We start from the raw sequence: 72089 nt of genomic DNA, 5'->3' as shown, positions 1-72089 counted from the left end.
AGGCCAAGATGAAGATGCAAAGTTCTAAAAATGTTTCTGCAAGAATACACCACTTGGCCACCTCTTAATTATTTTAAGGTAAGAAAGAGCTAGAGGCAAACCCCTGCTCCCCACCTTCCTTGGGGGTTATGGAGGAAAGTGAATCCTTTTTTTCTCCCATATAAAGACTCTGAACCTTTGTTGTAACCTACTCTGGAAGGACTCCTGTGCCCATAAATTTAATCCAATTTGGCCAAAAGTACAAATTGTGATGGTCATTTTTAGATACCCTTTTATAGTGAATGGGGAACACAGAATTTCAAGCAGGAAGAGACACTGAGGCAGCATGCCTCTCCATGCATGCCAGCTGTCTTGAATTAAACCCAAGGTTGTTTTATGAGAATATCGCAGCAAATATATCAGATCCCAATACTTAGTTGTACTTTGTTTCCTACACCATATTCCACAATTGCCACTACTGGACATGCATATTAAATTTGAGCAGCTACAGCTGGCAACGTGGAGCTAGCTGCTTGTGTCCGGCTTTTATTGCCATAGGCAAATGATCTATGCAGTATGATCCTGTGCATGTTTACTCAGAAGTAAGTCCTACCATGTTTAATGGGGTTTACACCCAGGTGTGGTAAAGATTACAGCCTAAGGCTAGAATCCTAGGCACACTAATTTGGGAAAAGCACTGAGCTGAGTGGAATTTTCTTTTGGTATACATGCCTAGATATGTACTGCATAATGTATAATGCCAAGCTCCTGCATTTGAAAATAGCAAGCATGCTTTTTATGACTCAGATTCTTCAGACTCAGATTCAGGTGTGAATTTCCACTAAAAGGCTATAGATCCTAGGCAACCTTTTATTACCTTTAAGTGACTGAAACCAATTGGAAGGTAAACATGATTAGCAGTCTCAACCGTCAACAAAGTAATTGCCAGAAAAGTGAACTTTTTAACTGAATCCCATATTTAATTGAAATGGGAGGGAGGGGGTACCAATTCCATTATAATGAAATCCATGGAACTGTAACACAGTTATCTGGAGAAATATATTTTTAAACCTTTTAAAGCACACAATAACCACAGAGCTCAAATCTTGACATTACTGTCAAATAAGTAAATACCTATCTGACTAATTATGCCATAAATTCCTATCCCAGCATCAAAGGTCACCGAAACAGAGCATTTGGATATTAGTAGCTGATTGCAGTGCAATGTTTTAGAATGTTTTCTGTGGAAAATATATCAGAACCATGGCCCAATTAGAGGCGAGAGACCAAGCCATATTGAATTTATTTCAACAGAAAATAATTAAGAGATGTAACATTGTAAAGGGTATGCCATGGCACCAATTTCTATGGACACGGATGTATGCAAACTCTCATTAGTGTGAATGGTAAGGGTTTCTTAGTAAGTCAAATGCATACATGCACTTATAACAGTAAAAGGCAACCTCTTACATATTTTTGCTCATTTTCATACTTTGTCAGCAGCATGGCAGATAAACTGGGGGCAGAAAGGAACCTCTACCTGCTGACTCACATGAAAGCCAGCTAGCAGAAATGGCCATTTAATCGGTAATGAATGAAAAAACAGGAGCAAATTTAGTTCAGTTTTTCTTTTAACAAAACAGTCAACGTAATGAATAGGCCTCATTGTCATCACACCATTCACCGTTCATTTTGGGGTGGGGATACTTTAACTGGGAGCCCTCTCAAAGGCTGGAAGTCCCCTCTGGTGACTGTCATTTTATATAGTGTATTCCAGAGCATTTGGGAGAAAGGGACAGACTATTAACTGTATTGTCTCCTGATGTTTACACAGAAACTCACTTTAAGGTTGAGTTAATGGTAGAACAAAACGCTATCACTGATGAGGCCTGCAGAGAGTAGTAATGCATAATGTCCTTGGGTCTCATATGCCACACCCCTCCACATCCTTCACCAGCCCTGCTTTTCACCCTCCTGTAATGTTTTTGCCTGGCTGGAATGTATCTTTTCAACAACGCCTCTTGCTTTCCTGCATGGAGGATAGGGAAGTGTGTAAAGAAACTATGCTACTGTACACAGGTAAATAACATTACACCACTGGCATGCAGGTCCCAGAAAGTTGCCCAGAATGTACTGTGACTAATAGATTTCTGTTCAATAAACTGAAAGGGGACACATCCAAAGCACTGCCTTATGAGAGGTGGTTCCACGTTGAGTCTTTGACCAGCCATTTTGAGCTTATTCTGCATTTATATGGTACAGGGACAGCACATTTGAATGCATGCACACAATATACATTGAGTGGAAATGAGTTGCTATCCAAAGCTTTGCGGACCTGGGACATGACTATGCTCTAAGGCAGGGGTAGGCAACCTAAGGCCCATGGGCCACAAGTGGCCCACGGGGGTCGTTTAACCGGTCCACGAGCCGCCCCCAAACCGAGCCGCCCATTCAGCGAGTCCCCACCCGCTCAGCGAGTCCCCGCCCGCTGTGCTAAACGGGTGTGGCATGGCACGGGAACTCGCTTCCACGGTGCTGGAAATCGTGTCTGCAGAGACACAGATGCTGGAAATCATGGCCGCCCATGCTCACGCCGGAGGGATCTCTGCTGGAGTGAACCGGCCCGGGCAAGGTAAATCTTGCCGACCCCTGCTCTAAGGCAGTAATCTGGAAAAAGCCAATATCTTCCTTGCCTGGGAGCTTTTTCACCAAATCACAACCAAATTTGTACATTTCATAAAACCTTAGTGCAGAGACACCAAGTGCCACTTTTATTATGGCAGAAGATGCCTAAGCACTTAGCCAAAGTATAAATCTGAATATGACTAAACAGACAATTTCAGGGAAGGGGGTAGATTATTCTTATTTTTTGCTGTAACTTCTGTGAGTGTTTTCAAATTGTGAGGCTATTTCTTAAAATTCAGGGAAAGTGACAGAAATTATTATTCTTGCCAGCATGTGACATTCTGATAATATTTCACTAGTGCTGAATGGTTTTTGTTGCCTCCTGTCTCATACTTGCAGCTATTTTGTCATGGAACAATTAGCTTTGAGTTGAACGCAGTGGTTGCCAACGTATGAAATTTAGTTTTCCTGCTGGGTAGAAAACTGGGAGAAATTTCCTGCTGCTCTGCCAAGCCTGAGGTGATCATCAGTAATCCTGCAGGCTCCCTCTGCTCTTCTGGTGATAAATACTTCAACCGATTTGGCTAGCTCTTGATTCCCCCCACCCCCATTTTATGTGCTGATTTAAAGCAGGGGATCTTTGATTTCTCTGTTCACACAATTATTATTGTTGTATATTCTACAGCTTTTGATGAGGCTGATGAGTCTTTTTTTAGCAGTGTCTGTGGTTGCAAATGCTTTACAGCATTGTTCAACACCGTAGGACCATTACCTGTATATGCATGTTTAAAAACTGGCCACCCATGGGTAGCATTTAGGAATAACACATATCCTACAGTGTACCCTAAGAGGCAAAGAGGTGCACTTCTTTTAAGCTAAGTAAAGGAAAGCTTTCACAACAAAAAATGTCAAAATGCATTTCCCCCAAATCGGAATACACATATTCATATTTACATCTCTAGATGAAACACAAACACACACAACTACAGAGAGCATATTGGGACAAAGTTGGAAAAAAGAAATCACAGCCAATGAGTAGGCTTCTGTGAAACTTATTAAAGTTGAATGAGTCCTGCGAAGATTCTCTCAGTGTGACTCAGAGGGTTCCATAAAATTTACGGGCAAAAACAATATTCTGTGAAGCTAAGGAACAAAGAGGGAATGTCTTCTTTAGAAATTTACAAGGGCCAAGAAGTGAAAATGGTCACTTGATGGACAATAAACTTTACACAATTGCCGCCATTCAGAACTGGTAAAGTACAAGAATCATGTAGAAAAATCTATCTAGAAATGGTGGAAATGTTGCTGGTAGGGGTGATTCATCAGGTGACAAAGGGACACATTAAACATGTATTGGACAGAGTTGAACTCCCCTTCAAAGATCAGGGTCCCAGCTTGGACACATTTTTAGATGTAAATACCTTTACATCAATGTGAAGTAGCCTGAGGGGTATAATTTTTTTTATTCTTCTTTTTAACTTCAACAAAGGTAAAAAGCCTCTCTAAAGCAATTGGTCACTTGAGCTGCTCTGGAATATGGCAGCCATCTGCTGTGGGCATCACATGGAATTTTTTTAACATGTGAAGTGTGTGGAAATACGTTCTCAGCCCCAGTGAACACCCACACCCACACACCACAGTGACATCAGTCTCCTCAAAATGCCCTGGTTTCCATTTGGGAAAACCAAAATACAGATTTAGATGTTGTGAGTGTTCTCCTCTAGACTCTGATTTAGGATTTGCCATCCTGTTTTAAGCAAAACATGTGTCTATGCAACCCATACAGCTTAATCAGATATTTACTTTAAGAAGCGTCAATACTTTAAAGCTCTTGAGTGCAGACTTGGGCAGGGAGAAGCAGCAGCAAAAGACTTCCAGGGTTTTAGAAACCATTTTGACAAAGAGCTGCAGGGGTGGAATTCAGAGTGGGCACAGTACAATTAATTATGATCTTGGGTGCTATCCACATTAACCACACAGCTTACACATACTGTTATGAGTTTGGGGTGTTAAACTCTACACCAGGCCCCTTTGTTCCCTAGATCCAGCAAGCATTTAAAGCTAATCAAGCCAAGTTAGCTTCCTAGTGAGGTGATGGGTGATTAAGGGGCTAGGTGCAAGATGGCAAATGGTGGGGTTCCCTCACTCAACAGATAAAGCCAGAGTTTAGAGACTTGGACAATGATGTGAGCTGCAGGAAAAGCAGCAGGCTGGAGTAAGAGCCTGAGTCATGCTTGATTTCTGTTTGAATTCAAGGTTGTGTATATAAAGCATATATCATATAGACACCACAGTCTCCACTGTGCCTCATTCCTAACCCAGGTAAGTGTCTGGAACCCCTGGAATTTCACACCACTATGAGATTGGGGTAGTGTGCAACAGTACAGTAGGTCTGCAACTCACACTTATTTTTCTTTTGCATTCACAGCTTTAGGCAGATCACAAATAGATAGATAGATAGATGATGACGATAGATGATAGATAGATAGATAGATAGATGATAGATGATAGATGATAGATGATAGATAGATAGATAGATAGATAGATGATAGATAGATAGATAGATAGATAGATAGACAGACAGATGATAGATACGATAGATATAGATTATGATAGATAGATAGATGATAGATAGATAGATAGATAGATAGATAGATGGTAGATAGATGATAGATGATAGATAGATAGATAGATAGATAGATAGATAGATAGATGATGATAGATAGATAGATAGATAGATAGATAGATAGATAGATAGATAGATGATAGATAGATAGATATAGATATAGATAGGAGACAGTAGATACTTGCTTACCATGAGATACCATGAGATATCATGGGGTGTCCGAAGGATATTCCTGTATAGAAACAGCTTTTAAACCCCTGTGCCTTGCTTACAGGGCTCTGGGACAAGGTCACTGGTAGGCTCCAGTGGTATCTTGTGGAGCCATCCAAGATCTCACAAGACCTTGGATGACAGGGCTGCTTGCATAATTTTGCCTTTGTGTGTGGACCCCTGGAATGTAACCCCAGAGTAAATTGCAGGCCTACTCTACACATTTCTAAGTGATAAGTTAAAAAAACAGTTCTGTTCATCACACACACACACGACTACCCAAAAAAATGTTCTGTGAAATCTTGAAAACATATCCCAAAGTTCTCCATTTTGTTTCATACAAATATCCATCTTCTGTGTAATAGAAGTGACTCAGAGGCAGAGAGGTAGGCATATAACAACACATAAATGAGCAAATTAGGATATAAAGCCTATCTTGGTTATCTCCTATACCAGTGTCTTATCTATGCTTCATTATATAATATGGTCATTTAACCAAATGCTAGAAATCAGAATGTGAGGAAATATGTCTAAGTGTTATACAATAAGAAGATAATTTGTATGTAGTAAACGGAAAGTGAGTTTCTCAGGCTGATGTACTTGTATTTAGCAAGTGAACAGATTGGACCAATAAATGTCTGACCTTTTAATAATTTTCCCAATTATCTTTACACAATAATTTCTAGATTAGGGTACTGTGCAAAGGGAGGGCTTGAGGGTTTTTTAATAGATGGAGATTATGTCATGCTGTTTTAAAGAAATACAGATGAGAAATATGGAAGAAAAATTTAGATTGCAATCTAATTACTGCAATGTGAAATCATATGTCTGAATTCATGACTGGTGTTTGGTGCATAAGAAGAAGAGAAAATGTGAAGATAAATATGCCAGAAATGAATATAAGAAAATGATCAACCATAAAATGGGAAGAAAAGAAATGTAGAGGTTTAGCGATACAGCACTGGACTGTGATCACTCTCTTTTATTCCCAAACACTTTATAATTTTTCTGACATCTATTACTTTTCTTACACATTTACATTTATAAATACTTTTGGTTGATGATAATAATTTTTACAGCACAATATTGATTCATTTGCCCAGCAGCCCAGAGGTTTAAAAGCAAGTTCAGAAAGCCAGAGTTCAGATAACAATTTATGCTAACAATGGAAATAAACTGTAGGCATTATTCCCTCTTATATAGTGGAGGTGCAGTTACCCTCACCACCTCCCCTTCTGCAAAGATAACGTCAGAGTTGCACCCTAAGGGATGGGGTTGTGGGGGGAGGGGGAGCTGTGACTGATTGATTTTATGTTGCCTCATTTTTCATCTGCTCCTTGAATTATTGTAGCATCTGGAAATGTTGTGGTTTGGTTGCCCATTGGGGCTGTGAGTCTGGGCAGGTAAGGAAAGTGAGGAGAAATATATCTATATATTTTCTCAATCATGCAGCTGGCCTGGGGATAATCTGGGGCTGCTCTTTAAGGGCTATTATGCAAAATTTGGGTGAGTGCTAGAAAGTAGGGTCTGGGTGCATGTGTTGGGTTCAAACCTAAGGTTCACCTAGTGTCATGGACTGGCTGGATGCAGAGGAATGGAATCAGCTGGGGAACCACCAAGGAAGATGTCTCAGAGCCCAGGGAGTTGTGGCGGGACAACAATGAGTGGTCTGAGGGAGCAGAGGGAAAAGATGGCGAAGAGGAGTTTTTAGAAGCTGAAGAGTTAGCAGGGGCTGATGAGCTGGGTAGAGTCTGTGGTAGAGAGAAGTCAAGAATCAGAGGCAGAAGCAGAAGCAGGTGAGTGAGAGTATTGTGAGGCTAAGAGACAGAGATGAGTCAGGCTGGTGAAGAGTTATGGGAGTCTTCCCCTCCTGCTGTGATAAGCTCCCCTTCCCCTTGTCTTCCAGAACCAGGAGAGAGCTGAAATGGGCAGAACAGAGACAGGCTGCATGCATGTGCAGTCTCCAGTTGCTAGGGGAAAGCCCTGGGGAGGAGGGGACTTAGGTAGCTGTGGGGAGACAAGGACTTTTAATCTCAGCAATTGATTCTTGGGGTAATACCTACGAGTACCAGGGATGAGCTGCTGTGCTCATTAGGCCTGATACTCAGCCAAGTTTGTGAAGATTGTGTTTTGCTAATAAAGAGTTAACTCCAACTTTCAACAGTGTGATTTACTGTCGGCTTGCTCTGTGACACCTAGCAAAGAGGGAATCATTTCCTCCCCATCCTTACCTTGGAATCCACAGCCTTTGGCTGCATCACATCCTCAGGTTTCTGGAATGATGCTTCTTTCCCAGTGTTTTCAAAGATGAATCATGGGAGAACAGAAGCACGTCTGTATGAAGGGTGGCAACATGACTAATGATATCCACTGTTATGTCACACCATGCCCCCTGGTGTGAATGAAATTTAGTGTGACACAACAGTATATCGATCAAAAAGCCACTGTTCCATAATGCAACAAAGAATGTAGCTTCAAAGGAATGTTAGAAACTGGGAGAGCATATAACATGGAAAACTAACACAATAATCCCCACATCTGAATGTACCCCAAATCATCAACTGCTCACAGTTCATGAGTTCATCTAATTGGGTTGCAGTTCCTCCAAGTTTTTATATTTCCCCACTCCATATTTTGCCTCATGAATCATATTTGTGAGTGTGGGAGCAAAAAATTGTTTGCCAAAATATAGATAAACAGCGTTCAGGAATTTCACTTGCTTCTATGTTTCTCTTACATTTCAGGGCTTTCCGGTTCAAGACATGGAACAATGGATTATTGTTACTGTTTATCGGCAAATAAATAACTTAAGTAATATTAACACAAGGACTTCCATGTTTTAATATTACCTCATTATTCTCAGCAATGTAATTAGATTTGGAGATGCATTTTCATGCTTAAAATATATTTTAAGTGCTCTGCTGGATGTGGCAAAATCATTTGTTAGAGGGTGTGCTTTTTCCGAAGGACAAAATGCTTTTTCGTGAATAAGATTCCATCAATAAAAATATCCTGCTTGAGTCTCTAATTTAAACTGGAAGGACAGGAATGCATGTAAACCTTTTTGGACAAGGTAGCTAGCATTGGATAACAAGATGAGAGGTGTTCTGCAAACTTGCCAGGAACTAAGCTGCATGAGTGATGTCAGGTCAAAATGAAGTCCTTTATGCTCACTCCAAAATCAATTGGCAACCAATGCAGACTATGGAACACAGGTGTAATGTATAAAGTGCCAGTTAATAAGCAAACCACTCCCAACTGTCTTCATCCATCAAGGCCCATCTGGCAGTTTCACTCTAAAGAAGCAAGCCAGCAAATAAACAAGCAACCATGGACTCTTTGATCATTTCTGGTCCCATGGCCTTCAAAATATAGAGACACCTTAACCCAAAGGTTTTCAACCTTTTTCAGTCAATGGCTCCCTTGACCAGCTACATTCTTTCTGCGGCTCTCCTGTGGGGAAATGTGCGCTGAGCCTCAGAAGTCCAGTTATGTCACCCCTTGCCTGCAGAGCCAGCAGTCCCTCACCCCTCCCTTGTGGAATGTTCCCTCAGCCTCCTTTCCTCTCTATTCTCCTTGGGAGTCCACCGAACAGCAGCTGCCACCACCACTAGTCTCTGAGATTCCCCCCACCTCAAAGAGAGATGCCTCCTCGAGCTGCCCCCCAGGGGCCTAGAAAGAGGATGCCCCCAGCCTTAGCAGCCTGTTGGAGACTGGCCAAAGGGGCAGCAGTGGCAGCAGCAGGCGCTGCTGGGACTGCATGGCAGTAAGGCTCCCTTTGGCACCAGGCACTCAGCTCCCAGGCGGGCATTGCACACAGCAAGCACAAGAAAGGCCACCTGCCTGCCTGCCCAGCCTCGCACTTGTCCACCTGTTCCCAATAGCAAGGGCTGGTGGACTGGCTGGGTGGGTTCCCTCACCCATTTGCTTGCTTATTCTGAGGCTGCCTCGGCTGCTGGCCAGCCCCAGAGGCACCATTCACCTGTGGAGCTTGTAGCCAAGGCTGCTGCAAAAAAACAAAACAAAACAAAAACAAAGACAGCTGTGCAAGCTCTTGGGAGGCAGAGACGTGAGGAGGGAGGGAAGTAAAGAGGGACAGAGGCCAGTGTTGCCTGTGGCACACCTGACCATGGCACACTGGTTGAAAACCCCTGCCTTAACCCTTTCAGGCATTTCTCTCCATTTTATTGACATAATGTGGAAAGAAGCAGGAGGGTCACCTATTTTCATATGGATCTATGCCAGTCTCTGCAGGTGGATCAGCCAGGTGAGGGTAAGTGTTATACAGTGGGGTACATAAAGGGAGGAGATTCACTTTCCCAGTGGCTACTGCTTAGGGCTGTACAACCATCTGTCCAAAGCCTAGATTCTGAACCAAATTGGCCCGAGTCAGGTTCATATCAGTCATCATTAAACATGTGTTGGGGAAGGGGGAGAATAAGGAGAAGGGGACACAGACTAATGTTTAAATCTCTGGTTATCATTATAATTATTATATATTGATTTATACTTCACATTTCCCAGATGGGGCAGCTCCCAATTTGCTCCAGGGCTCAGATCCAGTTCAGGTTGAATGTGAAGCATCCTGGGTCAGATTGGAGCCTATCCAAAGTGCTGGGTTGGGTCCCAGATTGGCTCTGGGAGACTTGTGCACAGTCATACCCTTGCTATCTATACCCTGCTCTTTGAGACATCTACATCACACATGTGTGCACATGTACACACCCAAATGCCTATTTATTTGTAATCAAAGTGATAGAGTTCCAGTAAACAACAGTAATGTCCCCAATTCAATCCCTGGCATCTCTAAGTGGCACTAGGAACATCTGAAACCCTGAAAACCACTCTTAGCCATTATGGGCAATATGGACCTAGATTGACCGATGTAAGGCAGTTTCTCATGTTATTCAGGCCTCAAGGAGTGACACAATGTAGTTGACATAAGGGACAGTTATGGGAAGGGGAAAGGAGGGGGAAATAGGTGCGAGATACATGCTGGGGCAATGTGCTTGAGAGGCATTACTTGTATGTTATTCACATGAATGCTCACAAAAACATTTAAAGCCAGTGGAGCTACAATGTGCTTTAATTCTTTCCCTTATCAAATTCACACACAGAGAAACTGGATACGCAAAATATAAATGCCTAGCTGCATTTTTTTTTTTTATGGAATTCATCTGCAGCTTGTACCATGTTTTTAATAGTCTGGCAAACCAGCACTAGGAACATCTATATTAGGACCTTCAATAGTATGAATGATGCTGACAATACCAAAATGTGGCCTCAGCAAATATGTGTATCTGTCAAATGAAGCTAATGGCTAACCTACTTACATGCCAACAGTTTTTCTTTCTTCTCTCTCTCTCTCTCTCTCTCTCTCTCTCTCTCTCTCGCATTATTTCTTTTCTGTGTGAGCTAAATGGGGGGCAAAAGAGCTCCACTGTATTTTGTTTTGTTGAAGTACAGTTTCTTTGGACAGGTTTGCTCCAAGAACATGAATTAGCTGGATTGGAATGTAGATGTAGAATTATTCAGCTGCAGTTACTGGAAATTCAAATTAATACTCAATGGATCTTGAGATCCCCTATCTTGGATGTATAGCATCTTTTTATAAAGCTCTTATTCTCTCTCTCTGAATTAACAAATATATTGAGAAAAGCTCAAAAATCCTGGAAGGCATATTGAATGTAAGTCACAACAACATTGCAATTCCTGTTACTTTACCATCTGGGCATACAGTCTGGTTGGAAGCTACGTTTCAATATCTGGACAGATATCTTGGGAAATGGTTGGCTCTTGTTCTGTCTCCAATGAGCTAATGTGACCACTCTGAGAACCGCTTATACTCTAAGCAAGGTTTCTAAATCCTAGACTGGAAGCTGGGCAGGAACACGACTTGCTTTCAGAAAGGGCTATTAACTGGAGCTTGTGGGGAGGTGCTTTAGCCAAGAATCTTAAGTTAATTAAAGCTGACATCAGAAGAGACATTATTGTTAGCCTGGCTGGATGTCTATAGTTTGAAGAACATTTGTGTACAGTTTGATTTGAATTGCTACTGCCCTCTAGCTGCCACAGGGCAAAATTAAAATAAAGATTAGCATATCATGTGACCCCATGTGACACCCAGACTGAACACAGGTGGCAGGTAGTGAATTCTGCATTTCTCTAAGACTTCAGTGTGGATTCTGCATTTCTCTAAGACAGACTTGCCCTGAGGTAGAGGGAGGAACTACATGTTTTCTCCATGATATTTTCTGCACTTCTGGTTTTACAGAACTCTCCCTAGTTGAGACTATATGCTTGAAATGTCATACATTTTCCTAACTTTTTTGTCTGTTCTGTTCTAAGGGGATAAAATGAACAATGTTCTGATTCATCTGCCAATGAAAATGTTGAAAGTCTGAGTGGGGCTGACAGTTCCCAAATCTTATTACTTCATTCCTAACTTTATTTTACATTGTGTCAGTGAGTGATACAGCGCAAATCTACAGTGACAAGCTAACCATAAAAAAAAAGAACGTAAGTGATACATTGAGTCAATCCAGGCCAGCATTTTTATCTGCGTGAAAGGGGGAAGGCAAGGTAGACTAAAAGATAAAAGGAATGTTGAAGTTTGGGCAATTAGCTTTATATTCCTTGAACTTTTTTCTAATCCTCAGCATGTAAAAACAGGACAAAGGTGTCTGATTGCAAATTGCAAATATAAGAATTGTTGAGTAAAAAAATCACAATAAGACAGGAAATATACCTAAACAGAAGATGTAATATATTCAGAAGAAAGTATTATTTCATTCCAGGGTTTGGCATACATAGAGAAATTGCATGTTTTGACGCACACAAAGGCATTAGGAACAAAGGAAGCAGACTTATACCAGACCAGACCATTAGTCCGTCTAGTTCACTGGCTGGCATGGACTCTCCAGGATTTCAGACAGGAGTCTCATCCATTCCAGTCTTGCCTGTAGACACCAGGGATTCAATCTAGGACCTTCTGCATGCAATTATTGCCCTGGCCTATGTTATTGAGTGTCAGATAAGAAATGGAATCCAATATCAACTGTATATGTAAATGTGAAGTTTTACATGTGAAAGTTCTGTATGGATATGTCAATGCTGCATAATATCCCAAAATTTCATCTGAAGGAACACTCAGAGATCTTTAAATGAAGGATTCAGGGCCATTTTTCTACCTCATTTCCCCAAACACAAATCCCAGTTCCTGCCAAGGACTTAACCCTGAATGTAGCCGTGGTTTAAGATCTCAGCTGCCTTTGTACAGATTTGCATTCATCTCACAAAGATTTAATATTGCTCTAGAATATAAACCCTTTTTTATTTATTTGATAATACAAAAACACCCTCCCCCCTCCTCCTGCTCAAGCCCTTTGAACACTTAAGACAGCTGGGATTTGCATTTCTAATGCTAGGCTTGAAGAGGTGAGCTGAAAGTATTGAAATTTTGAGCTTTTTTTTCTAATTGCCCTTCAAATGTGTAAAGCTGTCTTCGTCTGTTGGGAAAGTCACAGAAAAGTCTATTAACTTTCACAAAATCAGGAGTTCATCCCCTTAATTTTGATCTGGAGGCATCACACATTTCTGAGATAGACCTCAGACTAATGTTACCAGCAGGCTGCTAAAGCCATGTCTATATTTGACCACCAACTGTCCTTTTCAGAATAGGAGGAAGAAAGGAAAGGAAAGGAAAATATACTACAGCAATTCACATTCACAAAGAATAGTGGGAAAGTATTGGCAGCTCTGGCAGCATGTCTAAAAGAGTGAGCAAATAATTCAATAGCTCTCAAACAATGTGAAGAAAATTCTTTTGTGTAGGTGACATAGCCCAGAACTAGGATTGCATTGCAAACTTTAGAAATATTTATTTTTCAGTTAAGGAACGTTGAATCAAATAAAAGACACTTATAGTCAACAGGGCTGGTCCCAAATAGTGCTGCACTACCTCAAAAGCCAGAACTCTGTGCAATTCAATCAAATCTCTAGATATACAGAAGGCATGCAAGTTGCTAAAGGATGCAGAATAGAACACAGGTTCCTCAGAATGAGAAACCACTTTTTAATTTGGACCACTTTTTTCATGGGGGGAGAGTTCTGTAGCTTAGTGATAGAGAATACACGCTGTGCATGTAAAAGGTTGCAGGATTTATATTTGAAATCTCAAGGAACGGATGGAAAGAATCCCTGGCGCAAACCTTGAAGAAGCTTCTGAGTTAAGATAGGCCCATAGTATTATGCACCATGGTGGATAAAGGGTGACATTCAGTGAATTTCTACTGTTTTGCTCCTTTGCTGCTGCTACTGCTACATTTGCTTGTGTTTGATCATTCTTACTGGGGGGGGGGGGTTATTGTTATAATGTAACTAAATCTATTTTCTTTCTTTTTAAAAGAGTAAATTCAACACTGGAGTAGCGAGTTCCATCTGAATTTGATGCTCTCTCTTGCTATTTGGTATTGATCTTTGAGTTGGGTGGGGTTTATCCTTTTATATATTGCAGGATTAGCACTTTTATGTGAAGGTGGCAGATGTAGGCAGGCAGAGAGTAGAAGCAAACATGAATGCACTTTCATCAGTCTGTCACCAAACTTCATAATGTCTTGGTTTGTATTATGAACTTGGTGTGCTCATAAAATATCCTAGTATTCTGATGTAAACTATCAGTCTTCTGATAGCGCTTTCCCATCCTGGATTGTAATCAGAGCCAGATAATAACTTCCTGTCCTCACAACTCACTCCCCAGTTCCAGTGGTAACAGGGAAAAGAACATAAGAACCTGTCCAGAGACAACTGATCCGTCTAGCTCAGTGTTGCCTACACTCACTGATAGGCACCAACTCTCTAAGGTTTCAAATAGGGGATATTCCCAGACCTAACTGCAAAGGTCAGTGATTGAACATGGGGCATTCTGCCAATGATGCCATAGCAATGTTCAAAGCAAATGAGGAAGTGTTATCCCACACTGTTCAGAGCTGTGAATACAGATAATTCATAACCACGGTAATACCTGCTTCCTAGTGTCAATAAGATCTTATATACTGGAAAGACATGTAAGTGAATAGATGGCAACAGTGCATTTCCTTTTCGCTGCCTTCATTGTTTTGTCCAAGCAGCAAAACTGAACCTTAATGTACAATTTGGAAACTGAACAGGGGTAAAAGATGGGTGCAAAAGATGTGAAAGGTGGTATTAGAATAGCACTCAGGGGTTGAGGCCATATGCCATCTGGTTTAAATGTTAGCTTGCTCTGTGCTATGGTATAAGGATTAATGCAATAAATGTTATTGTTGTAGCATTCCTACTATGACCAAGTACCATCACAGGCTCCCCAATTCACATTAGAGCTTAAGAGGGGTTTTTTGGGGGGGAGGGGGTACAAAAACACAAGTGGATTGTAAAATTGGTGCATATAGAATATAATAGATATGCTTTGTTGACTGATGGTGAGCCTTTTTGTTTGATCTGTCAATTCTAGGTGTTTGTAAGGTAGTCGTACTGTGAGAAAAACTTGAATGAATCATCAGGATTTTCACAATACCAAATACTTGAAATTTCAAGCCTGATTTGACATTATGAGAACATCTGATATAAGCAGCATTTTAGGACCCATCCTATTCTCCTGATTGTACTTTAAAAAATGTTTTTAATATTGTATTTTGAATTACAGTATTAACCAGGGTCATTATGGTGAAGTGCTGGTAAAAAATTGAAATAATAATAATGTGTGCTTTTCTCCCCCTATACATGAACTATTTTTATTCTTTGTTGTAGCATGAAGATTTTGAGTAGATAGCAACTTATGGCACAATCCTGTTCAGAAGTGGGTTCAGTTTATTTCAGTGGTGCTCAGTCCAGTTAAGAGGGTATCCTGAAACACATAAGAATTCCATCGAATATTATGTTTCAAATATAATTATAACAAGTCTCCCAGATTAACCGTATTATGTTAAAATAAAAATAAATGTGATTACAAAGTTCTCATTATAAGCATTTTAAAACAATTCTACATAGTCAAAAGATTTTGTCTGTTGTTAATAATTATTCCTCTACAGAAAGGCTCTACAGCTTCCAGATACCTAAATAGCAAACGAAGGGCTAATTTTCACCCTTGCTGCTTGCACATTTGATAAAAATGATACATGAAAATAAGAACTAACCTCAATATTTTACAGCAAAACAAAACTCACTGTTTAATGTTACATTTCTATTTTTAAGATATAGCACTTGCTGGAGGGTGGTGATCAAAACACAGTGTATAATTAGAAATTTTTTTAAAAATCCGAAACTGCATTTGAAACATAGCTAACTTTACAAAAGCTTTTTCATTGTAAGCTTTTACTCTCTAGAAACTACTTCAAAGCAGACACACCCTGTCAATAAAGTGAACTATGAGCATGAACATTCCTCTTTTGAGGATAGAATGCCTGCATATGGATGGGTCAGCCCCAATTTGCATGACCAACAGTCAAAGATGATAGAAGATATACTCCAGTAATATCAGAAGGGTCACAGGTTTCCCATTCCTGCCATTCTGCCTACTGCTGCATTCATGAAAGTAGGGTACCAGAGTTATTAACTTTACCCAGCCTTTCCTTTTGAACCGTTGAGTTACTTCATATGTAGACTTCAATGCTGCAGTGCCGAGAGGAAAGAAACAAGGCAGTATTGGCCCCATATTGGGATTTTCTCCATACAGAAAGATTGTGCTCTATATTCCAATTATTTCAAGCACATGTGTTGTAGTCAACATAGTGCTAAAGTGAATGTTTGAGTGACAGAGCATTCTCTTCATCTTTTCCCCCCACCAAGTATGCTCTGGGTTTCCCCTCAACCATCTGGAGCAGATTTGGGGATGGCATGGGGCATGTGAGGAGGGAGGGGAAGGAGATGAGGGAAATCCCCTTACTGTTGGGAGTATTGGTCATTCGTTGTCAGAAAACTGTCTCTGTGAGTTTTTGCATGTAAGACGGAACTCAGGCTGTGGAGTGGGATTGTTCACACAGCTGCAAGATAAGTCAGTAAAATCATGTACATGCACATTGCACTATGTGAGCAACTGAGAGAACTTTCATTTTGTCTGCGGAGAGGATGCAAGCAAATCTACCGCTATGGGAATCCACAGCCGTTAAGGACTATCTCTGTAAATAGTGACCAATACGCTTAATGACGGGCAATAAAATAATCTGCCTAGAACACTCTTGTGTTGCTGGTCAATCAGACTAAGGGTGATTGCACTCACTTTTGCCTCAAACTGTGTTCACTCTGCTGGCAGTGTGCCAGGCAACTCTGTTTTATGACAACCTTCATGCCATAAACAGCCACACTTACAGCATCACAAAAAAGTTAGTTGAATACCTCCCAGTAGTTCCATATAAGTATTCTTGGATTTTTCACCTCCTGGTGTTACAGGGCTTTCAATCCAAGTTTCATGCGGGTGTAATGCCCACAGGGATATCTGAGCAAGGAAAGAGGTTCCCCATTAACATCTGGTAACAATGTTCCATATATGACACCATTGCATGTGTAAAATAGGTCCTGATATTCATGGAGAAGTTGTTTGCATCAAGGTCTGTGCACATCAGAGCATGCATAATGGATGCATTTTCCTTTTGCTGCCGGACTGGGGAGAAACTATCATTCTAGTTTGTAAATTACACACTTCTCTCTGCAGTGTGGCTACACTGTTCTCATTCATTTGGGCTTAAAATTGTTTGAAGGTTAGTTGACTATTCATTCATTTTGCTTTGGGGAAGCATGGAGAAGTTTCTGCGGCCTGAAGTTTTGCAAAGAAAGGCTTCAGCACTTTGCACGTTTACTTAGGGGGAAGTCATATTAAACTAAATTGGATTTATTACCAAGTAAACATGAACAGGCTGCAAATTTATTTCCCACAAACTAAAAGAGATTTGCCAATCGGTATATCATTTGTAGTCATGTGAAGCTTTGTTCAAACCCCACCCACCCCCAGCATTTTTGTATAAAGAATAAAAAGGATAAAAAGTTAACAACTCATTGAATATAATAAAAGGGAGGAATCTTCAGCTTTCTAGTGGGAGTTATGCACAGATGATATATGGTTTTCACTTGGGCAATTAGGCATTGAGCACCTGTTTTTTTTTCCGCCCACTGCGTTGTGATTTACTTTAGAAGGAATAAACACAGATTGTCTCTTTCAGTACACAGACTGCTTCTCTTTGATTTTTTTAAAATGGCCTCCTCTTCTCTGAAGACTTTAATATTCTCACAAAAACAGAATGAGAGAAAAGCACAAAAAGAACAAAAGTGCCACTACAATATATGAAGAAAATAAATTACAATGCCCACCTTCATTTTTTTCTATCAAATTTGTAAGATAGATTCATTTTTTATATGAATTGCACAATTTTTTTAACTGATGAACTATCACGGTACATAGCTGGAGAAGAAGAGACTGCAACTTATCTTTTGCTTTGCCTCAAGTGGCAAAATGTCCGGGCCCAGCCCTGTTGAAGACTGCAGTGAAAATAGACCGTGTGTGCACTGATTCTGCCATTAGATATTATCCAAGTGAATTCAAAAAGACCTCAGCACAAGACAAAGCTAACCCACAGAAGAATATGCAATCATTCCATCCAGCCCTGCCTTCAAAACAACTGTCCCTATCATTTCCACACAACCTATCACAGTGTACAAATCGTGTTCACCTCATACCTGCAGCCAGGTTGTTAAAGGAATTGGGTCACAACAAATGTCAAACATAATAGGATGCCATGCTATTGTCAGAAAGCAACTCTTTACAGATATGATGACCAATAAATCTGCTAAGCAAAAAACATAGAGGTCAGCTCTAAATGCCAGTAAAGAACTATTTTTAGTTAGAGAACGTTTAAAGTTCTGATCTCAACAGCTGCTTTTGTTTATCAGGCAATGCTGTTCCCCCAGATTCTTCTGCATATTTCAGTGTGTTCTTACTGTACTTGCTCAACGTGAGTAATTTTTATCCTTTCTGCACTTAAAGTAAAGTTCATAGGGGTTTATTTTAATCTTTGTTCGTCATTGAATTTTTATCCAGTTGGAAATTTCATTGTTTTAAACGCCTCTGTTACTGCAGATATGAATTCCTTGTGGGGGATAGGAATACTGTCCGCTGATTGTCATATAAGATGTTCTTGCTGCGATGTCCTTCACACTGAATTAGATTAATGGACGTTAATTGATTCAGCCTCTTTAACATGCATGTTGCCATTTGTCAGCCATTCTGTTGCCATAAGGGCTGCATAGATTCTTAATGGTGTTTGTGACATCCTTTCTTTCAGGTTTAATTTTTATTCCCAAACTATGTTCCTTTATCTCAGAAGTGTTATTATGTAATTATCAGACTTTAGTGTTGTGTGTGCTACATTTGGATGCTTCATTGTCATTTATCCCTTATGATCAAGGGTGATTGTCAATTAATTTGCATAAGACTTAGCCAAACAATCTTTAGTTCATACTGTTTGGCATATTATGCAGAAGCTTCTGGGAGAAGCTGCTGTGTATTATCCCTTTTCCTGTGTCATTGGACCATTTTCAGTATAGATAATTACTGCTGCCATTTTTAATGCTTTGTGGGTCTCAGTAGATGTTTGAAATATCTATTATTATTATTATTATTATTATTATTATTATTTTAATAAACCTGAAGCATGCAGTGGCGTAGCGTGGGTTGTCAGCACTCGGGGCAAGGCAAGTAATTTGCGCCCCTTAACCCGTGGATTTGCGCCCCCTAACCCGTGGATTTGCACCCCCTAACCCTAACCCCCAGATGTTGCGCCCGGTGCAGCCGGCCCCCCCTGCACCCCCCACGCTACGCCACTGGAAGCATGTTATAATCCATTTATTCTTCAACAATTATGGGGTCAGTTGTGCTGCTCTGCCCCCTTATCCTATTCAATTTTCCAAGGCTGCAATCCTAATCCCACTCACCTGGGAGTAAGCCTCATTGAACTCAGCCAGACTTAGTTCTGAGAAGACATGGTTAGTGTAACACTCTGGTATCTGAAGTCTGATTGGCCCTGTCAGGGAACTGCCATCAGCTCAGAGGCGAGAGGTGGGAGGGCAGCTGGGTTACAGGGAGCCTCCAAAGATCCTGAGAAGCAGCACTTCCTCCGTGGGGAAGGGATGCAGGGCTCAGAGGATGCAAGAGAGAGCCAAGACACCGTGCATGAGCAAAGCGGGGGAGGGAGGGAGGTCCCCCTTTAGCCACGCCCTCTCTGTGCAGTAGGTTTACTCACAGAAAGGGGAGGCATTGGATGGGGGTCAAGAGACTACTCTGCTGGGGAAAGTTTAAGGACCGCCCACTCTCAGATTCTGCTAGTGACTGAGCAAGACATGGAATTGAGATGTTCTGCACTGTAAATGTTTTTGCACCGATAATAAAGCCTTTGAAACGACCAGTGGGGAACTTGCCTGTTCGCTCTCGAGCAACCTCGCTGGTAGGCCTAACAGCCCCTATTGAAATTAATGGGAAAGTGAAACATGCCATTCATGTTTGTGAAACAGCAAAGACAGTTGCTTCTAACGGTTCCAATAAGTATAAAAGAGAATTTGGGGTATGAATGGGTTTTTTGTTCTTTCCTTTTTAAAAAATATATCATATTTTCAAAAATGCAATTACATTATTCTCTAACAACAGCAAGTACATAAGCTTCTAAAGCCAGACAGTCTAAGCAGCAGGGGGGTTTCAAAAACATATGTCTTCATTTATGCACAAGGTTTTATTCTTTATGAGGTTTACTCTAAATTCACTGCATGCAGAGCAATTACTAAATGATATACACTCCAGATGGATCATCAGCAAAGTTAGATGAAAATGTATACACACAATAGTACATGTCTTCCTAGGCAGAATGCTTCTAGGTATTAATTAGCCCACCTCCCACACTTTCCAACTATTAATACCCTATTAGCGGGCAATGCTTTCCATAATTAAGTTCTAAATAAAAACAACAGGAATCTAATGTCAGAAAGAAGCATATCACTCATAGCATGTAAAATATTGAAATATTTGGAATCTTCTTATTATAATCTAAGAAATTATTTAATATTGCTACACCAAAAGTGAAGTTGTCATTGGGTAGAACTCTCATAGAATCACAGAATTGTAGAGCTGCAAGGGACCCTGAGTGTTTTATTGTCCTGCCCCCAGCAATGTAGGAATCTCAACTAGATCATACATGAAAGATGTATGATCCAACCATCCAACCTCTGCTTAGAAACCTCCAAGAGAGTCCATCACCTATCATAGGAGTTTGTTCCACTGTATAACTGTTGTTATTGTCAGAAAGTTATTCCTGATATTTAGTCAGAATCTCCTTTCTTGTAATGTGAAGCCATTGGTTTGAGTCCTGCCCTCAAGAGGAGAAAACAAACTCACTCCATCTTCATTGTGACAGCCCTGAAGATGGCTATCATAGCTCCTCTCAGTCTCCTCTTTAAACATACCTAATTCCCTCAAGAATACCCCAGAAGGCTTGTTTTCCATACTCTTCATTATTTCAACTCCCGTCCATCTTGGACTCCCTTCTCTTTGTGTACTGTATTTCTGACCATAGGACTTCACCCAGAAGTTCCTTAAGCTTTTTGAAATCAGCCTTCTTAAAGTCTAGAGTGCATGTCTGATTACACTCAGCTTTCCCTTGTCTATGTATAATGAAACCCAAGAGGAAGTTATCACTTCTGCCCAAGGTCCACAGTACTTCCATTTCATTAATCAGTTCCTCCGTGTTGGTGAAGCCTAGGTCCAAGAGAGATGGCCCCCTAGTTGCGTGGTGTAGTGGTTAAGGGCAGTGGACTCGTAATCTGGTGAACCGGGTTCGCTTGCCCACTCCTCCACATGCAGCTGCTGGGTGACCTAGTGACATTTCTCTGAAGTCTCTCAGCCTCACTCACATCACAGAGTGTTTGTTGTGGGGGAGGAAGGGAAAGGAGATTGTTAGCCGCTTTGAGACTTCTTCTTCTTCTTCTTCTTCTTCTTCTTCTTCTTCTTCTTCTTCTTCCACCTTCTGGGAAACAAAATTGTCATTGAGGCAATTAAGGAATTTGTTGGACCTTACATTCTTGGCAATGTATGATGTCTCCCATGACTACTATATCTCTCCTTTTTGAATATTTGGTAATCTGCTCTAGTGTTCAGTCGTCAGTGGATTATGTCTCTCCTGAAAAGCCATGCTTATCTATGAGTCTATAGAAGATGCCTGATAGTGAAAGTTGTGAACACTCCTTTGTCATCTTTCAAGCAAGTTTTGACCGATCCCAATAGGTTTGGTCTCTTAAACTACTGGCATTAGCAGCATTAATGGTAAGGAAAGACTTGGGGGCTTCTGAGTAGAATCCAAATTTGGGACAGGAATTGCTTGGGTTGTCAGACACACATATATTGCAGTCACCAAGATAAATTAGCTTATTCTGTGAAATGTCTCTGTTGATAAAATAGTAACAAGCTTTTTATCATAGGGCTAAGGCTTCTGAATAATACATTTTCTTTCAAGCTCCAGAAGACAGAAACTTCTTAAATAGACTCTGAAGAACATGCTTGGAAAAATACTGATTGAAAAAGTAGGGGGAAATTAGAATGTTTCTCTCACCAGTTTGTCCCAAAGGATTCAAGCTGATCTCCTCTACAAAACTGTAAATCAGAAAAGAAGAACAAAATGGCCAACAATGGTAGTAGGGTTTTACTACTGAGAAATCCAAATGAGAGCTTCAGTGCCTTTGCAACAGTTTTAGCTTGGTGAATCATTATCTATTATGAACTTCTTTAGCAACTTTTTTTTAAAACCAAAACAGGACAAGAAACTGTAAAAATATCAATGAGAACCCTAACTAAAACAGTGACAGGTTGACAAATAATCCACTTACTTACATGCAGTGAAATACTGAAGGAGCTCAATGAGATTAAGTTACCTCCTTCAAAAAATAAATACAGAATTCTGGACCTAATGCAAATTTAGGTTGATCTCCAACCTTGAGCCCACTGGTGCTCTGGAAGCAAGGCTGTTTAAGAACCATATTTTGGGTTAGGCAAATAAGTGGTTTTTTAGAATTGTGAATAAAAAGGGGGGGAGAGGGGAAGGTGCTAGTGATGCTTTGCAAATATTTATTCATAATAATCCATGCAGTGCATTTTCGAGCCATGTTTTCTAGCCATTCTCATGCTCTTGCTAGAACAATTTATTGTGTGATCTGTTGTGTAAATAGAATATATTTGTTCTTCTATGCTTCCACTTGCTAAATGATCAAAATTATCTAACTCGGTTTCAATATGGCTTTACAGCCAGTTCTTTATTATTTCTTCTTCTTCTTCTTCTTCTTCTTCTTCTTCTTCTTCTTCTTCTTCTTCTTCACCCCATTAACAGCCCAGAGCAGAGGACACCAAAGGAAAAAGGAAGGAAGGAAGAAAAATAAAAAGGACTTCTGATTTTCTGTAAGTCAGTTATATACAAGAAATTGTTCAAAGCATTCACTCTACGATGACATGAAATTGTTCTGCTTTCTGGTGAACAATATTTTCCCAAACTTCATAGGCAAATGTCTCAAATTCATTCATTTTCCTTTTCACACAGAAAGTCCAAAAGGGATTATCTAATTACTGTTATCAATAAATGGCAGGAATAGTTTTTCTCTAATCAAACATATCAACTTTATCTCAAAATTTCTCCATATTAAACAATAATAGGTCTTTCTATCTTTGTCCATATAAGAATGTCTCCACTGTGCTCATATATTGAGATTCTCATGCAAATTTCACTTTTCTCGTGCAAGTTCTAGCATAAGTTGTAAAGTGGCCCTTCTGTAAGCAGAAGATGACTTCCCCACAGAGAGGTCATCTTTGTATTCTACCCATTATTCCTAATGGCATTGCGAGAAGGGATCCTTTGCCATTTCATTTCATAGGCAGTAAAATTAAGTGAAAGAAAATTAAGCATTCAACTATAGCGAAGTTCATTCCATAAAAATGTGCATAATTGTGTACATAAATCTACAATTTTGCCTTTAATCTGAAACACATTTGTAGTTCAGTGGAAAAACGGAAACAAATATCATTATATTTGCATGTTATATGATTCAGCGTCAAGGTGATGTTGCTTAATTGTCTATTAGGCCAGACATGGGATTCCCACATTGCAGGACTAATGTCATTGGAAGTGTGGATGATCCACTGGGGCTCAATAGAGTTGGGTGAGAAGACCTCAGAAATGTGTAGGCAAAAGAAGGAATAATACAAAACATATTTTAAAAATAAAGGCAGCTACTGAATATTATCTGAGCATCATACTAAGACTCTGGCAACAAGTTTCTTTTTACCAGAGGACATTTACAGGACAAATACTCATCCTTTCCCCTCCTACAGAGTTTGTACTAAATATTATCTCTGTGGTGCTTCCATATAGCATATTAATAAACTAAACATCCTCAGATGGAAAGCACCAAATCTATTCTAAATATAGATTGATTTCTCATCTCCCTTGCTAACAAGGCTTTGCTTCCTGTGTTAAACTGTTGATTCATTTTGAGAGGCTGCTTGGATCATTATTCTCTTAATTTCCCCCAATAAACTCCAGATGGCTACCTGCCCATTAAGGTATTTTTCTTTGTCACTACATTATGCTGTAGCATGTATTGGTGCATAATGAATATTTAACATTTTGGTTCTAGCTCAGTTTGTGTGATTTTGCAAGTCGAAAGAGTATAATTTGTCATCAGCTCAAGAGGAGTGGAAACCATTCAGTAGTTATTGTGACAGATAATATTCCTAAGAAGTGTCGACCCGCAAGAAAGGTTTGTGGTTTTGGTATTTGTTCCATTTTCTTGTTCTTGCTGTGCCATATTCCAGAAGAAGCAGAAGAAGTAGAGCAGGAGCAGAATAAAAAGAATAACTTTATTTCCCCCCTCCTTTTCCCCCTACATCTCCAACTCTGACCCACACTGCCAGATCCAAGTCTATGGGGGATGCAATCTATGGGGGAGCATCATCCCTGTGCATAACACTGGATAAGAACCGTGTGCTTAAATTAGAATGGTGTCTGAATGCCTATTTAAGTATGGTTGCTGTTATCAGCACTGCATTGCTTTCAATTGGATGTGTACTGGGTGGGCAACTCAGTGTAGGAGGTAATATTTGAACGTGCATCAAGAGTGCATGTGCCAATGAAAGCAATGAAGTGAGGACTAACTTCATTTGGGTGCACATCCAATTTAACCTATGTTGTGTGTGGGAGAGGGAGGAATTAGGGCTTCGAACATACTCCCAAAGGATGTTGTATATACCCAGACCAATTCCCCTAAACCAATGATGGCCAAACTTGGCCCTCCAGCTGTTTTTGGACTACAGTTCCCATCATCCCTGACCACTGGTCCTGTTAGCTAGGGATGATGGTAGTTGTAGTCCCAAAACAACTGGAGGGCCAAGTTTGGCCGTCACTGCCCTAAACAGTCATTAACTAATATGTTTTCTCCTCACTTTAGGCTTGTAGTTGTGCACTGCTCTGTGCTGTCAATATATGTTGGCAGGATGATTGCTCAACCATTCGTCCTCCTCACTGATTTTGGGTGGGTGGGTTTGGATGAAGAGACTGACTGGTCCAAGGTCACCCAATGAGTTTCAGGCTGAGAAATGTGTAAAGAGTAAATAAGTTCATTCCGTTGAAGAAGTAATGAGTGGGCACTTTAAATCTGCTCTTAATTGAAAAAGTATTCCCCTATGTGCACAAATAGTGATTACAGGCTCTATCTAAACAGTTATATGACAAAGCACTTTATTAAAATACAACTAACTTTTCTTATTAATTCTTAGTCCAGGCGCAAGTCTCTAAGCAGGTGTTATCACGAGACCAAAGAAGGAAGAATCTTCTGATTTATGTTTACCTTCTTTCAAATATTGAACGGAATTCATGAAGTTTATTTGACGTAAGTGAAATACGCTTAGCAAGGGAACAATAAACACAAGTTAAGACAAATGTCAAGTTGATCGTTTGTCTCCTGTGTGCCATCATATGAAAAACTCGCCAGTGTATACATAAAATAATGCACAGCTTAATCATAGGATGAAATGTATCATCACAATGGACTCAACTTCAGAGGTCCCTGCCAGCGCAAAAAGAGCAATGTTTAAAACAGTGCTAGTGACAAACACAATTTAGAAACTAGGGAAGGGGAAAAAATTAAGTTCAATTTTCATTTTAATGGGATTCTACCTAATTTGCCTCCTGCCAACCTAGCAGTTCAAAAGCACCTCAAAGTGCAAGTAGATAAATAGGTACCGCTCCAGCGGGAAGGTAAACGGCGTTTCCGTGCACTGCTCTGGTTCGCCAGAAGCGGCTTAGTCCTGCTGGCCACATGACCCGGAAGCTGTACGCCAGCTCCCTCGGCCAATAAAGCGAGATGAGTGCCGCAACCCCAGAGTCGGTCACGACTGGACCTAATGGTCAGGGGTCCCTTTACCTTTACTTACCTAATTTTCACTTCCAGAAAAGAAATGTGAACTGAAATGCATCAATCGTTTGAAATGCACACTTTTCCAAATAAAACAAAAAGTTTACAAAGATGCCTATCTTAAAAGAAAGTGTACTTAAAAATGTGCAGATTACTGAAATTGGCATACATACAAAAATGAAGCATTTTGGTAAAAACCAAATATGTGTATATTAGGCAGCTAGCTGTTGCATCCTGTGCACCTACGGAAAAAGGTAACAGCCAGGTTGGTCATCAATTTTAAGGATCAGATGATGTGATGGAATAACTACCTCTGTTGAGTGCAAAAGCCTAAAAAGCTTCAGCTCAAACTCATTTTCCGCATCAAAGGAGTAACACTGGAATCTATAACAGATAATCATTTAAACTGAAATCCCTCATGGAGATTTGAAGTTTCATAAAACTGACAGCTAATTTAAGGGAAAAGACACAATGCACAGCTCTCTTATTCCTAAATTAATATGTTAACAGATAATTGGCAGAGATTATGAACTGAAAAACTGAATGTGTATTTCTCAGGAGAAGCTGCCAACAGATCAAGTAAGGGCTACGAATTTTGAGTGAGGCACACAAACAGTACCCTTTCATTTGAAATGCACGCATTGCTAAAGTCAAGAAAGGTGTGAGTATTCACAACGCATACTGATACCTGTCTGCTCAAAGGAACTTGCTTTAGGGCATAGCGAAAGTAATGAAAAGACCTTTTGTATTTGCTTCCCCCACCTTCTTCCAAAAATCAAATTTCTCCACCAAAAACCATCTGCCATGTAATCAGATTTTGTGGTCATCACTGAGTTTCAGTAAAATCAAAGTACAGATGGTGGTTTATTGCAAAATAGCATAGGAGGCTTAGAATAGATGATACATTTGGTCATTTTTTGCACATAAACTCTCTGATTAAGTATGAAAAATGTGAACATTTGTTTATCTTGGAAAAACTATTACTTCTGAAGCATGACCAATTAGGTATTTCTAAACTGTTATCTATATAATTAAGAAAAACAGCCATCTGTAAAAGTCAGAAGTTTGTGTCTCTTTCTCTCTCCCTTCCTCCTGGTCCACTCATAAATGTAATTTTTCCTAATATGATTTGCTCACGAGACAGTAAACAGGCAGAAAAGAATTGCTGTTGATTGAAAGTAGTCTGTTTTGTTTTATTTTTTTGACTCTTTACCTTCCGCTCATAATATTCTTGCAGTACACATTGGCTAATAATGTGGGGAGTGGAGGGGGGAAAATCAGGGGTGACAACTTGAATAAAATATTGGGGCGACCCAGGTAAGCCCCGCCCTGCATAACTGATCACATGATGTGGTGCATGCACACCATTTGAATGGCAATGCCCATCAACTGGGGAGTTGTATTTTATGAGGGGAGTGAAAACCCCTCCACCACCAGGAGTTGGCTCCTGTGGGGGAGATAAATCTTAACATATTTATCAGTTTGTAGACTTCTAAACACCACTGATCTACAAGAGCAAAATAAAAAGAGACCACAGATATTCTGAATATTCTTAAACTTCACAGTTAACGCCTCTAATGGATCTGGCCTCTGTTAAAATAGGCTGTCAGAAAGAAGTGGTGTCTTCTGACACATTTTGAGATTGTCCCCAAAGTATTCTTACATCCAACTTTTACGCTGCGATTAAAACAAAAAGCAGAAAACCAACCACATCCCCAAATACTTAAGACATCCTTCAAACCCACACTTCTTCATTTGTTTTGAGGGTGGTAAACATTAATTCTATGTACTGTTCATTCAGATTGCCATATGCGTACAAATATGAATGCACAGGTTCTCCAAGCATGGGTTTTCACATTCATTCAGTGGATGGGAAAATCACTTTTCCTTACTGAAATGGACTAGGACCTCATTCAGACATCATACTCATAATATATCATTTGATTTGTGCAAATCCTCTGCAGACAAAATTTCTGCTGGAACTGCTGATAAAGTGATGGGGGGAGGCTGCAGCCGAGACAGGGGTTAATACAAAAAATGCTGTTCTTCATCACCCACCATGCCAAAAATTGTTCTTTGTTTGGTCTGTCCCTCTGAATTTGAACCAAAAATTCAAAGATACAAACTTTTGGCTCAACCTTTATGTTTACTGTGTTGTTCAGTCTGCTCATATCTATAAGTGATGGACTGAATTGCTTCATCCTACACAGTGTTAAACAGATTTATATGGAATTACTGTTCCAAATCTCTGTTCTAACAGGTTCATTTTCTCCATCACAATACTGTATAGCAGTCTCCTTCCTCCACCCCCAGAAATTGTTCAGGGAGCACAGAAGTTGTTCAGGGAGACACTAGTTTAATTTCAGTTTCCAATGCCAAGTCTCTTGCTTCTGGCACAGCTTTCTGCATACCAAATTAAGAGCAATATTATTCCTCCTTTCCAATTCTCTAAAACAGTAAGAGGATCTGGTATGATGACAGTAAACTAAGTTGCCACCATTAATAAATTTGAAGGGCTTTAACAATGGACCACAGGTATCTAAAGTTCTGTGGTCATCTTGCCAAGACTTCAGAACCATGCTATGCTGAATTCTATAACCCAACACATAATTTCTGGCAATGTCTGAGAGAGTGCCATATGTTTCCCAAATCTAAATGGGTGAAGAGCATCAGTTCCGATAATCTCATGTCAGATCAAACATTTGCAAATTGCGGATGTGTTTCTTCAAACATCCCATTAATGTGCTCAACATGCCAGATCAAGCACAACGGGAAAATGACTAATCTCCATACATGGTTTATAAACCCCAAATACGTAATATTGACAAAGAACATATTTCAAAATACTTAAAATTCTGATGGCCACAACTTTTCCTTTTTAAGAAATGATTATTATAGTAAAATAATCAAACAGAATATTTGAAGGAAGAGAGACCTTCTGGATCTATGGATAAACAACATAAAACCCTGTGGACTTAGTATGTATGGAAGAGAACTTAATTCCTATAAGACTTTTTTTAGTTTTTAATGGACCCAAGTACTTTTGCATATGCCACACTCCACACAACCCATCCATCCTCAGTGTCATTCAAATGATAATTATAATCTTGGGTCACAGGATAGTTGGGTTGTATGGAGGGAGGCAGAAACCAAAACAATGAAAATCCTCCCTCTCCCCCCCCTTGGTTTGACTCACAACCACAAGAGAGGCGTGATTTGTCCTGATCATGACAGCAAAACAGGGATAGGATATCACTCCTCTCTGTCACTCTTTGTGACCAAAGCAGCAAACTCGTGTGCCACATACCACATGCTTATGCTCATCCTCTCACACACACCTGCTGTAGCTGGTGTATATTGATGTAATAAGATAAAAAAAAGGTACCTTTACCTTTATATTGGTGTAATTTGCAGCTTGACCCTCATGTGATCATGAAGGATTTTCAGACTTCAGTCCTCACAGACTATTTTTCTTAGGCCAGCAGCATGAATTATGAAGTCAGTTAAAACTGAAAAAAAACTTTCTTCATTACTTATTTTCTTAGTGCTTATTTCACTTTGTTCTATTGACCCAAATTGAATGGCAACTGTCAGCAGTCCCATATGACTGGTATCCCCTGGTATAATCAAGCAGGGATTAGCGTTTGTTCTCTCTCTGCTGTTCCAAATGTGTTTAATGAATTTACCGTATTTTTCCCTCTATTACACGCAGATTTTTTCTCCTAAAAAGTAAGGGGAAATGTCTGTGCGTGTTATAGAGCGAATGTGTGGTCCCTGGAGCTGACAAGCGCGAGTGAAGGCAAAAATCAGGCAAATATCAAATCGTCCGGAGAAGGGAGGAAAGAGGAAGCTGCTGCTTTCCTGCATTCTGCCTCAGGGTCTTACTGCCCACCCGCTTCTGTTTCCTTACTGTGTTTGCTCAGACGGAACAAAGAGCAGAGAAAACCCCTCCCCTCCAGGCAAGCAGAGTGGAAAACAGATTCCTCTCCGTGCGTCTGGGACTCGAAGGCAACATGCAGGTTGGGGGGGGGGGGGAGAGAGAGAGCTGGTTGGCTTGTGGCGGGGGGGGGGGGGACTTTTGCCTTCCTTTCCTCCCTCCGGTAAAACCCCTCTCCTGCATTCTTAGCCAGCTGCTTCTCTGCACACCCCTCTCCTTGTCGCTTCTATGTTTTTCCTTCCCTCCCTACTTAAAACGTGGTTCCAATCACGGATCCACATGGATCCTCAGGATCTTTGCATTGAGTCACCCCAAATTCACCATCAGATCACATAGCAATGATCTGATGCAAAAACAGGGCTGCAATGGTGCAAAAACATGGTTACAAAGCACGGATCCACATGGATCCTCAGGATCTTTGCATTGGGTCACCCCAAATTCACCATCAGATCACATAGCATGTCCATGGCTACAGCCTGCACCAAAAAAATCATGCACCCACTGTTTCCTGGGGCTGCAATGGTGCAAAAACGTGGGTACAAAGCATGGATCCACATGGATCCTCAGGATCTTTGCATTGGGTCACCCCAAATTCACCATCAGATCACATAGCATGTCCATGGCTACAGCCTGCACCAAAAAAATCACGCACCCACTGTTGCCTGGGGCTGCAATGGTGCAAAAACGTGGTTACAAAGCATGGATCCACATGGATCCTCAGGATCTTTGCATTGGGCTACCCCAAACTCACCGTCAAATCACATATCTGTGGCTGCAGCATGAAGCACAAAAATGATACATCCACTGTTTCATTCAGATTTTTTTTTTCTTGTTTTCCTCCTCTAAAAACTATGTGCGTGTTATGGTCAGGTGCGTGTTATCGAGCGAAAAATACGGTATGTGAAATCAGATTTGTAAGTTAGTTTACTAACTTTACCAAAATAAGACCAGTGAAATTTAACATTGTTTATTCTTAGCACATACTTTCTCACAACCTGATCAAATTTGGTGAGCTTTTCAGTACACTTTAGAAATTCTCCATGGTCCTGCTCATAAAGTTTATCAATAGAGCTTTTAAGAGCCAAGTCCTGCTGACCAGGATATTGAACTGCAACTTCAAGCCATTTAAAAACGTCTTGCCGCCATCGTTTCCTGATGTGTCACATATATTGTTGCCTGACATTCAAGCCATATTGATAACTCTGCCCATTCCAAATGGTGCTTAAAATGGTCAGACTGGGTAAGGTGCTGTGAAATGTTACTTTGCTCCCTCTGTTCCAACATGGCTTTCTGTTGTGCTAAAAAGTAAAAACAAAATATTCTTGCTTCCCTGCCCCTCTTGTTTTTCTCAAATAAGGCATGCAAGTTCTGTTAATTGTTTCCAGCACTGTGCAGCTGACATTTGAATTGGACCAGTGTGAAATGACTGTTGTGTGCATCTTTGGGGCACTGAAAATATTTCAGTGGCAGTAAACAGACATTTCTGGAAATGTCTTTGTCCTTAGACGTCTGTCAGGGTTTCATATGTGAGGAGTGAAGAAGTGCTTTCTTTTATTGGTGCTGAATCTTCCAACATTCAGGTTCCTTGAACTTTTTTTCTTTAATGAGTTTTCTGTCCTTCTAGGCTTCTCTTAACAACTTTTCCTATCACAAGTTTTTCTGTATTTCAGCCCACATTCTCCCACCAATGTGCTCATGTTCTTAGTAGTTGGATCTCCCACACCCATCTCCTGCTATACCATGGAATAAGCACCAGGAGTACTGCTACTGATGGATATTAGTAGTGTTGTGGAAACATAATTGCCCAGCACCCATGGTGCCTGTTTTGCTATTGCAGAAACACTGAAGCCATTTAAGAAAGGGTCAAGTCTTATTTCCTTTCTCCTTCCCACTCTTGCTAGAGCTAGAGCCAGAGTCACATTAGCAGCACCACAATACTGTACATCTATTTGCGTGTTCAGACCCAGAGACCTCCCCCCTAAATAAAGACACATTTTACTCCAATTTTAGTTTTGGCTTTTGGCAGAATTTAGGCCACAACTTTATTGATTACAGAAAAGTGAGTGGTTGCATAGGCTCTGGTTTGACTAGTTCCCTACACCCTTGGCAGGTAGCGCTGACCCAGAGCTCTATCATAGGTCAGCCAAGGGTGAACACCTGAGGCAAGCGAAAAGCCTAGGAACAGATTCTGTTCACTCCCCAGATGCTCCCCTGGACTCAGGCATGGGCACAACCCCCTCTCAGGGGTTGACCAAACCAAGTTGAGTCCCTGGATTCCTTTAACAGAACACCCTTCACATAGGGATGGCGAGACCGTTCTCCCATTCCTATCACATGAACCAGTACCTATCCGCAACCCAACAAGTACAGACACTTCAGGTTACAGACTCTGCTAACCCAGAAATAGTACCTTGGGTTAAGAACTTTGCTTCAGGATGAGAATAGAAATTGTGCTCTGGCGGCGCAGCAGCAGTGGGAGGCCCCATTAGTTAAAGTGGCACCTCAGGTTAAGAACAGTTTCAGGTTAAGAACGGACCTCCAGAATGAATTAAGTTCTTAACCTGAGGTACCACTGTATACAATTGTAAAAATAGATAAAACTATTACAATGATAAACTAAGTGAAACTATTCCAAATGGAGCAGAACAGTATAGTATTAAAATATTCTGTATCTTACCTTTCTTTACAGAAAGTGTTCTTGGTGAGGGGGTGGGTGGGAGGGGCATATGTGCTCATTTTCCACAGATACTACATGCCTGAAAAAGGCTTAGACCTCTTATGTCAATTTTACTGGTTCATCAGTCTTTTCCTATCACGGTAATTTAATGTCTGAAACTGAAAAAGCTGCTAATTTCTTTCTGCAACATATAATTACCAAAGCAATTCAAAGCACCTCTGTAAGGTGAGGAGAGAAGACAAATGCTAAAATTCTCATTGTAGTCAAGATCTAGAATGGAAATCTGTATGGAGGTTTTTATTGGGTCTGTGAGAATCTAACAATAAGGACCAAGGTCATTCTAGTGCAACTTCCCATTTTCCAAACTCTTTCCAGCTATACATAAGGGGAAGCCAATTCTTCTAACACTTAGCATCCATTTATGTAGGTATATATCAGCAATGCGGGACTAGATCTTACAAAGAGTTGAACTGCTTTGTAAATCACTTCCATATTCAGACAACATTCCAATTATCCAATGAAACACAGTGATTTTTTTGTCCTGTGAGAATGTGGCACAGCTGTATTCCTATATACCGTAATTTCTGGATACAATAAACATAAGCAGTATGTAGGACAGGGATTGAGAACTTCAGGCATGGGCACCAAATGTGGCCCTCTAAGCTTCTCCAGGTGGCCGTTGGGACTTTCCCAAAGCCACCCCCCTAGCAGACCAGTGTTACATCCCCTTGTGCTTTTTTACCTGACTGCAATGTGTCTTCCTTGCTTGCCTGGATGGATGATAGAGAGGGGTTTGCAAGTGCATCTAGAAACTGGCCTACTGAGCAAATGTTAAATGTTGCTTTGCCCACTTTTTTGCCCAGAAGGTGGCCCAGAAGGGAATGGGGCCCTCACCCTCAAAAAAGGTACCCAACCCCTGATGTAACAGAACACTTTCGGGATAGTACAATCCTATGAACACTTATTTATTCATTTAAACATATGTATCCCAACCTTCCAGCACAAAATTAGCAGAAGAATAAATAAAGGTTTATTTATTCATTTTAAAAATGTGTAAATCCCAAGCTTATGGCACTTATGGCAGCTGACATTCAAAATTGAAACTGTATTTTTAAAATATGGCAATCGACAAAGGAGAAACGATTAGCAGTTGAAACCAAACATAAAAAACATTATGCATCACATGAGAGATGAAACCCTACCAGAATAAAATGACAGTCTCTCTTTGCTTTACCCCTTCTTCCCAGTACTCCTTGCTTAGGAGAGCCTCTTCCTGTCACCTCACACATGACCCATCACTTTGGCAACCTTTGCCTGCCCAAGCCAAAGATTCCTATAGATGGGCCGTCAACACCTTTTTTCATGTTAGCGGCTTGGGTTATCCCCAGCTAGCTATGTGAAGTTGCCTGTGTTTGTGATCCTAAGCTGAATGCAAAAGTGCCTGGATTTGTTTTCAATAACCAAACTATGCTTGCTTCAAGAATTTATGAGTTTGCTCAAATTCTAGCTCTTTACAGAATCTAGAGATTATGGAGAGTCTGCCCCTTCCCCAAACTCATAGCAATACGTTTTCATACAGCAGAAACTGATAGAAGTCTCCAAAGCATCCTCCTAACTTTCCCAGCATTCATTAAATGTAATATTCACATCAAGCAAATCAAAAGGATCCATTGCATATTTTTGTGACCCCTTTCCTACACAGTCCCCATTTTAGGAAGGCTTTCTTTTAATGCCACAAATCACACTTCTTAGTTAAAGCGCAATCCTGTGTATGCTTACTGAGAAGTAAATTATGCAGTGCTCGGTGCAACTTATTCCCAGGCACGTGTGCATAGGATTGCAGCCTTAATCTCCTTAATTGGGCACCATGTCTCCACACTGGAAGCATATTGGCAAAGCTTACTGTAGCACTTGACTATACGTTACAACTTTACTACGGTTTGTTGGAAATATACTGTTGAATCCCTGCATACCATTATAAAATATAGGGGTGAGAGTTTGTGCATTGAAAGCAGTTCATTAAACCATCAAGAGTAATGGCCTGGTGATTTGTTGGTGGCTATTAGTAATGCTGACTGTGAAACAGCTGCTTGATTTAATTGGCAAACACTTGTTCTTTTCATTTACAGGCAGAATTAACGCTTCTCCTCTTGCCAAGAAGCTAAAGATTGTGCTAGACCTGCAATAGGCACTACTTAACCTGGGTCATAATTAATGCAGAAAAAGCCCAACTCACCCAGTTAACCCAGCCTGGAATGCACACCTTAAAGGACAAATGCAATTAAAGCTCAACTGACGTTTGTAGTGAACAGAGATAGACTCTGAAGAAATCTTTAAAGCCTAATTTTCTTCTCTGTTGTCTTATGCAGGCAGCCCAGCAAAATCAATTTGGGAAAGGGAGCAGTGATGGGGGCACTATTCACAACGCAGCATGCCAAACACAAAAAAGAAAAGTGGCAGCGATGGTCACCAATTTTGTCCCATGATACTAAGGAATGACCTTTCACCTTTCCCCTCTTGTTTTGTTTTGCTTGGCTATATAATATGCAGTACTAATTTCCCAAGAGTCCTACATATTACCTTTTAGTCAATGCTTCCAGAAAGAGTCCCTAACGGTGGCTTTCCTTTATTGATTCTAGTTATGAAGAGCTGGGGAAATGAACTCAGTTCCCCAAATATTGTTGATTATTTTCATTCGTTATGCATCAAAGCTTTACTTCTTCTGCTCAGTTAGCAAAGAAGGAGGTACAAAATTCAGAGACTACATTTCTGTAAATATATTTTAAACACGTTGTTGTAGTTATTCAAACACCTCCATACACATAGGCAATGTACAACAGCAGTATCAAACAATTCAAAACATTATTTTATTTCAATAAAATACACAGTACAATCTAATATATAGTATAATAGTTGGAAACACAGTAACGTTGACACAATATCTAAAGAAAATAAGAGATTCTGCCTTCTTCCTTAAGAGGACTGGCTGGTTAGCAGAGGACCGCTAAAAGTAAATGTTGTGCCTCGTGAAGCTCAGTTTTCCAGTGTTAGAAGAGATGAAACATAATAGCAAGCTATCAAAAATGGGCTTTCAAGAGCCAATATTACAGTGCTATACCTTTACCTCACAATCCATTTCCATTGCATCCTTCTATGACAATAATTACCTCCAATATGCAGACGGAAATTGAGACTGAAATATTGTTTTCATTGTTCTTTCTTATATATTGTGTGCAATGCTTTACAGTGCTTGCCATATGGCACAATATCGTGAAGCACTTCAACCCCACTAAGAGGTGTAAGAGATGGGGTGCAACAGAAGCTTTACTGGTACAAAACCTCCCTTTGTGCCATTGGATCATTGTAGTGATAAAGTGCAGACTGTTATTGCACAAGTACACGTGACTTGACATCATACCATGCACAGCATGGTATAGAGCATACTTGAATATTATAGGCGTAAGAATAATAATTTTTAATAATAATTTTTAAATTTATGTCCCGCCCATCTGGCTGGGTTTCCCCAGCCATTCTGGGTGGCTTGCAGCACCCAGGACTTAGAAATAGGCAACACAAATGGTGTAGTAGGGAAGGACCCTGAAGCCAAAACTCTTTGCCTCCGATAGTAAAAACATAGGCATGTTCACACAAACAATCACATTTCCCTGCTGTCTGGATTCTATTCCCTGGCTCTGCCTTAGAAAATTCATGTGTTACAGATCCCCTGAGCAAGCCACACAGTGACTTATCACATCACTAATAGACATTAGATTTGAAAAGGTTTCTTGGCAATATATGCATTATATCCATGTAATAATTTCACACTAATTAGAGACTGCTTCAAAACAACAAGGAAGGGGGGGGCACAGATTAAACCAGTAAGCTATCAGCTTCATCCTAAAAAGAAAACCACCTGAGTATATGCACAAGAGGGGAGAGGCTATAGTGCAAAAGAAAAAGAAGAGGAGAAAGGATTATGAGTAAGATCAGTTAGGCAATGTCAGATGGCTATCAACTGCTTGGTTTATTTATTCAATTTATATCCTACTCTTACTCCCAAAGGACTCCAGGGCAGCAGACACAGAATGATAAAACATTAAAAACAATTAAAACATTCTAAAAACAGTTAAAATTATTCTCAGCCAATGATCTCACGTTTCCTAGGAAGAGTGTCTTTCAGCCATCAAATATCTGGGCAATCATATACTGCATAACACACTTCAGATCACTGTGGCACCACTAGACAGGTTTCCTCCATAGATCTTAACACACAAGCAAGTCTGGAAGAAGATGCTCCTTCAAATATCCAGAACGCAAGCAACAAAGGACTTTATACATTAGCATAATGAATTTGTCTATGTAGCCAAAGATGGCAATGGGCACTCCTAGCTATGAAGGCCTCCTATACCTTCAAAGAGAAATGTGGATCCAGGAGCATCCCAAGACTATGACCTGTTCCTTCAGGGTGAGTGCGACTCTGCCCAGAACAGGCAACCTTTCTAATTCCTCGTCCTGTGAAATATCTTCCCATGTGGCATTTGTTTTGCTAGGATTAAGTTAATTGCCCTTCTTCTAGGCCACCACAGTGCCAGTCCAGAAACATACATGGATGGCTTTGGAAGAGGATTAGACAAATTCATGGAAGAAAGGGCTATCAACAGCTACTAGCTATGATGGTTGTGCTATATCTCTACACAGTTGGAGGTAACAAGGCTCCCAAATACCAGTTGCTGAAAACCAAAGGATAAGAGATGCTCTTGTGCTCATATTCTGCTCCCTTGTATCCCACAGGCATCTGGTTATCTTTTCACACCTCAGAAAGAAATAGAGCTGAGTGTCATCTGCATATTGATGGCACCTTGCTTCCAGTCACCTAATGGTCAGTCCCAATGACTTCATTAGAGATGTTAAATTGCATTGAGGACAGGATGGAACCTTGCAGAAGCCCATAGCATAAATGGTAAGGCTGAAGTACAGTTCTCCAAGTGTTTGTATGCTGGAGCAGAGCCACTATAATACTGTGCCACCTAAGCTGAATGTATGATGAAGGTGCTTGGGTGTGCATCTTCACCACATGCATATGGAGCGCCTATTTTGTTAAATCTAAGGGTAGCCTGTGCATACTGCATTGCGCTAGTGGACCATTGAGTAATGTGTGGCAATAAGAACAGATTTATTATCCATATGCCTTCCAACTTTGGAGGATATTTTATTTTCTGGGAAGGACTATAGAACATTGTTTTATTCAATTCTGCTATAAATGAAAGGAATTTTCTCTCTGCGTGTGAGAAAACAAACACAACAAGAAAACAAACTACCCAGCCACAAACATATATTACTTTTTTGAAGAAGAAAAAACCCAAAACAAAACAGCAGGCCTTAGAAGAAAGAGAAAAGCTAAAAGTCAAAGGGCAAATTCCAATTACTGTGACTTGCTTTTGAGAAACTGATTTCTAACCTTTCTAAAAGTTCAGATGAAACACTTACAAGCGGAATTAATCTTGGCACAGTGGATGGGAAAACTTCAGATACATAGTGCACCCTATACAAGTTTCCTTCAACTATCCGCAGCGCTTCAACTCGCAGCCTTTTCTGTTCCCATAAAGTTTGCCTGACATATTTCACTTTTCATGCCCAGTAATAGCTGTAAGTAGCTGTTCAAAGTATTTATGCATTGTATTCTGTGACTTCTTCTGGTAGCTGAAGAAATTAGAAGAAAATTATTTTTCTGTTTTCGGGATAGGTAAGATTTAGTAACCAAAAAATAAATAAAAATGCCACAGACATGACACTATTCATACCTTTAGCAATTGCATGATATATCTATACATATAATAAAATGCAAGAAGCTCATAATGCTTCAAGTTGCATGACAGCTGACAAACTGGCCTTTCAGAGCTGCTGGACCATCACAATCCAATGGGTACTGAGCATGAGGAAATTTTAGACACTGAGTGCAGATGAGCATCACTTGGGAAGGAAAAGGAAACTGGGGAGAGAGATATAAAGGGCTTAAGCAGGCCAAACCTAACATTTTGCTGGAGTAGGATTTAGGAGCCTATGAGGGTGTTGTTGTTGTTTTAAAAAAGTTCTTTCCTCATTCTATCCAGAACACCTCCTCCTCATTGTCAACAGTGATATGGCTAAAAAGCATTCCAGTTTGGGTCCAGCCTCCAGTTTTTTTGACAAGAATGTTGCCCCTCACTAGGAAGAATGTCAAGTTCATTGCTACCTTGGCCACAATTTCTATCCAAGTCAAACTTTGTTTAAAAATAGAACTGAAAACTACCATTAAGGTTAACAGTTTGATAATCGTATCCTATTGATCACCCTCTATATTTTGTAGCCTAATTCCATTTGTGTGTAAGTAAATGTGTTTCCAGAGAAACAGTCACACAAAGGCCAGGCGGGTGAGCTTTGCTGAAAAATAGACAGACGAATCCATTAACGGCTTTTTCTCTCGCTTGGCCTTTGAACTCTAAAATAGAGGGTTTAATTGCCTATTTTATGGCTTTAAACACGTTAAATGAATAATAAATTGTAATAACAGCATCGGCACAGTAACTAGCCGGACATTCCTCCTTGAGAGAAGAATGTGAACATCAAGAAGAGTGGCAGAAAGTACTAAGCATGCCTTTATTGATTGGTAGACTGAGCTTGGGAGGCTATTAGGGACACGCAGTGAATCATTCCATCTGTGCAACTAACTTATCTCTTTAGAGCAATACATAAGCTGATGAGGGCTAATACAGGAGAAAGCATCCAACTCATGTCCTTAGTGATAACGGCGTAGATTTATTGATCACAAAATGGCAACACCTTCAAAAAGTGCTATATATAGCAGACAGCTGTTACAGAGCCTAATGTTGTAATTGCACTCCCATTTGGTGTGGGAGTGAGCTTCACAGCATTGTGAAAGGAATGGCAGGTGTCATTTCCTGAAGCAAAAAAAAAAAAAAGGAATTCATAACAATCATGAATGCCTATCTCAACCCCATAAAGGGGGGGGGGGACCAAAGAAATTCTTCATAAGTGGAAGTCTGATTACCTCTATATACAGCAGATTTCCAAGTCACTGTCAATGCAGTTTTGTGCAACCTCTTGTCTTCTATATATAGTTTAGAGAACATTAGCACTTTAGTTGAATGGCCATATTGGAAGTAATTTCAAAAGGATGCCACTTTTATTTTACTTCCTTTTATAAAGAGTTGCACTTGAGAACAGTAAAAGGTAAAGGTAAAGGTACCCCTGCCCGTACGGGCCAGTCTTGACAGACTCTAGGGTTGTGCGCTCATCTCACTCTAGAGGCCGGGAGCCAGCGCTGTCCGCAGACACTTCCGGGTCACATGGCCAGCGTGACGAAGCTGCTCCGGCAAACCGGCACCAGAGCAGCACACGGAAACGCCGTTTACCTTCCCGCTATAAAGCGGTACCTTTTTATCTACTTGCACTTAAGGGTGCTTTCGAACTGCTAGGTGGGCAGGAGCTGGGACCGAACGACGGGAGCTCACCCCGCCGCGGGGATTTGAACTGCCGACCATGCGATCGGCAAGTCCTAGGCGCTGAGGTTTTACCCACAGCGCCACCCACATCCCCTTGAGAACAGTAGTCATTATTATTATATTTCATTTGTGAATCACTTCCTATGCAGCATCTCAAAATGACTTACAATATAATAAAAGCATATTTAAAACAATTACTGTATACAGTGGTATCTCAGGTTAAGTACTTAATTCATTCCGGAGGTCCGTACTTAACCTGAAACTGTTCTTAACCTGAAGCACCACTTCAGCTAATGGGGCCTCCCGCTGTCGCCACACTGCCGCTGCGCGATTTCTGTTCTCATCCTGAAGCAAAGTTCTTAACCCGAGGTAATATTTCTGGGTTAGCGGAGTCTGTAACCTGAAGTGTATGTAACCCAAGGTGCCACTGTATATAAAAAATGATTGTGTATACAAAACTATCTCTACCTACCTACCTACCTATATGCAAAAACTCTCTTCTTTGTCCATCTGCCACACAACAGCCCTGCCAGTGGGTCTTACTCTCTGGTATTAGCTGCCGTCACCCTCCCACTTCTTCTTGCACCCCAGATGAGAGAGGACCTGGAAAGCACCAAAGGAATTACTTTTTAAAAGGGTCTGAATCAGTGCACCCAGCACTCCTCAGTTCAACCTACAAACAAAATGCTGGGGAGAACAGGCCTAGCTTCCAGCTGACTTATCCTAGTCCAATATCAAAGTCTTCTGCAGACCCCCCTCTTAAACTTCCTAAAACCCAGGAATCCTGAGACAAACATACCCTGCATTTCCCAGGCAGTTTCCTTAAAAGTTACTTAGAGTGTAAAGGCAGCCCACACTCCCTGGGTCTCTCCCAGATCTCAGAAGACTGTTCTGGTCTCTTATAACTCTGATCCTTAACTTTCAGTAGCATTAATTCCAGGAGTTTATGTACACAGGAATTTTGGACCCTTTGAGTTGGCAATCACACACACTTCAGTGGCCAAATTATGAAAATTTCTTTCAAAAGGAAAGGGTAGAGGAAAAGCAAAGAGCAGGTCAAAACAGAATGCAAAACAAACCACAGCTCTAAAACAGGACTAATCCTAGCCTAGATACTACAACATAATAATTCTAGTTTACTTCCAAGTTCAGCTTCATAGAAAATCCTGCCTGGATTCCTGATGGGAGGGAATGCAACTGTGAGGGCTGCTCAGCTTTTAAAATCTCTCCCCCTGCTCCTGGGAGGAGTGACCCGCTGGCTCTTTCTAAACAATGAGATCTGGAGTCAGTTGCTGAGGTGGTCCCTCACATCTCTCAGGTAGGCATCTTAAGACCCTTTTCATACTTGAAGAGAACTGGCAAGAAATCTGTGACAGGCTGTTGTAGAGAAGTTGTGGGGCAGACCATGGCCTTTCTTCACAACCAGCCCCTTGAATCTTAATGCTTCTGCAGAGGAAAATGCCTGAAGAGGACTTATATTTTGCTCCAACTAAGTCATGTCAACAGCCAATGTTTAATTTAATCTTAATGGTACCTTCCATTTACATTCATTATTATTATGACAGATGCAAAGCCTGTGGTCCTCTAGATATCAGACTCTTGTTCTCAACAGCCTCAGCCAGCAAGATTAGTGGTTGGGGATGATGAGGGAGCCACAGGTTCCCCACCCCTATTTTGAAGAGGGGGGGAGCCCCAGGCAGAAGCTACGTACTGCTGAATCACCTGCTGAAAGTAATGGGATATGGGCCTTTTTAATTGCCTCTAAAACATGGACCTTTTGTTCAATTTGTCTAAAATTTGGCAGGTGTGATGCCCTGGAGGGCAGTAGAGTACCTGAATATTTCATGCCATTTGGATGGGAAACAGCTCTTGTAACAGAATACTGGCAAGCTCTCCCATTGAAATTGTCGCTGGGAAAAAATGAAAACGAATTGGACCTAATTCCAAATTAGGCCTGCATATGAATGAAAAGCAAATGAATGGATAACAAAGCTAATGAAATTATAACCACAAAAAAATAGAATAAGTAAACCGACAATTCATACACAACTCTACTTCAAACTGCAGGTCGGTGCTCACATAAATGACTACTTTGCCATACAAATATTTTTACAAAATTCCTCAAGTAAAGTAAATTAGTAAGTCGTTCAATGCTAGTACACAGGTTTTGCATGAGGAAGGTCCCAGGATTATTCCCTAGGAGAGGAGGAGCCAACACTGACACATCTTCTGTGTCAAACAAAGAAATGCAAAATGTTGGGGCATGCGCAACATGGATTTTTTAAAGAGGCTATTTACTGAGAACTTTGATGGGTGCCACAGGAGCCACATATTGGTGGTAGCACTGGTTGCCATAGGCACAGGCACCAAGCTGGTGACCCCTTTAAAGCTATGGTCTTCTGAAAAAAACATACACCCCTCTCTGCTGCCTGTCTGTAGGGTGAATGTAGAGCAGAGCAGTGGTTGCCCCTGAAATCATCAGCTGTGGAAAGTTCCACTTAAACATTCAGTTGTTGAATAAGTTATTTCATTAGAGAGGCTTATTTCCTTGCATTGTTTTTGCCTCCTTGAAGCAAACACTAACTCTTTTTCTGGAGATCTTGGCAATATTGAAATCTGTGGGAGTTTGTATTTTAACTCAGTGCAGGAGCAGGGAGAAGCACATTCTGAATAATCTTAAAATTTAGCTAATTTCACAGATTTCCATGGTGTAAATTTTAGTCAACTTCCAAGTAAGCAAATATTCAAACAGCCTTGCTTGTTTTGCATTTCCACACCATCTTCACTGCAATTTCCTTTCACACAGCTCTCTGGTAAATTGTATTTAAAGATACATTTTCAAAGACTGATTTCAATCACAAATCTGTTCTTTCTTTCCTATGCCTTTGCCCAAGCCAACTTGTTTTGTTGTCAATAGCATAAAATTCATAATACAAGATGTGCTTATTTTAAATTTGTGAACAGTTCTTAAATAGTATAGATTTCATGTTATGGCTGAGAGCCTTAGACCCTAAGATTAGTTAAGATGGAGAAGACTGCAGAAGGAAACCCAGTGAGATGGGCCGGGTATAAATAATAAAATTACAGTGGTACCTCTGGTTATGTACTTAATTCGTTCCAGCGGTCCGTTCTTAACCTGAAACTGTTCTTAACCTGAAGCACCACTTTAGCTAATGGGGCCTCCTGCTGCTGCCGAGCCACCAGAGCCCGATTTCTGTGCTCATCCTGAAGCAAAGTTCTGAACCCGAGGTACCACTGCATTATTTTTCTAAGGAATGCTTCCCTACACCATTAACTGCAGACCCTTGCTCCCAGCAAAACATCTCCAGGGTCTCAGCTCTCCTCTTGACCAACATGGGCGGTGGTATGGTCACTGGCAGAGGAAGAGGAGTGGGGGGAGCGCACCGCCCCCGGCAGCATGATCCCAGTGGGGTGCCATCGTGGCTGCCCCCCACCTGCGTTGGGCGCCACATCCCTGCAGGTGGTGTGCCCTGCCCCCAGGACACGCGCTACGCCCCTGTGGGTTGTGCCAGCCCCGCCCCTGCCTGCTTTCCGCCCCCGGTGCCGAAGCATGAAGCTCCGCCACTGGGTATGATGCAGTGCCAGACCTTGAGGGCTCAAATTTCAGTGGTGCCCTGTGTGATGCCAAAATTAGGTGCCCGTCCACCTCTCAAGCTCCATTCCAAATAGCAGTTGTGGCATCCCCTGATTCTCATTATGTGAGACTAACATTACATGAAATTGAATTAAGTTCCATTAAACGTAATATGACTCACAATTAATATAGCGCAACCAACATTAGTAAGGTGTAGTAGAACTGTGGTAGAAGAAGGGAAAGAATAATAAAGAGTGATATGCTAGAACAATAATCTCTCAGACTTTCTCACCTAAATTTCAATTAATTATTTTCCACATAGAATTTCCTCCCTTTTATTAATAAATCTTCCATCTCCCTTACAAATACTGTGCTTTCTGGAAAGCCTATTTTTACATTCGTCTTCCTCATAGACTTTAGAAATAGATTAATCTATTTGATTCTTGTTAAACTTCAATAATTGCTCTTTCTCCAATCAATACACATCTAATTAATAGGAAAATTATTGTTCTGCTAAATTAAGGCCACTTTTTCCAAAGTTTTGTTGACTGTTTTAGATTGTTTTGCCATTTTTACTATGCCTAAAATGTGAACAGATTTAATTTCTGGAGCTCAAAAGAAGGGCTCAGAGGCCACATCCACATTTAAAGCACTGTAATACCATTTTAACAGTCATGGCTTCCCTCAAAGCATCCTGGGAACTGTAGCTTGTTAAGGCTGCTTCTGAGAGTTCTTAGGAGATTCTATTCCCCCCAGTGATTTTCAGAGTTCCCTTGAAAGGGGGATTGCTTGTTCCACCACTCTGAAAATGGTAGCTCTGTGAGGGGAATATTAGGAAACTGGGTCCTTTGGCTTCACCAGCCAGTAATGTGAACCTCAAAGATCCCAGTGTCATAAGGATTACTTGTAAAGTTGCTTTCTGCAGAACAAGTATGGGAACCTTTGGCCATGCTTCCTGAGGCTGATAGGATTTGTATCCTTTTCTTCAGATTGGGAAAAAAATCTTTAATTATTTCTAGAAAGTGCAGGTAGTGGGTGCCTTTTGTATCTCAACAGGGATGCTCTGCTGCTCCACAAAACAAGAGCAGCCACACTGAGACCCCTGCTCTGAGTTACTGTAGTGCAGACTTCCTATACTCTACTCTTGAAGGAGACACTGTCCTGCAGAATGCAGCTATCTATTCAATAGGTAAGGGATAAGGCAGTCTCTTGAGGATCCTGTTCCTGAGCTTAATAGACACTTATAATTTAGCACCAAAACTTTGAACTTGGCCTGGTAGCAGATTGGCAGCCAATGCAAATCCCACAAACAAGAAGTTATACTCTGGCAGTAGTTTGTCCCCACAAGGATGGTTGTCCATCAATCAATATTGTAATAGAATTACTTAAATAAAAACAAATTAATTATAACATGTTATGAGGGAGGAATTTTGGTCCTAAGAACTTATCACAGAAGCACATCCAGATGTACTTGCATGATTTCTGTGCTCAGTGCATGTTCATTAATAATAAGTGTTAAGACATGTTAAATCTAAAGGAGTTCAGGAGACAGTGAAGTATAGTGGTTAGGGTGCCATACCAGGACTTCGGAGACCTCCAAAATTCTTATTGAGTGATGAAGCTCACTGGGTGACCTTGGGTGACTCACTCTCTTCTAGTCTTACCTACATCATTGGTTGTTGCAAAGATAACCTGGAGAGTTGAAGAAACTATGTATTCTACTTTGAGCAACCTGGATGAAAGGTGGGATAAAGGTAAAGGTAAAGGGACCCCTGACCATTAGGTCCAGTTGTGACCGACTCTGGGGTTGCAGCGCTCATCTTGCTTTATTGGCCAAGGGAGCCAGCGTACAGCTTCCGGGTCATGTGGCCAGCATGACTAGGCTGCTTCTGGCGAACCAGAGCAGCGCACGGAAATGCCGTTTACCTTCCCGCCAGAGCAGTACCTATTTATCTACTTGCACTATGATGTGCTTTCAAACTGCTAGGTTGGCAGGAGCAGGGACCGAGCAATGGGAGGTCACCCCGTCGCGGGGATTCAAACCGCTGACCTTCTGATCAGCAAGTCCTAGGCTCTGTGGTTTAACCCACAGCGCCACCCGCGTCCCTGAAAGGTGGGATATAAATGCAATAATAAAACATGAAGCTAAACAGTAAACATGGGGGGGGATGCAAAGCAACGTATCTGCCCTATTCAAATATGCTCTTTATGATCCATCGGCAAAAAGAATGTGGAATTTGTGAAAAAGATCTTTACATTGCATTGTGGGTTTCATAGGTTTAAGAATGCATAAATGGTTTGCCATTCTCCTGCAGCTTGGGAAGTTAAAGATGCTTTGATGACCAGCTCTCAACAAGGTACTTTTCACAGTGGCAGAGGCAGGCGGGGGGGGGGGGGCTCAGAGAAGAGAAAGAGCAAAGGCATTCTAGTGTTGAAGGGGGGAAATGTATCTGCCCTATTCTAATATGCTCTTTATGATAATAGCAAAAAATAACCTTAGCGCATAGCATATCTTGGTGATTAATGATAGGGTCATTAATTAAATCTCATCCATCAGATATTCATTAGTCTCTAGGTAAGGCAGTTCAATCACTGTGATTACTAAGATTTAATACTATAAATAAATACAGTACATTTCTTATCAGCTATTTTAGCAACCTTGATAATATAATGACTTGTAGAGCTCTTTTTCTTCACTGATTAATTTAAGTAGTTTTTAAATTAATATGATTTTATTTCCTAACATTATGCTTACCAAAGGGAAAAAAGGTTTTTGTCTTCAGTGCTTGTTACAAAAAAAAAAAATTACCCCAATGCATCTGAGTTTGACTTCTATAGAAAAGGGCAATATTACATTTTTAATTATTGTGGAAGCACAAGTGTATTTTTGCTCTTATACACCAGATAAGGATATTGTGATACTGTTACTGTAATGTTGAGGAGTTCAGACCATATTTTTCAGTGTGTGCTGGCGTTCACTCAGGGGAGGAGGAAGGGGGTGCTGTGGGTGCAGACCGCCCCAGGTGTCACCACTGAGGGGGGTGACAAAATGCCGGGCAGCACTCACCGCAGGGACTGCAGTGTGCCCTAGCCATGCATCTCTCTCAGAAGAGACGTGGTGGCTTAGGCGCACACAGGCTCTGTGCTGCCCAAACAGTCTGCCAGCTGCCTCCCCTCCCCCAGCTGTAGGGCGGCTGAGTAGGAGGAGGTAGGCAGACTCCAGAGGCCCTGCGGTGTGCCCCACCCCTATGGGCGGCTCGCCCTGCCCCTGGGTGTGCCACCCCAGGCGCCTGAGCGGCTTCCTCCACCACTTCATTCACCAGGTTCTACGGTAGTTCTAGTCCAGGTCTCCCAGAAATACTCTTAGAGGCTGGGCCCTAAGACAGCTGAGGACATAGATTTCTGGTCAGCTTTTTATCATGCCTAATGGTTGGTTTAGTTTGTTATACAGTGGTATCTCCAGTTATGAACTTAATTCGTTCCGGAGGTCCATTCTTAAGCTGAAACAGTTCTTATACTGAGGCGCGCTTTCACTAATGGGGTTTCCTGCTGCGCATGCACCTCCGGCGCATGATTTAGTGGAGCTCGTTACCCGAAGCGTTCACAAAGAGGACAGTACGTAACCAGAGGTGTTACCATAAAGTATTTCTGCACCATCCTTTGTGCAGTTACTAATGACCATTTTCATATTAAAACTGAAGATAGCTTAGGTTTTAAGTTAGTGATGAATGCAGCTGGGACTCCATCTGGCTCTGTTATTTCACTTATTACCTTGTGCAATCTGAGGGTATGTTACTTGGAGGATTGAGGGTCTACTACCTATACTAAAGACCAGGGGCAGAGAACCTCAGTGGCCTGCCAAGTCTCTATCTGGCTCTCTGGGCCCTCTCTAGGCAACACACCCTTCCCAGTGACCCCACACTGGGCTTCACACACTTTGGCAGATTTTCCCTGCCTGAGATGTGCTCAACTCTGTTAATGCCCTTGCTTGCCTAGATGGAAGGTGGAGGTGTGTGTGTTTATAGAAATGACCCTCCTCGTTTCATTTACATTTATTGCTCCATTCACTTTTGCTTTTGGTCCACTCACCACTGTCACGTGATCCTATAAAGGAAAGCAGTGTTTGGGCTGGAAAATGTTCCCTGCACTGCTCTGTGCCCTTGAAGTTCATGCCTGCAGAAATTTGTCACAGCTGGCACTCCTTGTAGGTTCACGGTTTGGGAGTTCTTCTGGACTCAATACTTTCTGTGGAAGCACAGGTGGCAACAGCAGCGTGGAGTTCCTTTGGTATCTTAAACATGACACTATGCAGAGAAAGTGGACACCAAAGTTATGCATGCACTGGTTACATGTTCTGGAAACTTCAGCTGGGTGCTCACCAACTACGAAATATGAACACACTGCACCATTCCTTTACCAATTTACGAGAAACTTGTGTGTTTCTGGGCACAGTTCACAGTGTTATAAGCAGTGCATTCACCCACATGACTTTGCTTGTGCATGGAAACTGGTGTCAGAGGCCCTACTTGATGGTCTACCAAGAAGATGTTAGACCAATTATTCTAGTGTGATTCACACCTCAGGAGGTGGTGGACTCTTCAATAGAGGTTTTTAAGCAGAGATTGGAGGACCATCTGTCATGGATGCTTTATCTGAGATTCATACATTGAAGGAGGTTGGAAGGGATCCTTGAGAACTCTGTAGTTCTGTGATTCTATAACAGCAAATCTGGGTTTCTTTTGCAGAATATATGAAAAATAGCCATAGGAAATACATAGGAAGCAGGTATATGATTTGTTTCTTTCTCACCCCAGGCTATATTGAGAAGGAAGATTTGGTGGCGGGAGGGAGGGAGGGAAAATTCTCATGGGAGGGAGGGCAAATTCTCAGCTGCAGGACTGGAACAACAGTGGGTCAGTTTAGATGCTTTTGTGTTCCATCAACATAAATATAAACCCATGATTGTGACTATTCCTATATTATATAGATTAAGTATCAAACAAAATAGTTTGAAACAAGCAAAATAGTGTTTGACTCTCATTCTTTCTGATTTTTTTAATACAACAACAAGAGCCTCATTCTAATTATGCATTCTCTGCCCCTGCCTCATCTCATGGCAATGAGCTTTTCAATCTAATTGTATGTGTTTTGTGGATAATTTTCCCATTTGTGTTTTGATTTGACCATCTTGCAAATTCATTTCCTTTTGTCCTTGTGTTATCAGATGAGGCAGGCTTGGAGCTGGTGTCCTTCCTATCCATTCCACATATTGTTGCATAAATAACTATGCCGCTTCTAATTTGTCTGATTGTTAAGGTCAACATTTGCAAACTTTCCAGTCCCTGTGAAGATGTGAATTTTGCCATGCCTTTAATCATGCTCAAATCACTTTCAATTCTCCAGCCCCTCTTGAGAAGGTGACTAATATTATACATTACATACCAAATAAGACAGAACCTCTGATAAACATTATGATGCCATTATATATTATTCTCCATCCTAATGCTATTTTGTTATAAAGCTGCCCAATAATAATGGGGATTTTTATTGAAATGACTAGATTTCTATGGAGAAACTCTTATATTTCATATAATAAAAACAAATACATATGTGAATTATAGAAAGTTTATCTCCTCCTCCCCCCCCCCATGTTGTTTTAATGAAAATTAAGAATTTGCTTTCTAAAAACCTTGAATAGTTAATTTATCGCCCTTCTAGCTCAAATAGTAAGCATGGCCATTTCGTGGCTTTTCTGTGCTTTCTCTAATCACTGTTCCAAATGATTTAACATTCCCTCTTCACCTTGCTGGTGGGTACAACTAAGGAGGAGGGTCAGGCAACAAGTATTTTTTCCCTGGACCTCAGGGCCTGTCAGTCTCAAAAGCTTAAATGAAAGGATCTGTCAATCTTGGTTCTCTCAGTTTCTGGTTTTCCAAATCTCAAACAGTTTTCTGCAGCAATTTCTTTTTAATCCTTATGAGAATTCTTCAGCATTTTAGTCCATAGCTTGCCAAGTTGCTGACTGAAAAATGAGTGTATTATTTTGTCAGTATTATGTACTATTGCTGCTGTTGTTTATTTCATTTATTTATATACCACTTATATGCCAAAATGGCTGCTAAGTGTTTGGCTGCTTGTGAGTTTCTGGGGTGAATTTAAGGTTCTTGTTCTTACTTAAAAAAAGGTAAATGAGTTGCACCTTTGCAATGTAAGGGCTTCCTTCTTCCACATGTACCTTCCTGTGTGCACTGGAGGCCTTGCTCCATGTGTTCCTACTAGCTGATTTGGGTGGCTGTGTACTAGGTGCTTGGCCTTTTCCAAAGGGGCACCACCAACATTATGGAATTATCTGTCCATAGAGAGGCTCATTTACCCCCAACAGTATATGTAAATCCTGAATCTTTAAGCAAGCCTTGGGGTTAGTTTATTTTTATTGCTTCTTCTTTTTTATTATTCTTTTTTTATTTAGTTGATGATAACTTTTAAAGATTCTCTGAGTTTTTCTGTGTGTCTGTGTGTGAGTGAGAGAGATAGTGTGAGTGAGTTTTTTCTCTCTCTCTCTCTCTCTCTCTCTCACACACACACACACACACACACACACACAAATGCTTTGGCTCTGCAATATTGTGATGTTTTAGTGTTTTTGATGTTAGCCACTTTGAATTAATGTACATGAAAAAGTAGTATAAATGAAATAAGAGTGCCTGCATTGCTCCTTCTACTAACAGCATTGTAGTCTTTGAATAATAGTGGGAGTAACAATAATAGATATTTAAATACAATATGCAACGTTAATAAACTACGTGCTAGGCTTTTTGTGTGAGATTATGTTGATGATGAAGATGAAGATGTTGATTTTTTTTAAAAAAATAAACTTAACATCACATTACAGACGATTGTTGTTTGTTTTGTTTGTCACACTTGAAGCTGTAGGACAGGGATGGAGAACCAGTCCTGGCCATAGGGCAAGATCTTTATCCCCTGAACTTCTGGTGAGCCCAAGTTGACAGGTAGGCAGGCCATCCCACTTGTCAATCACCTTTCATCACAGTAATATGAGTTGATGCTTCACTTTGAATGCTTCTCAGCCCTGTCTCAGCTTCTTCATATGGCTGCTTCTTCAGCTTCAGATTCTTGACCATACCTTTCTCCCATTCCAGTGCTGCTGTTTTGCTAACTTCAGACAGAACCCTTTAATCAATCAAAAGTTACACAAAATGAGATATTGCCAATCCAACATCTCATCCCCCCCCCTCCTTTCAACTAAGAAGCAGTGAGTTCAAATGAAGTGTCTGCTAAAGGACCTACCACAGCCTGACCTTTTCTAAATTCCACTGTCCCCTATAAAAAATAATGGGCTCTAATGTCAACTGACATAATGGAAAACCTTGCAAGGCACATAATCACCTCAACTGTATCAGCCTAACTGTTTCTTGGATGATTGCCAACCGAAAACCACCTGTGCAGTCTATCTTCACGGCCTCTTTTAGAAATCACAGTGTTAACTCTTTACCCTCATTTCGTTCACAAACCAGTTTTCATAACAAAACAACATTATTACATATCAATTTATATTACACTTTTGTAAATTTAACTTCCTTTTGCTACTGTTTCTCCAAGGTTCTCTTCTTGAGGATTGTGACAGTGACTTCCTTTGAGCATTCCTGTTCCACTGGCCTCAGCCATGAAGCTGTAAGTATAGGGTTGAGGAACCCTGTTGAGCCTGAAGCCGACATTTCTTCCAAGTACCACAAACCATTGGCAGCAGAGGCAGATTTAGGGCAGGGTGACCAGTTCCCCCCTCACAAAACACCAAGTCGAGGGGGTATCTTCCTGCCTCCTTCCCAAAGCCTAGTGCTTGCCTAGCTTTGTGAAGGAGATGGGAGGGCTCTAGAACCCTTCCGAAAGCCTGTTGCCTCACATATCCAGCTTTAGGAAAGTGGTGCCCAATGAAACCTTTCATGGAAGGCAATGAGAATGATGAGGGAACCTCTCCCTCTCCCATCCCACAGCAAGCCCCTTTGTTCTCTCTTAATGGCCCATCACCTCAAGAGAAAGCTAGCCTGGGTTAGCTTTTAACACTTGCTAGATCCAGAAATTAGAGTAGTCTGGCACCCATTTTCACACTCAAGTCTGGATTGAATTCAAACACTTTCTGAATCCTGAGATTATAGGAGTCTGGCACCCACAAATTTATAACAAAATTGTCTTTCTAAGCAATAAGCTGACTTCCCAAAATTTCTGAAATGTTTTGCAAAGGTTTTAGATTCTTAGTTCTTTCATAATTCTTTATAAGGCAGCATCCAAACCTGTATTTTGACCTAGTTCTTTATGTCTATTGAAGTCATTCCTCAGTAATTTAAATAAAATTGCAAACAGAGTTGAAAATAGTGGATTTTTGTACTCCCATTCTAAGAACAGCAGAGCAAATACGTCAGATAACTTCCATTGCATTAGATATTCTAACGCACAGTGCCCTGTAAGAGGCTTGCAGATGTCACAACAATCTCATCATATTGTCAATGAAAGTCTGTTGAGACCATATTCTACAATGTCATGATCAAATGAAACAATGTCAGAACAAGCCTCAGAGACCTGCTCTTACTGCAGGAAATTACTGTGACAAAATTACTTTAGTAAAATTCTATGAGAGTGGTCGTAAACAAACAGAACATCTTCATGCACCATTCAATGGTACACGGTCAGTGCATATATAAAACATTTAAACTCTGTGACTACAAAACTAGGAGAAATCAGGGAAACAGCAGAATTCTTTAATCTCCTGCTGTTGTAAAATGCAACTGCACACAGTTTTCCTGGGTGGATTTATGTAGCAGAATGGAGCAAAACCAAATGTGCATTGGCAGGGGGACATCAACAATATCAGTCATGGGTTACCCATGTCTATTTTGTCTCTGCTACTTTACTTCATTTCTTTCCCTTTAGCCCTGTCCGCTGCCATCACGTTCCACATCTGTCTCAACTTCCCAGAATTTAAAAAAAAAATAATTATTTGGTTGGGCTGCTGCTGTTTGTTATAATAGTCGTGAATCGTTAACACTATTGTATTACACTTTTGTGTCAGAACAGCATGGTATCAAAGGCTTTAAATAAATAAATATCTGCTGGTTTCCCCCCAGTTGTGGCATTCCTATTTCCCACTCTAAGGTCATGTTGAAGCACAGTAATCCAACCTTATGGATCTTGCTGCCTCAGGAGACATACAGGGCAATGACATGGTTTTTATTTAACTGCCAGGTTAGAAACATTTTTATTCAGAAAGGCTTTTTACTGCTGGATTTTTTTTGTTCCCAATGGAATATGCATGTCTGCTGCTCTTGGCTTTTATCTGGTTGTGTTTTTATGTTTCTGTTCATTGTTGGAAGCTGATTTACTACAGTGTCAATATACACTACTGTGTGTGTGTGTGTTTGTGTGTGTGTGTATACAGTGGTACCTCAGGTTACATACGCTTCAGGTTACAGACTCCACTAACCCAGAAATAGTGCTTCAGGTTAAGAACTTTGCTTCAGGATGAGAACAGAAATTGTGCTCCGGCGGCACGGCAGCAGCATGAGGCCCCCATTAGCTAAAGTGGTGCTTCAGGTTAAGAACAGTTTCAGGTTAAGTACGGACCTCCAGAACGAATTAAGTACTTAACCTGAGGTACCACTGTACACACACATACATACCCTCCAATTCATTGAACCAAAAAACCAGGATGCACTCCCGCACAAGTCATGCACATTTTGGGGCACCACACACTTTTTCGGGGCGAGATCACAGCAAGAAAACATGCAAGATCATGGCACCCCAAATGGCCACCGTGCTCTCACATGAAAAAACAGGATGCCCTGGTGGTGGGGTATGTGTATAAAAACACACACACAAACACTCATGCATCTGCGTGCACACACGCATGCGTGCGCGCACACACACACACACACACACACACTTAGGAATATAGGAAGTTGCTTTACCAGGCCATTGGTCCATTGAGCTCTGTATTATACTGACAATACAGACAGATATATTGTTATTCCTATCTGGAGACGTTGGGGAATGAACCTGGAATCTTTTGCATGCAAAGCAGATACCCTACTGCTGAGCTACAACCCTTCCCCAAACTTCAGGAGAATTTTCTGCACAAATTATGTAATTTAACAGGGTACTAGTTGAACAATTACCAGGTTTCCCTGCCACTACATGTGAAATAAAAAGAGAAAGGCAACTCCATTCAAAATGGTGATTTGCAGGTGTATACCTTAATCACATGATTTAAGGTTAAACACTAACATGAAAGAACAGATAACATGAACAGTTAACCCAGCTAGAAGCTTGAACAGCTCCTCCTAGCTTTGGTATACCTCAATGGAAATTTCCACTGTTAAACTCTTCATTATTAAAAATGGTAAACATTTTTATATTGTAACCTATATTGGAATCAATTAAGAATTGGCTAGAAAGCAAATAAATGAATGCTAAGATCTAGATTTCAAGTCCCAGGGCTACAACCACAGGTAGGGGGGGTTCTGGCCTCTTCAGGGATGCCCTATCTGCTTCATTTTCTGCATTCAGGAGGGGGGTCAGTAAGTTTGTGTTCTGGCTCTCTTATCTGTTGTGATGGTGTGTATAGATAGAGTATTCTGCCCAGTATTTCGCACAAAAGTAATTAAATATTGGACTACCTGTGTATATGTTTGGCCTACACGGATTCCTCACCTTCTCTAAGGGCCTTCAAAGCTGATGTCTGCACACAGGTCTCCATTTTTTCTTGCTAGAGGTTACATTTGTGGATCTCCACAGTTGCTGTGGACTTACAGGTACACTGGGAACTCATTTAGCCCACTGTATTTAAGTCTTAACTTTGGAAATTCTTTTCCTTTTTCAAACTTTTGTCTTGGGCGATATTAGCAACGTTTGAAGGTCATTTTTTGCCATATATTTTCCACAGGCTGTTCTCTAGCACTCAAGTTTCTGAGTTCATTACTTTTCACCCGTAGGCTCATGTCCATCAGAAAGGCTGCCATCGAAGACACAGAGAGCTCTAACAAGATATTCTAAACCAGTCAGCTAAGAAGTGTGTGCCAAGTAGTCCTGCTGAAGATTAGATGGAATTACATAAGGAAAAATTATGAATCTTACAGTCTATCCAAATTGTGAAACAAACAATAAAATCAAAGAGTTCCCTTTAGAATCTAGTGTCATATCTGCTCAAATGCATTATAGCTGTGGTTTGCATTTGCTGTCACAGTTTTTAAATGGCAAATACGATCCCAGTTTATAGTTGATTGGTGTGTTGCCATCCAGTAGCTGGGAGCACTTTTATGCATCCTTCCTAGAGCTGTGTGTACTCTATGATCATTACAATTCTAAAGAAAGGCAATCCAAATTATGAACCGGAAAAGTTACCATCTATATCAATTAAGCTTATTGTGGAAATTTGCTTGACTTCTCATATTGTGCGCAATCCATTCTGGAGTGCTTACAATTTCCATGCCCCCTCCCCTGTTTCTGATGCTAGTATTTAGCTTCTACCTATTTCACAAGGAAATATGAAGTGCTCTGAATTCCTGCCTGCAATCACTGGCAATCTTAGACCAAACTACATGTGGCATTAAAGTATAGCAGTAAGAATGCCAATGGAAAATATCTTCTGGGACAATAGCAGCTTTAAATCAGACCATAGCATGTGAAGAATAGGTTAAAATAAGGGCTTGGAAACCTTTTTGACACCAAAAGTCAAAACCTTCCAGAATTCACCTACTACTGGTGGTCAGGGACAGAGGCAAATGTGGGCAGAGAAACGAATGCAAGTTTTATCTTTATACAGTTGGTTAGCCTCTGCATACCCTCAGCATAGCCCTCTCTATCCTCCAGGCATGCAAAATGCATTGTAAATTTCAGGGAGGGACACATTCCAGCAAGGCAAAAACACTCAAAGAGGGTCCGTGGCCTGGGAGAGTTGCAGACAGAGAAGCTTAAAGGGTCCCTGGGCTTGAGGTGAGGCTCTACATCCAGAGTTAAAGACATTCTCCCCATGTACTTCAATCCTAATCCTGATCCTGCTTGCCCCATTGCACACAAATACTAGAAAGGATGCAAAGCTTCCCTGTTAAATGTTTCCATGCATGTCACATCACATGTTATTTTGAACCTCATTCAAGGAACCCACAGGTTTTTAAGATCATACTATCAATTATGGGTAAGGGGTTCAGATAACACCCTCACACATGAAAAGTAAGCATGGTGGGGCTCACAAAGCTGTGTGCATCTATCCATGCCAGTGCAGTCCACAGGTGTGGTTGGCATATAAACGGGCTCTATGCATTTGCTGATGAGCGCACATAGACTATCTTCCCATGCCAGCCAAGCAGCTGAATGGCAGGGGCATAGCTACTGCATGCCTTTGTGATGGAGGTGGGAATGGATCACACAACCCCACTCACATATTCAACTCATAGGGATAGGGTATTTTCACAGCCATTATAGCTAAGAATGTGTTTCTAATAAAGTGGACACTGAGATTCTAAGTGAGCTGGATTACCAGCCCAATACCACACCCTGCAAAGCCACACTTTTTTTTCCACCTTGCAACATAATTATGGCATACAATCTTCTCTTCAAACTACTCCAAACAGCTAAAAATTATATTTCTGTTCATTGGGCTTACCATCCATAGCTCCACCATTTTAGCCTTTTCAGCTATTCATCAAAGTGAATTTGCATAGAGAAAAAGCAATATTGCAGTGACAGGCTCTACCCCAAGCTATTTTATTAGGAATCTGTGGCGAGTCTTTGTAGGGCTCCTGACTGCACACACAAAGATCTCCCTGGATACACCTGTTCACATACATGCACATGTGTATACAGCAATCCAGATGTTCCTATGAGCTTACCTATGTTGTGAGTGATGCCTGTCACTGTAATGCCACTCCTTATGGGCATTAATTTCCCTAAGTTATCCTACCTCTTATGGGTGATTTCCCTTATCTAATATTGCTACAGTGATTTTGAAATTCATGTTTATTTCCTTGTGTGGTATTTATGGCAGCTCTTGAAGCAGAAGCGAAGAAACAACAAAAGATTAAAAGGAAACAGAGCAACAATGAAGGCTTTCTCCCTTACAATGAAGCATGTGGTAACTGTCAACAACTACTAGTCTCAAACATTTCCGGCAGGTCACAGTCAATGTAGTCAGAGAATGACAGGCAAATAGAACAACATTGTTTAATCTTCAAGCATTTTTTAAAACACCAACACCTTGATCCCATCCGAGTTTAAAAGGACTGGCAATCATAAGAACAATAGTTTCACTTGGAAATTTGGTAAATTGGGAACCAGTGGGAAATTAAAAATAAATAAGGAACAGTACCATATGATTCATATTTCACATGCTTGTACAATCTAACCACTGAAGTGCAATAGCTAAAGCATGTGCTACAGGTCCATTTTTTAAGGGATTTTGGTTCCAATCCATATACCACATACCTTTTGAGGTGTGCAATTGAAATATATAATACTATGTCAATGCTGCTCCACAGTTTATGATTTCATTCCAGCTGCATCCATCAGTCAGACTGTAACTAAATACAGCTGAAATATCATAATTTGGTTGGCATAATCTAGTGGGGAGAAGATTAGCAGCTCTGCTCTCTGTCATAATCTTCTCTGCATTGTGAACAATCTTTAAAGAAGACTTGCACTGCTGCCTTTACTTTTAGGTTGATGATTGGATAACATGTGCTATGTAATCAGATGTATGCTTAATCAAAAGTCATTAGGTTCAATAGGACATTCACTAAGATAAGCATGCATATGATTACAGCCTTGATGAGGGACACCATTAAGTTCCTTGTGTGGCAGGAGCAAGACAGAAGAGTTCATTTTCTTCTGGATGAAAATGCACTGGAAACACATGTAATTGTAATATTTATTTTATTATTTACTTCTAACTCTTTGCAAGAGGACATGTGCATTTGTTCTGTTGTATTATACACACGTTACACTCAAAGCATGTTTAAAGTACATTTCCCCCTCAAATAATTTGGGTGGGCACTGGAGTTTGATAAGGATTGCTGGGAACCATGATTCTGTGAGTGGAGAAACAACAGTGCTCAGAATTCACTGAGGGGGGAAATGTGCTTTGAATGTGCTTTAAAGGTTGCAAACATAAAGCCGAACATATTGGTATCAAATAAGACTCTTAGCAGCAGGCAGCAGATTGACTATTCCTGTATCAGATTCCCAAAGAGAGCCCACTATACCCAAAGGCACTCCAGCCTCAGCCAAAACGCTGTTCTTCATCTCTCTCAGTCCCCAAACTGCCAAACTATCTCCAAATTATTCCTCTCTCATTTTCTCTGCCAGGAGAGGGTCGAATTTCCAAACTTGGATGGATTTAGAGTATTAGAAAATTCAATGATACCCTTTTTTTAATGATACCCGTTTAATAAAATGTGGTCATTCAGTGTCTCTAACACAAAGGTTCTGAAAAACAGCAACATGATGGAAATATAGAAACTCTTAGATGCCAGTTACTAAATTATCTAACAAAACTTCTCCTTGCCTCAAGCCACAATTTCATATCTTCTCTCTTCAATATTCAAAATGATGGCAAGAGGTGGCACCACAATATACAATCCCTTTCTCTGATGGAAGCAAAGCTATAAAGGTTTCATTATTAAGTTTTCTAGATACACCTCCATGTCCTGAAGAACACCTAAAAATCAGTCACACTGGTGGCAAAACCAGAGATGATAGTAGGAGATCCATGATTATCGAATATTATCCTGTATTTTTAAATGAATAGACACTGTGGGAGAGGCTCTATATAGGTCGCAGTTACCTCACAGTTTCCTAGTGAAAATCACCCACCCATGCATATGATCATGCACACATTGCTAGGTGGCAGGTAAATATTAAGGCACCTACCCCAAGTTTCCCAGTGCCCAAGTATGGATCTCATTTGAGTCCTTCTTCACAACTGCTTTCCTCATTTTCCCCTTTCTTTATTCCTTGCAGATCTGAGTGTGTTTTTTCTCTCATCACCTGGCCTTCAGCAATGCCAGTTTGCAGGTTTGCAGTTCTAATGGTACTGTTCTTTCCACTTGTTGGGCTCAGTATGTCTTAAAAGAGTTGCACTCTTTGTATTTTGCCTAAAATAGCATATTAGCTTGAAGCAAAAATAGGGCTTATACAATTCAACCCCCAAAAAAATTAAAAAATGAATTTAAGCAACTTTATAACTCCTGAACAGATTTGTTCCTTGAAATACTATCAGGCTATGATCAATGACTTCTCCTAAACTCCTGTTCAGTCACAGTTGTATATCCCATGGTTATATTACGTGCATTACGGCTCAGCTGGAGTGGGGGAGTATTTCGCATGCTAGGAAAGAAGTGAGTGAGGCTGTTTTTCTCACCAATGGCTAAAATGTAAAAAAAATAATAATGAAATACTGACACTGACAGATTTGGAAGCCCGATAAAGTTATCATTATTGTAGACTGTCCTTCAATAAAAGTTCTCAAGGGGTTTCAACAATTGGCAAAAACAAAACAAAAAAACCCCAAACATTTATAGAAACAGATAGCATTACCTATACTCAAATAAGAAACAAAGAATACTCTCACTCACTAATTAGCAGATAAACAACTATTATCCCTTTACCCTCCCCACACTACCCCAAAGTTAGGCCAGCTGTGGGTGGGTCCTGCATCAAGGGACCATCAAGGGATGCTCTGGCATCTCTTTGCTCCCTTCAGGGGTGGAGCAGCAGCAGCGGTGCAAAGCAGGAAGATGGTAGCAAAAGTTTTACTTGATCTGCAGTTGGTCTGGCTACGGCTCCTCTCCTGCTGATGGAGGTTGGGGTGCAGGATGGAGGCATGGCACAAATTGACTTGGGAAGCAACTCCTTGATCAATTCATAAAGGGCCTGCAACTGTCACCACGAAGAGTGACTATCTAGTCTTTGACACTAGCATTGCACAGCTTTTTGAAGAAAGGCAATTTAGGCATCAATGTGATGATTTCAATATGTTGAAATCACAATCTGACATTTTCAGGCCAGGGTCTGCAGGCAGCCCCTAAGCCACCGCCAGCTTTTGAGTCTCCTCCATCCCATTCCAGGTGGCATTGCTCAGCAGTGACAGCTCCCAAGCAGCAGGGTCAGAGAAGAAGCAGTGGCAGGAGAAGCAGCAGCATCAATGGCTTCTCTCAGACAATGGGTGCTGCCAGAGCTTCAGGATCCGTGTCTCCCACTGAGAAGCAGAAAACACTTGTGGCAGTGGAATATCAGACCACTGACCTCAACTTGGTGCCTCCACAGCCTCGAACTATGTGTCTGGTTTGCTGGTGGAGTCAGAGATCGTGACATTAATCCTTTAAATATGGGGAACGATATGCCACTGATGGAAACCTCCCCCCCCCCAGCATGTTAAATTAATGCACACTACACTAATGAAAACCAAAATTAATGCATAATAAAATTAGTCTACTCACTGGTTGCAAATCTGACTAGTTGACAATAAACTGAAAAACAGCCAAGGGCCTAGAAGCATTCTGTCTTTGTTTTCAGAATGAGAATATTTTTAGAAGATGCCATAATGTTGAAATTATACTTATTGCTTCAACAATTAACACTACTTTTAAACATTTACTCAGAAATATCCATAATACTCAAATGATGCCAAACATATACAAAGCTTTCCAATACAGAGTTTTAAGGACAGGTACTTTAAAATCCGATTAATTTCAGGGGAAATGAAGCATGTGTTGGTTTGTGCCTATAGAACATCAAGCATTTTTTTATTATGTATATAATTTGTATTTTTAGGGTTGCTCAAATGTAGGAAACATCAATATGTGGTGTATACCTAGATGAGTAATGCCTGATGGAATGAATCCTTGGGTCTTTTTTTCCTTGGAATTTTCAGAATGTTAAATGAATGCAGTTCTGTGGGATAAAAGTGTTCAGTAGGTCTGAAGTAAGAGGCTGTCAGGCAGCTTAATTTGCAGTTATAATTTATCCTAATGAGAAGTCCATAAGAAAGAGAGCAAATCTTTTCATGCATTTATGTATTTCTTTGTTTACTTGCTTACTTTTAAGCATCTACAAAGAAGCCCTGCAAATGTGGCAGTAATATTTTCCTTGTATTTGCAGGCACTAAGGTATATTTCAGATGGAAGTGAGGAGCTGATCTAAATGTTTCCTTTTTAAAAAGGGGGGGGGTCCCACTGAACAGGGTGTGGTAGTAAATGGTTGTATTGAAATTATTTCAAGGATGTAAGAACATAAGGAGAGTTATTGCAGTAGCCTCCTAGATGTGTACAGCAAGCCTATAAGCAGGACATGAGAACAATAGTGCTGTTGCAATTCCCAACAACTGGAATTCAGAGAAATACTGCCTCTGTCCCTTAAGAACATTTTATTGGACGGAAGGTAACATCACTGCCAAAGATGGTGGAATGATCTGCTAGTTTTGACCCTACATCTTCCCTATCAGCTATTATAAGCCTCTAAAAGCTAAAGGATATCAAGCAAGCATGCTAGAAACCACACTGCAATTCCTACCAGGAGTTAGAGAAAGACCCACTTGGAGTTTATATTCTCTCCTTTCTTCAAAGGAGGGATATATTAGACAAAATCAATGCAAAAATTATTTGACTCTAATGAGAAATGGATTTAAATTATTTTGTAATATGTTACATACAAAAGAGAACTTGAATCTACACTCAGTTCAACAATATAAAGAAATAAATATGCCTAAAAAAATCACAGATGAACGAAAACAATATTTAGCAACACCAGTAGCACTGGAGGATTTAACTAAAGTAATTAAGAAACTCAAACCACACAAAGCACTAGGCATAGATTGTCTACCATGATAACTTTTATAAAAATTCATCAGAAACCTTATTGTCCCACATGCAAATAGTGTTTAATAGTGTATTGATTGGCAGGACAGGGCATAAATCATGTAAATGATTTGGTGTGATAGTGGAACCAGGTACAGACCCAGAGAATCCAGAATCAAATAGGCTTATCTCTTTAATAGGACAAGATGAGGGGAAAACTGTGTTGCATATCGGCAGAAAGATTAGCAAATATGTTACCAAGCATGATCTACATTGATGAAGCAAGATTTTTTTATATATAAATAGACATATTACAGACCCTATAGGCAAAATGCTGAATGTAGTGCACTACGGAAACGACTCAGGGGCACCGATGCCCTTCAACATCTTTGGCCTTAATTGTAAATTCAAACAGAAAGACCAAAACTTCAGACAAAAAGAAAAAGCATGGTTTGATAAAAGTAGCCTTGCTTCACTGTCCCTGAAAAGCAGCAGGATTGTGCCACATCCCATCCCATCCCCAAGTTCATATCTGAGTCTTTTATTCAGTACCACTCATATTTCTATTTCCACAACACAATTTTTATTGGTGGGGGAGAATCATAATAGGTTGTAATGTTTAATCTTAAATTATGTCTACCTTACAAATAAAGTTAATACCTTTCGTGTTTCACATGAGCAGAAACGGTGTCAGATCAATTTTGTCCCTTATGATTTCAGTCTTTTGACAGCAAAATTATTACAAACTGCCTAGAGGCATACCTTTCCCTTTAATAACATGCTGAAAATTCAAACCTTCAAGTGTAGTTATTGTTTGGTGGTATTGCAGGAGAGAAGTGGCATATACTTATTAAATTGTCAGAACATTAAAAGTGCATAAATCATAACAAATATTGTAGCACATTATACATGAGCCAAAGTTTACCATTTGCAGGAGAGCTTGAGGGAGATGGGGCGGGGGGGGGGGAGAATAGATGGAAGTGTCAATGAGGCAAGTGACAACTGTCAGTACATACAAGCATCCAGGAAATAAAAAGAGCAGCAACACAAAGGAAATGAAGGAGATATATTGTGATCAAGTAAAATATGTAATTTCAAAACATAACTGAAAAAGCAAATGAATAAGAGGGAGTTGTACTTTTGTCTGTAGTATAGTAAGATGAATAGTAAGATTTTTTTTTCTACTCACGAACAAAAAGCTAAGAAAATGCTACCTAGTCTAGTCATGTACCACCTAGTGCATATGCATGTGTGTGTTTGTGTGAAAATTAGAGTCTCATAATACTAGAATGTATTATGTATATTTCTTGTCTGTCACTTTCACAGTTAATTTCTCAGCATGTTACATCTCATTTCACTGCATTGTAGTTTGTGCATGTTTTAAAGAAATGCATATCAACATTCATGCAACATGTGTAATGTATGTAAAGCGCCACAAAAATACATTCCTCTTCTCCCGAGCCTGTGGTTAATTGAACAATCTATGGTCTTTTAGATTGTGTGTGGCAGTATTGTTTTGTTTGTTACTTTGTATTTCTATGTTTTATATTGTAAACTACCCTGTGATTCTTGGATGAAGGGCAGTATAGAAATATAAAGAATAAATAAATAAATCTGAGGGCTGCCTTCTTCAAAGTTTTAGATACACACACATACACACACACACACAGAGAGAGAGAGAGAGAGAGAGGGAGAGAGAGAGAGTTTTTGGCACAAAGTGAGGTTGCAATATAGATTATTTTGCATGCCACTCTGGGATTTTTCAGAATGGAGAGCGGTATGCACCTATAAATACGCAAAGAAATAAAGGAAAGTAATTATCATCCATTAGGGCAGTAGGCATTATGTTGGGGGCATAGCTATGAGGAATAAATCAGGCTTATATCAATTATATTGTATCCTTTTGCTACTCTCTTGGAGCTCTACAAAATTATTATTTTTAAATCTAGGTTTTCAGACAGATAAGTAACAAAATAAGTAATAAGACAGAAGATGACAAACAAGCAGTAAAAAGTAGATGCTGGTGAATAAAATTTTGCAAAAATAAAACAGCGGATGGCAATCTGCATAAGTTAACCAGAGCTCTTTGGAGAAAGGGCAGATAAAAGCAAGTAAGTTTGGTTGACCTTTCATACTCTCCTCATGTTTCCACATTACTCATAAGTCAAATTTAAATTAATGGGCAAAGTCATAGCCTGTTTTCTCTGTGATGACCCCCCCTTCCCCCGCCCTTCACTAAAATGACACTTGCTACACTTTCTTCCTCAGTGCAGGATCTAATGGCTCCTGACAAAGAACACAGTCTTGTTTGACAGAAATAGGCAGATTCCACATGATGGAAGGGAACAGAATGTAGATTCCCTTATCCCTTCCCAGCAGTCTCGAGCTTATCTTTCCATCTGCCCTGTTACAGGCTTGCCATACATCAGGAAAACTCCTGACATGTCCTGGTTTTGGGGTGTAAAAATGGCGCTGGGAAGAATTTTGCCAAATCAGCAAAATGTCAGGGATGTATGGCAATGCGATGTAAAAAGCAGTGGAAACAGCTCCAAAAGCTTAAAATCCCTATTTTGAGGGGAGTTATCCCTAAAAAAAACCTCAACAGTTTTGTTGGGTTTCTGAAATCACAATTTGTCAGGAATTTCACTTTTTGAAATATGCAACCCTTCATTACTTCAAGCTACTCCATCTTGCCTCATTATTTTGGGGCACACTCCAAGATTTATAAGCCACTGGAAGAAAACTGGAAGCTTGCAGTTTTTCACCAGCCTCACCTTTCCCCAGCCATAGCTCACTGACTCTAATTGCCAATCAAGCTACTCGTAAGTAACCAGCTGGTCTAGTAGCTTTGACCCCCCATCCCTTCCAACTGTATTCTCCTGTGATAATATTTCCCAAAAATTCATCCAGTTGCGATAGGCTGCTAAATTCAAATGATTTTATTTTACTACAGTGACTGATAACCTGAAAAGGACAGAAGGAAAATAAGAAGGCAGGGAATAGAAACTGGTTTTATACTCTTTTTTTACTTGCATAGCAATTTGACAAATAGCTTGAAATGGTTCAACAGTGACTTGGCAGAAGGAAAGACCAGTTCAAATCAATTTGCCCATAACCCTAGGTTTGGGAATGGCAACAAAAAAATGACCCCATGAATATATAACAGCCTCAGCACACTCCTCCATACTAAGTGTAATTGGAATATGAAGTGAGTATCAGTGGGAGCGAAGACAGCAAAATGTCACTTGGATGAAGCAAAATACGTGCATTAGCCTGCCTGAAATATGAGTAGAAATTACTCTTCTTCAAGTGTTGAAATATTGGACTGTAGATTATTTCTAATAGCTAAACCTGTGGGTTAAAAAATTGTAATTGTTCCATTCCTTCCCCTTTTTATACATGACTTAGCATGGAATTGTCCTTTTCTTAAAAAAATATAGTTTTTCTGCATGGATACATGCTGACATAATAGGAGGGTTGAAGCAAGTAAAGATTTCTGAAATTCAGGCATGGGAAAATATCACTATTATCTCACCCAAGTGCTGGTCACATGCTTATTATCTGAAATCTAGAGGACAAAGGGGCCTCAGTCAATAGAATACCCACTGTCCACTTGTTTGTTAGAGTATTTTACAGCAGTTTGGAAAATAACTCCTATTGTCTATTATATCTGACATGAAACACAGAGATACAGTCAATTGTCAAGTCATCTATTAGGAGAGGGAAGGAATATAGCAGCTGTCAGACAGTGTGCTTCCTTGTTATGGGTATGGGACACAAGTAAGTTTGGATGGTGCCTAATAATTCAAGGGTGGGACTCCACACATACTTAAGTACCCCTCCTCATGCTCTTCAATGCACAGGAGATATTTTTTCTACTGAAGGCAGAGCAGATGTGATGCTTGGCATGCAACTGTCATGAAAAACAACATAGGTATTTCTGTCAAAAATTACAGTGGCTGTTAGGCATCTCCAGCCACTAATTGTGACCTCAATACCATTTACTTCAAATCACACCTGCCCGCCCAACACCAAACATCATATGTGGAGATACCCCACCCCCTAGTGCACTATACTTCTTCTTAAGCATCTCCTCTCAGTGCCTGTTGATGGGTTTGGAGAGAGAGCCTCTTTGAAGTCTGTTTGCTATCATTGTATTTGAATCCCATTTGCCCAGTAAGGTGAAGAATTCAACACCAAGCTATTGTTTTGGACAGCATCTCTAAATCAAACATTCCCTTGTAGGAAGAAGAGCTCCACCTGCTTTTTCAGCAAAACTCCCAGAGCTGCAAACAAACACTGAATTGGCATAGAGGCATTTTATAGGACATTAACACAGCCACATAACCATTCTTCGGGCAAATGGTGGAGCTACAAATAACATGAAGCTGCCACTGAAAACATCAGTACCATGTCCTTTTCTCCTTTCTTCCCTGTACTATTTGGGGATGCTCAGCACATAATCACAGTAGGATTTTCCCAACCCATGTCTATTCCATAGGATGGAATTTATAGGTAGCACTTACAGAGCAACCCTTGCTTACTTACAGAGCAACCCTAGACCTCATCAAGGATGTGGGGAGATGAGTCACAAGTTACTGTTTTCAGTAGGAGCACTCTATAGTTTTTAACATCTGTATTTCTCTTTGGGAATGGTGAAAAGCTGTGCCAGGCCAGGTGTACAGTTAATTAGCATCTCAAATGCAACAGTAAGACACACAGGATGTAGTTTATGGATGTAATTAGAAGTAGTTTTTAGTACTCGGAAGTGTAATCTAGAGAAGTTTTGCATGCAGGTATATTTAGATACAGTAATTGTGTAATTAGTACAAATTAAATGATTAATTTGTAAGATTTTTCTCCTCTGAGGAGTAGAAAATATTTTAGAATTTTTGAAGACTGAAGTTTTAATGTCAGAATAAGTCTCCTCTTATTTGTTAAATGCAGATAACTCAGCATCAAAATTTAAACACAATGTTTTTTCCTGTTAAAGCCCTAGGTCTTCCTTATCCTGTTTTTAGCACTTCTGGGTCAATCATTTCATAAAAGTAATGATGTGATATTATTTAACTTAATGAAAAGCTGTGTTTTAAAGTTTATTTTTTAAAAAAATTAAATCAATGCCCTGACATTAGATACAATTTACAATTGCATAGATATAACCGAATGATGCCTAAAACCTACAGACACCATATTATCTGCAAAAACTCACAATTTTTATACTGTCCAAGCTTCAAACATAGTTTACAGAGTGACATGACTAATAAAAATGGAAGTATAATAAAAAGGGAAGTATGATTCTTTGATTAATCAACATTAAAACTTCTAATCAACTAAAAGAAAATTTCAATGAATAGAGCAAAAGGGTGAGCAATAATTCTTTTTTCAAGAAACCATCAGTGCTTCCTGAATTTCTCCCCAATTTGTTACCACCTCTAAACATCATCAAACTAGCTCAAACACAGCACCTGCAATACGATTGTGATTAGGCACTAGTATACAATTATTCCAAATGTTTGATAGGTTTGTAATATGAGCCTTAAGCTGTTTTCCATATCTGATCTCCATTGCATATTTCTTTGGGGGAAATTATTAGACATATTTCCATAGTGCATATGACTGCACTAGCCATCCATGGTTCAATAGAGTACATTTCTAAAGTAGTGGTAGTTAGATGAATCACACCTAGATGATCAGCAAAGTCTCAAGGGTGAACTAGATTTAACTGAACAGCTGCAAGACCCGGAAAAGTGTTTGCTAGCATTTCTCAGTAGCTCTGTCTTCCACTGAGAATAAATGAGAAGTGCTAGCCCCAACAGTTCGTCATTTCCCCTGGCAACTTCATCAAAGAACTAATCCATCCTGAATCAATATTTCTTCCAAGCTTCCCAGTCTCTCAGCATATGATTCTTGGTAGATTTCATTTTGCAGCCTAAGGATTTGTCTGAGAACCCCCAGTTGTTCACAAGTGATTGAGAATAGATGGGATGAAGCTTGTTCTGATGAGAGCTAGCTTGGGAAAACCTTGGAAATCTTATGAGAAAGCTTCATTCTTCCCAGCAATGTGATGCATCATCAGTAATGGCACATCAATGGAGTTAGATTTTTTACACAGGTTTGCAAAAGCTATTAATTAAAGCAGGGTTTGCTGACATAGTGCCCACATGTGCTGTTGGACTCCAACTCCCATCAGCCTCTGCCTGCATGGACTGTGGTCAAGGATGAGAGGAGAAGGAGTTCAATCACATCATGTTGTCAACCTTTGACCCAAATCATAATGATTTTTTTAAATTTATTTTTTTGAAATCCAGTCTAGGAAAGATAGTTTTTATGCTGTGAGCTTCCCTGAGACCTACAGTTGAAGGGTGGTAAACACATTTAATAATAAATAAATAAATGAAATTGATGATAGGTCAAACTCTGGTTTTCACTACTGATGAACATTTCAGTCACATGTAGTTAGAACAGCAATATTCCTTAATTAGCAATAATATATAAAGTTCTCTTCCTCTAATATGCATTAATCATTTCACGTAAGGAAGTCTGGGCCTGTACATATAAGCAGAATGAGGCAATGTGTCATAAACTGGCAGAACACTTGAGGAAGGGAAGGGGATCCTGCTGAGGGGTGTAGCCATGATTGGTACAAACTGGTACAAGCTGAAGCAGGAGAAGGGGAGGCTGGGGACTTACAGGACGTCAGAGGATGTTACAGGGGCAGCCAGCAGTTCAAGGGAGCCAGGGAAGGGGGACAAATCACCAGAACCAGAGGTGTCCCCATCTCTGCAGACATGGCAGGCTCTGAGGAATCAGGAACAGTGCGAAGTGCAAGAGACTGAGGCAGGCAAGGAAACACACCCCAGCTAACTAGTGGACCAGGTGGTGATGATGTGGCTTGTTAGGTTTGGAAGGAGGTTTGTGGTAACTCAGCTGGATTAATCTCAGGGCAGATGAGGAGCACAGGTTTCGTCAAATGGAGAGGCACAGCTGCTCAGCTGGAGCAAACTCAGCTGCAGCAATCAAGACTGGGAAAGATACAAGGGAAGCAAGGCAGAGACTCAGGGTGTGATCAACTTTCTCTGTTGACAGACCGTATATTGTCTGCTTCATGAATGCTATTGCACTGCTACTTCGGGACTTACCCCAGGTTTTCTGATTTTGGGTCTTCTGTGGTGGTGAGAACCTGGCTTTATGGCTTGACTTCAAACTTGGCTCATTGTATTGGACTTGGTCTGGTATTCAACCTTTTGGATTGTCTGACTCTCTAGTGTTACTCTTAGGACTGTGTGTACCAGTGGAACTTATGCCTGGGTATGCCAGGGGTCAGGAGACAATAGAATCCTGAGATTGGAAACATGTGTCATTTTTTAACATCCTTTCATGTTAATAAAATGGAATAAAAATCCTGAAAATAGAACAAAACTAAAAATGCACTTCAGACAGAAAGGCTCAGTGCATGTCCTATTATGCAAATTCCCCTTCCAGGCACAATGAGCTTGAGGTCTCTGGGGCTGGGAAGCAGCAATAATGACATGACAACATCTTAGGTTCAAATTGGCCCCAACTTCATTGATTACTGATGTTGGTAGGCTTTGGAATAGGCACTGGATATGTTTCATAAATCAACCAGTCCAAATGCTGACTGATTATCTCTTCAGGGTCAATTGTGGATCAAAGATCACTGTATGGACAATCCCTCCAAGATACCACTTGGAGAATTCTATGGCCTGTTAGCCCCCATCTGGGCATTCAGATGGAAAACTTTCCCCTGGACCCCTTTACTGGGGTAGCCTGATACATTGATTGAGGAAGGGGATAGGTTTCTTCCCACTCCTTCTGTTTAGACAAAGGATCCAGCACAATGCCCTTTTCCGCTAGTAAGTTGTGACAGTTGGCAAAGTTATAAGGTAGACAGATCACAGAACTGGCCCAATTTGTCTGCAGGTGAATTCCTCCCTGGCCCTGAATATGGTGACTGACTAAATCCACAGCAAGCTCAGGCACATGTGCTGCCCACTTACCTTCAGGCAGGGCCAAAACCTACTGGGTGGGATGTCTGTTGCTGACTGTGCTATTTGAAGAAAGTGCAGGTGGTTTAGATGAAGTGTAGGTGGACCTGAGTGAAGCCAGCCAAGGGTAGGCTACTCCCAGGTCCACCTCGTAAGTCCCGCTCTCCAGATTTGCTGTGATTGGCCTATTTCACTTCAAATCAAGTAAAAGTCCCAGTAATTGCAGCAGCTAGCTGAGGCTAATATTGCTACCCACCAGCCACATGGGAAATGGGGTTCTTTTTTTGGGGGGGCAGCTCACCTGTGGCCATGCTGGGCAGCAACAGCTACCACTGCCAAAATGGTAAGTGGCCTGTTCTACATGGATATTTTATGCAAGACATTATCAAAAGATGAGACCCTATTACCCTCACAGATCATTGTACTGTCTCAGGACCTGAGCAGCTCACTCTCACTTCAGGCTGTTGCATACACATACACACACACAACACTAGTTAACCTCAACCATCAAAGACCATCAAACAGAAAGCTTATGCAACTCTTTTGAAAGATCAGCATTTCCCAAAATATATGTCAGTAACTTGACACTGTTTCTAAGCTCTAGAGCAATAATCTATTGTGTAAAAGATAAAGGACCCCTGTATGGTTAAGTCCAGTCATAGGTGACTATGAGGTGTGGTGCTCATTTCAATTTTCAGGCAAAGGGAACCGGCATTTGTCCACAGACAGCTTTCCGGATCATGTGTCCAGCATGACTAAACCACTACTGGCACATTGGGGACCGTGATGATCGCCAGAACACATGGAAACACTGTTTACCTTCCCACCACAGTGGTACCTATTTATCTATTTGCACTGGTATGCTTTTGAACTGCTAGGTTGGCAGATGCTGGGACAGAGCAATGGAGCTCTTCCAATTGGCAAGCCCAAGATGCTCAGTAACACTAGTTACTTGACTCTAAAGTGGAGCTGGACTTGAATTAGAGCTTTAGTTTTGTCTGCCTTGTCCATATTCTTTTTTCCTCCTTGCTTTCTGCACCTGAAAGCTAAGCCATGTTCTAACTGTAGAACTCTAACTACATCCCCTCCAACATTTCTCCGATGAAAATAGGGATGTCCCATTCCATAATGAGAATTTTACTATTTATACCCCACATATCTTACTGGGTTGCCCTAGCCACTCAGGGCAGCTTCCAACATATATAAAAACATAATAAATAAAGTAATACACACCATCATCTAAGTGCATCTCCCATAAGGCAGTAAGTTCAAAGCCCCAAATTACTTAATTGCACTGGTGCTCAAAGGTAGATCATGGGGGGGGGAGCATTACAGCTGAAATCTGAAATCCAGAGGCAGGACGAGGAAATGGTCTTTTTTGAAGCCAAGGAGTGCTGCAGCCAGTCAGTGTAGGCAGTACTAGCTGCTAGATGGATCAGGGCTTTGATGCTATAAGATAGATCCCTATGTTCTAAAATCCCACACATTGTCAGAATTCATTTTCGGTTTATGTGCATACTTGCTTTGCCACAGACTTCATTGATCACTAGGGCATATGAAAGTTAAATACAGCAACATCTGTGTTAGGAAAACCAAAATATTTACAGGAATTGGGAGATATCTGGGAATAGGGAAGGCCTAGAAGGCGAGTAATGTTCCATCCAAATTGCTAGCAAAAGCAATAAAAAAGGAACTAAGGGACTAGTTTAGTAATGAAACAAACAGTGTATTATTAAGGGAAAGGGATGAGAAGACTTGATGCTGTGCATAATGCAACATGTCCCCCCCCACACACTTTAAATGTTTTCCTTTAATATCTGCAGCATGTGAGCTGAGGGTATGTGCTCTGGTGTTGGGCAAATGAGCAGTATTTTTCAGTGATTATGATGTATTTACAGTATTATCACATTTAGCAGACACCAATGATAACCAGAGCACTCTGGGTGACAAACAGATTAAAACAATTAAATATATGCCAGAAAAGTACATGGGTATCAGTAGAACAAAGCACAGATAGGAGATATGTGGGAAAATTATACATTTATAATGGAATCCCTATTGTGCTCCTGAAATGTTATGCTAGGAGTTATATGGATATTACAGACTTCTTTCCCTATACTCAAAACTTCTACAAGGGAAAGTACCATAATTTTAAAGAATTGTATTCAAACACACTGCGATAGCTTGAGGGAGGTGGGGTAAGGATAGATACGTAACTCTCTGAAACTCTTATGAAGCAATTTATCCTAAATTTACTCACAGAAGCTTCACCATGGTAGAATTATGCAAGTTTACCTCAACTTTCACTTAAGAAAGTTCCTTAATCCTGGCAAATAAATAACAATTTACTTCAACATTTCTAGACATCTTTTGCCTAAACAGAACACTTTGAGTTCAAAGTATGTTTGTCTTTAGGTCAGATTTGCTTTCGGTTGTTTTTACTTGAGTCAGGGCGGGGGGGGGGGGGCAGCTTTTCTATCCCTAATTTTAAGAAAGAGATGGCAAAACATTCAGTCCAGGAGGAAAATGCTTGGCTAATAACACTTTACAGCTATATTATATGGGCAGAACAATTCAATCCAAATCTCCCTTACACTAAGCTGAG

This window comes from Podarcis filfolensis, assembly GCF_964270895.1.
Source record: "Podarcis filfolensis genome assembly, chromosome: 9".
Taxonomy (NCBI): domain Eukaryota; kingdom Metazoa; phylum Chordata; class Lepidosauria; order Squamata; family Lacertidae; genus Podarcis; species Podarcis filfolensis.
The sequence above is the reverse complement of the archived record's forward strand: the minus strand, read 5'-3'. Positions refer to the sequence as shown.